Raw genomic sequence first — 72,089 nt, forward strand, 5'->3', positions numbered from 1 at the left:
TATTGAATTGAGATCTAAAATTCATTTGGTAGATTTAAACTCTTTGTATTATCGTCATTGAAAATTTTAAATACTATTATAAAATTCTAGATATTTTTTATCTTATATTTTTTAAATTATACATTATACTGTGTATTTAAAAAAATTTATTTTTTTTTGAAATAAATGTGACATTATATACTTTTTTGGATACAAAAGAATAATGAAGTTGAAGTGAGTAACAAAATTGATTATATGATAAGATACAAATTTTTAGAATTTTTAGCACAATTGACAAATTTTTTGTTTCAAAATAAATTTTTACTCTACTTTTTATCTTTTATTTGATATTTTTATAATTTTTTCTTGATTTTCTTAATTAATTATGATTGTAATAATTCATCACAAATTTGTGTTTTATAGAGAAAATTTGTTAAGCATAAAATACAGAAGATTTAACCGAAAAATTTCAAAAATGTTGGTTATTAATCACAAAATAAAAAATTATGAATTGTGCTTTAATTATGTTGTAAAATATAAATTGGGGCTATTTAAAATTATTTTTTTTATCATTAATATTAACTTAAATTATGAGTTTTTTGTGAAGAAGCCGCAAAGAAGAAGAATCTGGGTGAGGATGGCTGGGTTTCTCTGGCATGACTATATAGTATGGATTGAAGCTGTGAATCACTAAATATGTGATGTGACTATGTGAGACAAATCCTAATTCCTAAAAAGTGTTTATATGTATATATCCAGGACAGGTACACCTTAAACCCGACCATGCTCTCTCCCGAGCAAAATCTACCCCGACTCGTGTCAAGTTATTACTCTCTCCAACTGGGTATGGACGGGTTGGGTGCTCCCGTATTCAGGTACTCCTCCCAGGTCTAACCACGTATTGATGCTCCATTTATTAAGGGTATATTGCTCGCCAATGGATTGCTACACACACAAGGCAAGATTCTAACTCCTAATAATTATTTAAGCGGATGAGTGAGATGGCCACTCAACAAACTCAAATTGATTAAGACTAATTATTTTTAATATTTTAATATTAAAAATCCTAAGAATTTGATTTTAATTATAATTTTGTAAAATATTTATAATAATAATTATTATATATATTTTATTTAATTTTTTTAATAAAATTGTTTATATAATTTTTTGTATTATCCCGTATAGGATATGGAAATAATTATATTATTTACCAATTAAAGCAAGAATAAGAAGAATTATGAAATGGTAAATTTCGAAACAGTTTCGCAGTTAGAAACTACAGAAAATTATATTTGCATGGTTCGCGGTGGTTATGTCAGCCAAAATGAAGCACCATGTGCATTTTCATTTTTGCTCATAGAGGCTACGAAAATGAAGTTAATTATAATTATATATACAGTTTTTGCATTCCAAGCCTGTGAGAAATGAGACAGAATGTAATGTTGCATTTTTGCATGCATTGCATACGAAAACGTGAAAGAAATAAAGGTGAAAACTCAGGTGAAGTCGACTTCACGTGAAGTTGATACCTCAGAACCGTTAGATGAAAATTTAGTCAAATCAGTCAAATCATCTAACGGCCCTCAGATATCAACTTTACGTGAAGTCGACTGCACCTGAGTTTCCACCTGAAATAAATGGGCTCAAATTTTGCACACATTAACTGGTAGCAATACCGATTAGAAAGATTGACCTATAAATATTAGAGAGAACGGGAGTTGGAGTTGGGTTTTTACAAGACTCATTATTAAAACTCATGATTGTCAGTTGGAGTTGGGTTTTTACAAGACTCTGAGACGGACAAGAAATGGGTCCAAAGTGATTCAGATAGTGATAGCGACAACGAGACAAAGTCCGTTCTAGAAACCCAACTTTCTGGAATTTCACAATTACGGTCTATCCTACCACCACTACCTCTCCTTCTTAGTCGTCCGAAAATTACAGTCACTCTTCTTCATTGGAACTTAATACTATATAGGTTGACCCGATGCTTTTTGGTTCTAGGGACCTAAAAACTACAATACAAATGAGAGCATGGAGTTGCGAGTTAGGTATAGATTCTATAATAAAGAGTTTGTGTATCTAGCCATCAAGAACAATAACATTCAAAGCAGCGTAGAGTATTAGGTAATCAAATCTGATCAGGTAAAGTACCTGCAAAAATTATGCAGCATGATGTCAATGGAGCATTCGAATTTCATATTACTAGAACCTTAGATAAGGGGGCTTTCATAAGCATGAGGCACAACATATATGTTTCACAACAAAGATGTCTCAATATCATGCTGACTCGATAGCAACCTTATCTGCAAGGTTATCTTTTCTATGATATAAGGTAATCCTTCGGTTCCGACAAGGGTGTCACAAAGAGCCATGGAGAAAATGTATAAGTTTAAGGTATCGTATATGCAGGTGTGGATGGCAAAACAAAAAGTAATTACTCTAATTTATAGAAATTGGAAAAAGTCATATAACCAATTTCAAAAGTTGCTTAATGTGATAGAGAATTGTTTGTCGAGTACAATGCCTGGTCTCCAATTTGTTTCATATTATCGAAAGGTCATTTCCAAGACTTTGATCTGATACAATTTGATAAAATGCTCTAGACATTTCCTCCTTGCATTTATCCATTCAGGCATTACAAGCATCTTATATATCAATGGCACATATCTGTATAAAAAATATAGAAGGGTTTTACTAATTGCAATTGTACAAAATAAGAACTCAAACATCCTTTCAGTTGCATTTGTGTTGGTTGAGTCCAAGACAACCGAATCTTAGTCATTCTTTTTAAGGAATCAACAGCATGCTACCCCAAAGCAAAGCATTCTTGCAATTTCTGGCAGAGTTGGAGCAATCCACGAGGTAATAGAGATAGAGGGGAGTGGGAGGCTTTCTACTACCACACATCATGCCTATTGTATTCGTCATATGGCATCCAACTTTATGACTAACTTCAAGTACAAAAATGGAAAGCGAACCTTGATCAATGCAGAACCTATCATGTCATATGCCTGACGAGAATGCTCAAAGTGGGCTCTCCATGCATTGTACCAAAGTTAAAGTTCTGTTGGCCACCATTTGTCATCTAGTTTGATCTTTAAACGTAACAAACAGTAAATGTTCACTGGTGGCTCTAGAAAATGTTGTTGTCCCCTAACTATTGCATCACGAGGTTGGCTTGATGGAACTCTACATAGTAGAAGTGCACAATCGCCACTACAACAGTGTAAGAGAGTAAAATAAGAAGAAACTTGAGAAGGTAAAATAAGAAGGAAAAGTCGAATAAAAAAAGAAGAAGAAGAAGATGGTGATGGTGATGAAAAAGAAGAAGAAGTAGCAGAAGATTAGGAGGAGGAAGATAAAGAGTTTTAACTTATGTAAAACTTATCAGTACAAAAACACTAAAAATTCTTAAACAATACACATAAATATCTTAGTTTTACACCGAAATTGGCTGCAAATACACAAAAATGTTTCCTTTAATACTGCATTTTTCTTCTTCTTCTTCTTTCCTTATTTCTTTCTTTCTTTTAGTTTAATGAATATAAGTTCATCATCTTCCAAGTAATTTTGCAGTATTATGTGTTTCTTCTTCTTTTTTGTTTAATTTTTTTTGTTTTTATTCTTGTTAAGAAAGTAAAACAAGAAGAAAAATATGAAGAAAAAAAGAAGAAGATGGTGATGATGATAAAAAAAAAGAAGAAGAGAAGCCACAGAAGATGAGGAGGAGGAAGAGGAAAAGTTTTGAATTATGCAGAACTTATCAGTACAAAAACACCGAAAATTCTTAAATAATACACATAAATATCTTAGTTTAATACCGAAATTAGCTGCAAATACACAAAAATATTTCCTTTAATACTGCATTTTATTCCTTCTTTTTTTTCTTATTTCTTTCTTTTTTTTAGTTGAATGAATGTAAGTTCATCCTCTTTCAAGTAATTTTGTAGCATTATGTGTTTCTTCTTCTTCTTTGTTTGATTTTTTTTATTCTTGTTAAGAGAGTAAAACAAGAAGAAACTTGAGAATGAAAAACAAATAGAAAAAGATGAATAAGAAAAAAAAGAAGATCATGACGATGACGATAAAAAAGAAGAAAAAGAAGCAGCAGAAGATGAGAATGAGGGAGAAGAATAGTTTTGAATTTTGCAGAACTTATCAGTATACATACACCAAAAATTCTTAAATAATACACATAAATATCTTAGTTTTACACCGAAATTTACTGCAAATACACAAAAATATTTTCTTTAATGCAGAACTCCTACATTACATTCAATTCAAACCATCAACGGTGAACAACAATTTTCACAACAAAAACATTATTTACCTACAGAATTATAAACTACTAACGAAAACATTAAACTAGAATCGAACCACACCTCAGCCACTTGATTGGATTCAAAACAATAATCCACTTCACTCTGGTTTAATTGATAATCTGAACTTGAATCGTTCATTATCTTCAACAACGAGATAACTGTTCAAAACTGATTTCAGAGCTTGATTTAAAAAACGCAGAAAAAATTGCGAAAAACAAAAAAAAGAGAATGCAGAGACCAAACGAAGAGAAACACAGAGAACGCAAAGATAAAAAAGAACGTAGATAAAAAATGTTGAGAAAATTTAAAAACGGAAACGAAATCCTTTCAAAAAAAGTAGTTATATATTCATGCGTTGATTGAAAAGTTGGTTAGATAGTAGCGTGTGAGATGAATTAAGTTAAAGAGACTTGTATGGACTTGTATCGAAAAATAACTTGTACGTGGAGAATATTTATTTCGATAATTAGTTATTTATTAGAAAAATATATTTTCATTTCAACGAGTTAAGTTATTAAAAGTAGTTTTGAAAATGTTGTAAAATAAATAAAAGATATACTAAATATAAAATAAAGATGTGTAAATAGAAGACTCTAGTATTAACATAATTAGTTCAATAAAAATTATTCATATATTTATACGTAGTAACAAAAGAAAGAGAAAGAGAAACTATTAGTAGATAATAAAGAGAGAGAAGGGTGTTTTTATTGATTGTGTGTTACTGTCAGAGTCTTAAGCCTCTATTTATATACGTTCATGATGTAGCTTTTTCAAATTCCTATTAAATGTACTCTCCCTTAGAATACTGAACCGCCCATCATAAATGGGCATCCACGTAACTAATCTTATCACAACACTCCCCCTTGAATGTCTATTTAGGATTATACCTCGTTAAAACCTTACTAAAGAAAACCCAATAGGAAAAACTTTAGTGAAGGAAAAAGAGTATAAAATCCTTGGTGATGGAGACTGCCTCATTAAAAACCTTGTCAAGAAAAATCCAATGGGAAAAAAAACTGACCAAGAAAAAAGAGTACAGTCTCCCCCTCTTGTCGACATCATTTGATGTCTCGAAATCAGTGCATCCCAATCTCATGTACCAATCTTACAAAGGAGGATTTTGGGAGTGACTTTGTAAATAAATCTGCCAGATTGTCACTTGAGCGGATCTGTTGGACATCAATTGTCCCTTGATTTTGAAGATCATGAGTGAAGAAGAATTTGGGAGAAATATACTTTGTTCTATCACCTTTGATATATCCGCCTTTAAGTTGAGCAATACATGATGTATTATCTTCAAATAGGACAGTTGGAGCTATCTTCTGATCAATCAGTCTACATGATGACAGAATATATTGGATCAAACTCCTCAGCCAAAAATACTCTCGACTAGCTTCATGTATCGCTAGTATTTCAGCATGATTAGAGGATATTGCTGCAATCGTCTGTTTTGTGGACCTCCATGATATAGCTGTACCACCATATGTGAACAGCTATCCTGTTTGAGATCTCCCTTTATGTGGATCATACAAGTATCTAGTATCTGCATGACCAACTAATTGTGACTTGGATTCATATGGATAAATCAATCCCATATCAACCGTTCCATGAAGATATCGAAAGATTTGTTTGATTCCATTCCAATGTCTTTTGGTTGGAGAGGAACTGTATCTTGCTAGTAAATTCACAGCAAATGATATATCGAGTCTTGTATTATTTGCAAGATACATTAGTGCTCCAATGGCACTAAGATATGGTACTTCAGGACCAAGGATATCTTCATTTTCTTCCTTAGAACGGAATTGATCTTTTTCCACATCCAAAGACCTTACGATCATTGGGGTACTTAATGGATGTGACTTATCCATATAAAATCTCTTCAAGATCTTTTCTGTGTACATTGTTTGATGAATAAAGATCTCATTTTTTGTATGTTCGATCTGCAGGCTGAGACAAAGTTTAGTCTTTCCAAGATCTTTATTCTCAAACTCTTCTTTTAGAGTTTTTTATAATTCTTGGAATCTCTTCAAGAATTCTAATGATATTTAAATCATCAACGTACACAGCAATTATAATGAACCCAAATGCAGATTTCTTTATGAAAATACATGGACAGATATCATCATTCTTAAATCCATTTTTGGCTAGATACTCCGTAAGACGATTATACCACATTTGTCCAGATTGCTTTAAACCATATAAAGATCTTTGCAATTTGACTGAATATACCCCTTGCGAATATTCATTGGATGGTTTAGATATCATTAGTCCTTCAAGGACTTTCATATAGATATTACGATCTAATAAGCCGTATAAATAGGTTGTTACCACATCTATTAAAATGCAGTTGTAGTTTATAATATGCGGATAAACTGACCAAATAACGCAATGTTATCGCATCCACTATAGGGGAATATATTTTTTCATAATCTATACCAGGCCTTTGTGAAAAATCTTGTGCTACAAGTCAAGCTTTGTAGCGTACAACTTCATTTTTCTTATTTCGTTTTCTCACAAATATCCATCAGTATCCAACAGGTTTTACATCTTTTGGTGTACAGACTATAGGTCCAAAAACTTCACGTTTTGCAAGTGAGTCTAGCTCAGCCTTCATGGCTTCTTCCCATTTTGGCCAATCATTTCTTTGTCGACATTCTTCGACTGATCTTGGCTCAAGATCCTTACTTTCATACATGATATTTAATGCCACATTATATGCAAATATTTCATTGACAATTGTCTTATTTCGGTCTTATTTCTCTCCTGTAAAGACATAATTTATCGAGATCTCGTCATTTTCACAATTTTCAGGTACCTGAACGTCTTCTGGCGTTAAAACTATATCAGAATTTTGGACAACTGCATGTATCTTTACTATGTCTTTTTAACAGGAATAATATTTACCTCTTTTCTTTTTCGAGAATTTTTGTCTTTGGAACCGACAGGCCTGCCACACTTCTGGCGTGAATTTGTTTCAGTGGCAATTTGTCCGACTGGGACATCAATTCGAATTGGGGCATTTTTCGCTGGTATATAAGATTTGGTTATCCTCTTTGTATCAGAAAATGCATCAGGTAATTCATTTGCTATTCTTTGCAAATGTATAATCTTTTGAACTTCTAGTTCACATTGCCCTGATTGAGGATCCAAATGCATCAAGGATGATGTATTCTAATTAAGTTCCTTTTCAGGAAGCTTATTCTCTCCCCCTAATGTTAGAAATTTTGATTCATCAAAATGACAATCCGCAAATCGGACTTTAAATACATTCCCAGTTTGTATCTCAAGATACCTTACTATAGAGGGAGAATTATATCCAACATATATCCCCAATTTTCTTTGGGATCCCATTTTGGTGCGATTAGGTGGTGCAAAGGAAACATATATCGCACACTCGAATATTCTTAAATGAGAAACATTTGGCTACTGGCCAAAAGCTAATTGCATAGGAGAGAATTGATGGTAACTCGTTGGCCTCAAACGAATAAGTGTTGTGGCATGTAAAATAGCATGCCCCCAAACCGAAGTTGGAAGATTTTCTCTTATAAGTCAGGGTCTAACAATTAATTGGAGGCATTTAATAAGTGATTCTGCTAACCCATTTTGTGTGTGAACATGAGCTACTGGATGTTCAACACTTATTCCATTAGCCGTACAATAAGCATAAAATACTTGGGAAGTAAATTTACCAGCATTACCAAGACGAATTGCTTTGATTGGATTTTCTGGAAAATGTGTTTTTAATCGAATAATTTGAGCCAGTAATCTCGCAAATGCCAGGTTGCGAGAAGACAATAAGCATACATGTGACCATTTCAAAGATGCGTCTATTAAGACCATAAAATATCTAAAAGATCCATACGGTGGATGAATAGGTCCACATATATCACTTTGAATCCTTTCTAGGAATTTAGGGGACTCAAATCTAATCTTTACTGGTGATGGCCTTAAAATTAACTTTCCCTGAGAACATGCAGCACAACAAAATTCACTAGATGTAAGAATCTTATGGTTCTTTAGTGAATGTCCATGGGAGTTTTCAATAATTCTCCACATCATGGTTGTTCTCGAATGACCCAATCGGTCGTGCCAAGTTATGAATTCATTTGGGCTTGTAAACTTCTGGTTTACAATGATGTGTGATTCAATTACACTAATTTTGGTATAATATAACCCAGATGAAAGTGAGAGTAACTTTTCTAGTATAACCTTCTTATTTGAATCATGAGTTGTGATACATAAGTACTCATGATTTTTCTCATTCATAGTCTCAATATGATATCCATTTTGGCGAATATCTTTGAAACTCAACAAGTTCCTTAGGGACTTGGTAGATAATAGTGCATTATTTATTATGAATTTTGTTCCTCCAGGAAACAAAATTATAGCTCTTCCGGAGCCTTCTATCACATTGCCTGAGCCAATAATAGTATTCATATATTCTTCTTTTGGCACAAGATGGGTAAAATATATATTACTTTTGAGAATGGTGTGCGAACTTGAACTATCCGCAAGGCATACATCTTCATTATATATCCTTGCCATTTTCTTCAAAGATAAATAATAACAAAATGAGTAGTAATACATGCACAGTCAAATTGAATTCTTAATTGAAATTATTTTTCTAAAAAACACTGTACATAATGTCATATACTAAAATTTAATTATTATTATTATTATTATTATTATTATTATTATTATTATTATTATTATTATTATTATTATTATTATTATTATTATTATTATTATTATTATTAAAACTTGACACATTTAATGATTTCAAAATTCTTAAACATAAACATTAATATTTCATTACTTATATACATCATATTTGAAACTTAAATGCATAGAAAATAAAACTTAACAACAAGTTTCTTACATTATTTATTTACATGAATACTTAACAATCCCACATATTAAACTATTCCATCATTAATCAAATGACCAATATTTTCTTCAGGATCCTCAAAGAAATCAGATACATCATAATGAGTGGTGGAATTTTCAGCATCATTTGAAACAAAATTTGTTTCCTTTTCTTTGTCATCCTTTTTCAATGATGCTTGATAAAGATCGACTAGGTGCCTTGGGGTATGACAGGTACGCGACTAATGGCCCTTTCCACCACAATGGAAACACTTATCCTCTGTTGATTTATTTTGCCCAATATTTCTTAATTTCTTTATCCCACTTCTGGTGAGATTCTCTCTTGTGAACATAATTCCTTTTCCTTCCATAATTTTTCTTATTACCAAAACCTTGCCATTTACCTTTTTTGGGGTAATGATTTGCCACATTTACTTTAGAAAATGGGACGGCGCCAGTTGGTCGCGCTTTGTGATTCTTTAAGAGCAACTCATTGTTGCGTTCAGCAACTAGAAGGCAAGAAATTAGCTCATAATATTTTTTAAAACCTTTTTCTCGATACTGCTGCTACAGGAGCACATTCGAGGCATGGAAGGTCGAAAAAATTTTCTCTAACATATCATTATCAGTTATCTTTTTCCCACATAACTTTATTCGTGAGGTGATTCGAAACATTGCTGAATTATATTCATTTATGGATTTAAAATCCTGTAGACGCAAGTGCGTCCATTCATATCAGGATTGAGGAAGTACCACCATCTTTTGATGATTGTACCTTTTTTCAAGGTCTTTCCATAGATCTACTGGATCTTTTAATGTGAGATATTTATTTTTCAATCCTTCGTCAAGATGACGACGAAGGAAAATCATGGCTTTGGCTTTATCCTTCTGGGATGCATTATTTTTAGCCTTAATGGTATCTCCAAGATCCATTGAATCAAGATGGATCTCAGCATCTAGTATCCATGATAAATGGTTGTTTCTAGATATATCAAGGGCATTAAATTCAAGATGAGATAGTTTCGACATAATGAAAAATTGTTACCTGAGTCTTCCTAAAATTTGATCAGAGTCTCGTGCTGATAACGTGTTGTAAAATAAATAAAAGATATACTAAATATAAAATAAAGATGTGTAAATAGAAGACTCTAGTATTAATATAATTAGCTCAATAAAAATTATTCATATATTTATAAGTAGTAACAAAAGAAAGAGAGAGAGAAACTATTAGTAGAGAATAAAGAGAGAGAATGATGTTTTTATTGATTGTGTGTTACTGTCAGAGGCTTAAACCTCTATTTATATACGTTCATGATGTAGCTTTTTCAAATTCTTATTAAATGTACTCTTTCTTGAGAATATTGAACCGCCCATCATAAATGGGCATTGACGTAACTAATCTGAGGAGAACCACTGTTGCTACCGACTGAAAGACATGCGAGAGAGAGAGAGAACAAATAGAGAGAAAGAGAGAGGGGGAGAGAGAAGAATGACAAGAAGACAAGATGGAGAGTGTGAGGGAGATGACGGTGAGGAGAACCACTACTGTCACCGCCATTAAGAGGAGAGAGAGAGAGAGAGAGAGAGAGAGGCAAAAGTCAAAGAGCGTGAAGGAGCAAGAAAAAGAAATGACAAAGCAAGGAGACTCACCACCGTCTTCCATCGTCGCGAAGTGGAGAAGCACAAAGAGGATCTGTCGGTCTACCTTGCCTCTGCCACCATTTCTACTCATCATTTTTACTCCTGTTCTCCCATGTTCCTACCACTGCACCATCTTGTGCTGCCATCACGTGGATTATTAGAGTTGTTATTGCTACTACCATTGTTGATGAGATTGGAGAGACAGATCAAGTGATAGAGGAAAAACAGAAATTAAAAGATAGAGAGATCGAGATAGACAATGAGTGAGGAAGGTGGCTCGGGTGAATATTGTGGTGGTAGTGGCGGTAGACATAGGTTGGGAAGTGGTGATGATAATGATGATGGATGGAGAAAGGTGAATATTGGGGGTAGGGTTGTTCAAAATCGATCAAAACCGAACAAAATCGACCAATTGAACCAAATAAACCGAAAATCAAAAAAATAAAAAAACTGTCGGTTTGGTTTTTGGTTCTAATAGGGAAAACTAGGGTGGCAAAGCGAGTCATCCTAGCCTAGCCTGCCTCGCCAAAGTTATATGGGTTAAACTTGCTACCCTATCCTGCCAAAGGGCAGACTGGCAGATCGGCAGGCCGCCCTGCCTTCTTTTTTTAAATTACAAATATAAATATCAGAATGACCAAATCACAGCATGAGAGAACATATTCACCTTCAAATATAAACAGTATTAGAATATCTTTTACAAAATCACAGCATATTGCAACGAAAGAAAGATCATAATTCACAATCACAAGTTTATATCAAACCATGTTTTATACATGCTTGAAATCTTTGATAGCATATTTTAAAAGACCAATAGAAATTCAAACAAAAATTTAACAAATGTTAAGGGACACCAAAGTTGAAGAATGCTAGATCTGAACAAAATTGAAGCAGCTAAAGGATGTTGGAGCTGATGTAGGGGATCTAAAAAAACGCGTCGATGCTAGAGGAAGATGTTGAGTTGCTAACGCTGATGCTGATGGAGGATCTGCTCGTTGAAGGACTCATGCTGGTGTTTGATCGTTGAAGCTAAAGTAGAAGCTTGGACATGCCGGAACAAGGCAACAAACGAATAGACGCTAGGACACCGGCAGAGAACAAGAGAACTTCACCGCTATCTGCCGCAAACCTAAGAGAGGAGAGGTGAGCGCGCTTTGCCATCGCGGGGCTGCGAATGTGAGGGGTGTAAAAGACGGTTAATTAATGGCTAATTAGCCCATAAATGAGAATTTACTGTAGAAAGCCAAAAATGTGATTTTTATGGCTTAATATGATAGAAGAGATTAAAACAAGAATTTCGATACCAATTTTATAGAAATCGGACCGAGATTGGACCGAACGGGGCAAACCGGGCCAACCGGACCCATAGTGGGCCCTTGGCCCAACATAACTAAACCTAAAACCCTTATTTTCAGCACTCTCTCTCCTCACTTGATACTCATATACGCTGAAAATGGAAGCAAATGGGGGAAGAACACTCTCTCAAGTTCTAACCCTTGGTTGATCTTCAAACCACCATAACTTTTGATCTAGAGTTCCGATTGCCGCACCGTTTGCGGCCACGCGTTCATCGTGAAGAGCTCTACAAAATCCACTACTTTATTCTTGAGGTAAGCCATGGTTTTGGTTCAGTTCTTCATCCCTTAATTTCGAATTTTATAGAGAAAAGTGTTGAGATTTTGGGGTCTTTGATGTTATAGGACCCAACTCTCTTGAAGGAGAAGATTAATATTGTCTCCTTGAACCTTGGGTGTGATAAAACTCTCAACCCTAGTGTAATTTGTGGTTCTATGATGTTTAGGTATTGAGTTGTTGTGTTGGATATGATAATTGCGGCTTAGGTAGTGTGTATGTGAATATTGGAGCTTGATTGAGATTTTGAAAAGCTTGGAAAAGGGCTTTGGTGTGCCAAAAATATGTTCTTGGAGGTGTTGAGACCTTGAGAGCTTGTGGAAAAGTAATTTGGAAGTGCTCTGGTTGAGCGGGAGAAATCGGCTAAGGTATGGTCTCGGGTTCCTGTATCTAAAATGTAATGTGGTGTGAAAACTTAGGCTAGAAGCCCTAAGATAGGCATTGATTTGTTGATGTTGTTGAATGGTTGAGATATATTATGTGATCATATATGTGATTATGATTATTGATGCTTTGATGGTATGATGCATGAGAGATATGCATGTTGTGATATATGCTTGATGATTGATTGACGTTGAATTGTGGGTGAAATCATGTTGATGGTGAGTATAATATTGGTTATGTGGAATGATGGTTGATTGGAAATAATGTTGTTGGAAATTGGGATGAGGAAGGATATATGACAAGTTAATGTGTATATAATTTAGCCATTTGATTGAGATGGGTTAAAATGGTGGGATGGTGGTTGTGATTTGATAGAAATATCAATGTATGAGTTGAGGAGGCTTGAAGTGATTTTTGGTATGTTTTGGTTGATTTTAAAAAGGGTTGGAATTGGTTTGTTTTGAAAATGGCACTTTGTGGTTTTGTATAAAAATGTGGTTTTTAGGCATATTTTGACGGAGCATAACTTGGACTCCAGATCCCTGTTTTGTAACAAACTTATTTAGAAATGAAATTGGATCCGGGATGTTTATGCCATTCGAAGAACGGGTGAAAAATGATTTGAAACGGAGAAGTTATGCCCGTCGAAAGATTGGGGTTTGAAACTGTGAATTCTGCAGCTTTTTAACTTAGAAAATTTTTTGGCAGAAAGCACTCCCACGCGTAGGCGTGGCCGATGCGCACGCGTCGTTTTCAAAGTTTCACTACCTACTCATGCGTGCGGCCCACGCGCATGCGTCGATGAGCTAAATCAGTTGCCCAGCCAAAATTCTCGAGAGTTGTGCCTGAGTTGTGCTGGTTTTGAGCCCGGGGCACAAAACGCACCCACGCGTACGCGTGGCTGACGCGTAGGCGTCACTTGGCTTTTCTCCCATCCACGCGTGTGCGTGGAGGGACACGTACGCGTCGCTATATATATCTTGATGCATTCCACGCGTGCGCGCGTGACACTGTTTTCATCTCAAAGTTGATTTTTGAGTTTTAAAAGCCAAATTTCATACTTCTAAGCCTCCAATCTCACCCCTTGGTCTTAGATCATTATGATATGCCTAGCAATGAGAAAGGAACTAGGGGATGTGGTAACTTGTGAATGAAGAAAAGGGAAAATTTATGATCAATGATGATCAAAGAGAATTGTATGAGATACGGAGGATGGTGCTGGAAGTGCTTTGTATGCCATGAGCTGAAGGGCTGTGAATGTTAATAATTGGCTGGTTATGGATTGAATTATGAGCCGGATGGCTGAGTTATTGCCAAATTACATTGGAGCCATTATTGAATTATGGTTGAGTATGATTGCATATATGCTTATTAAATGAAAATGTGAATGTTGCACTTCCACTATCTGAGATACGAGTTTTCCTGGGTGAAAGCAGTAGCTAGCCACCATGTGCTCCAGGTGAAGACTCAATACTCTGTTGAACCCCTATATCGTAAGTGTGGCCGGATACTGTGAAAGTTTCGGATGAGCTCGCCCCTGTGAATATACACTAGTGAGGGTGTTGGATATGAATTATGATTTATGATTGAGTATAACACGAGTTGAGGATGCACGACAGAGGGACAGTCCAATGGTTAGCTACCAGGACTTGTCGGGATGGCTTTATAACCGACAAATGAGACTCATCAGCCATTAGGACAAGCATTCATCATATGCATATTATGTGAATTGTTTGAAATTGCCTAATTGACTGCATATTACCTGCTAATTGTCTAAATGTCCTATCTGCTTCCTATTTGTATATCTCCTTGTCTGATATAATTGTGTTTGCCATATTATGTTACTGCTGGTGGTTGGGAGGACTGCAGCAATTGGAAAGTGGAATGTTAGTTAGACTGAAGATCTTTAGTCAGTTGCCATTTATGATTTAGTTTGTTTATAAGCTTTGATTTATCTGTTGGAAGTTCTAGGATTGCCTTCGGCTTTTCTAGGACATTGCATGTTAGATATGTGGGCACTGTTACCATGCTAAGAACCTCCGGTTCTCACCCATGCGAATTTTGTGGTTTTCAGATGCAGGACGTGAGGCTTCTCGTTGAGGCATTCTGGAGACTTCTGGATAAGCGAAGATCCTTGTTTCTTAGGACTTTATTTGGGTTTTATATTGATAGTTACTATCTCCACTAAATAATGTATATATATAATGTTTTGACTCCTCTTAGAGGTTGTTTTGGAGAACAGGTTTTTGTTAGCTTGTCCTTGGGGTTTCCCTTGGGTTTCCTACTTTATGTTTATATTTATATATGTATACTCTTATGCTCGGATCGGTTATCTTCGCAACCGGATCTTGAGTTTTGGATATTTGTGTTTTTGGCACTCTTTGTATATGGTTTCACGTTAGTCTATCCTTTACCTGTTTCATTACGTTATCGATCGGAGGGTTGCGCTTTTCTTTTTAATGGTTTTGATTTACCCCTTTTTCTTCAAAGGCTCCTAGTTATAATCGTTCTTCACAATACTATATGTACTAAATTTTATTTTTAGAGGTCGTAATACCTCGTCACCTCTGTCTTATGACTTAAGCATAAGGCTCTGTGTGGTAGGGTGTTACATTATGGTATCAGAGCAGTTCGTTCCTGTAGAGCCTAATGGACGGACTGACTATACTTCTGTGTATTTTCTGTATGTGTGTTTATGTGCTATTAGAATATCTAACTGATATACCTGGCATAAACCTTCATGAGCATGCATTTGGGACTTTGAAGCACTAGACTTCCGATATTGAGACTGATCAACTTAATATCGATTGTTTGGTTTGCATAGGAACCAGATGGCGCCTCATGGACGCGGTTGAGTTCACGGGAGAGGCCGTACTAGTACTCAGGGGCCGGGAGCCAACCCAAATAACCCGATAGACTTTATGGCGGTATTGGAGAACTTGGCTGCTGCTATATAGGCCACTGCAGCGGCTCTTGGGCAGCAGATGAACAACCATGGCAATGACAGAAGTGGAGCTCAAGGCCCGATGACACTGGCAATCTTCTTGAAGGTTAATCCACCTAAGTTCAAGGGAACCACTAGTCCGACTAAAGCCGATACTCGGTTTCAGGCTATAGAGCGAGCATTGCAAGCGCAGATGGTACCTGAAGGGCAGTGTATTGAGTTTGCTACCTATCTGCTCGCTGGGAAAGCATCGCATTGGTGGCAAGGAGTCCGACGTCTCCTGAAAAAAGGTGATGACCCTATCACCTAGGATGCCTTCCAGGAGGAGTTCTATAAAAAGTACTTTCCCAATTCTTCCAGGACGGCCAAGGAACTTGAGTTAATGCAGCTGAAGAAGGGTACTATGTCCGTATCTGAGTATACTGACAAGTTTGAGGAGCTATCCAGGTTTTCCCGTATGTGTCAGGGAGCTCCGGGAGACTTTGAAGAATGAAAGTGCATTAAGTATGAAGGAAGACTCCGGAGCGATATCTTTAGCTCAGTGGGACCAGTGGAGATCAGAACTTTCTCAGAGTTGGTAAACAAGAGCAGAGTTGCTGAAAAGTATGTGAAAAAGGCAGCTGCTGAGAGAGGAAGCCATAGGTGACCATTCCCACAGAACCGAGGGAAGAGCCTTGCTCCTAGAGGTCCACCTTTCAAGCGGGGAGGCTATTTCAGGAGGCCCAACAACAACAACTCCCAAGGGAAAAGGCTTGGGAAGCAACCTCAGAATGAGCAAGCTTGTGCTAGGTGCGAAAGTCACCATCCGGGAGCCCCGTGCAAGGCCGGGTGGGGCTTGTGCTATTCTTGTGGTAAGGCGGGACATAAAGTCGTAAACTGTCTGGAGAAGCAAAAGCAAGGTGCAGGGAAAGCACAGTAGTCAGGCCGAGTGTTCACCACCTCAGCTGTTGGTACCGAGGGATCTGAGACACTTATCCGAGGTAACTGTGAAATGGCTGGTCAAGTTTTAAATGCTTTATTTGATTCGGGAGCAACGCATTCATTCATTGCATTTGAAAAGGCTAGTGAGTTAGGATTGAAGATTGTAGTTTTAGGTTATGACCTAAAGGTGTATAATGCCACCCATGAAACCATGACAACTAGGCTAGGATGCCCGCAAATTTCTTTTAGGGTCAAGCAACGTGATTTTGTCCATGATTTAATCTGCTTGCCGATGACCGGTCTTAATCTTATCTTGAGTTTGGACTGGTTATCTAAGAACCATGTTCTGCTCGACTGTTCTGCAAAATCGGTGTACTTTATGCCGAAGGATACCGAAGGGCCGGTTGTGTTGAATAGTTATTACTTGAATGCTATCATGGTGAATTGTTTGGGGGCCGAATATCAGGGTATTCTGTTGTTAACCACGGGTGTTTCGGGTGACGATCAAAGATTGGAACAAATTCCGATCGTGTGTGAGTTTCCGGAGGTGTTTCCCGACGATATTGATGAATTTCCACCTAACCGAGAGGTTGAGTTTGCTATTGAGTTGGTGCCTGGGGCTAGACCAATCTTGAGTGCTCCTTATAGGATGTCACCGCTGAAAATGCCCGAGGTAAAGTCTCAGTTAGAGGATCTGTTGGGTAAGAACTTCATCCGACCAAGTGTTTCTCCGTGGAGAGCACCAGTGTTGCTGGTGAAGAAGAAAGCTGGGAGTATGCGACTCTGTGTGGATTACAGGCAGCTGAACAAGGTCACAATAAAGAATAAGTACCCATTGCCGAGGATTGACGATCTCATAGATTAGTTACAAGGAGCTGGGGTATTCTCCAAGATCGACTTGCAATCCAGTTATCACCATATAAGGGTAAGGGGTAAGGACATCCCTAAAACCACTTTCAGGACTCGTTATGGTCATTACGAGTACACTGTGATGTCTTTTGGGTTGACAAATGCTCCTGCAATGTTTATGGATTACATGAACATATTTTTTCGTCTGTTTCTGGATAAATTTGTTGTTGTCTTTATTGACGACATACTGATTTATTCTAAGACGGAAGAGGAGCATGCTGAACACTTGAGGACCATGTTGCAGATACTAAAGGAAAAGAAACTCTATGTAAAACTGACTAAATGTGAATTCTGGAAGAGTGAGATGAAGTTTCTAGGGCACGTGGTGAGTAAACAGGGGATAGCTGTAGATCCTTCTATGGTGGAAGCAATGATGGAGTGGAGACAACCAACCTCGGTAACTGAGATAAGGAGTTTTCTGGGCTTAGCTGGCTACTACCGAAGATTCATCAAGGGATTCTTGCAAATAGCTTTGCCATTGACAAAGTTAACCTGCAAGGATACGCCATTTGTTTGGACTCCTGAGTGTGAGAAAAATTTTCAAACGTTGAAGCAAAGGTTGACCACCGCGTCTGTGTTGGTGTTACCTGAGCCAAATGAATCATTTGAAGTGTATTGTGATGCCTCACTGAAGGGTCTAGGGTGTGTGCTAATGCAGCATCGTAATGTGGTGGCGTATGCCTCGCGGCAGTTGAGACCTCATAAAGTTAACTACCCTACGCACGATTTGAAACATGCTGCATTGTGTTTGCCTTGAAGGTGTGGAGGCATTATCTCTATGGGGTTAAGTTCCAAGTTTTCTCTAATCACAAGAGCTTGAAATATCTCTTTGATCAGAAAGAACTTAATATGCGGCAGAGGAGGTGGATGAAATTACTGAAGGACTATGACTTTGAGTTGAATGACCATCCGGGGAAAGCTAATGTAGTGGCAGATGCGTTGAGTCGAAAGTCGTTGTACGCTGCTTGAATGATGCTTCAAGAAGAGAAGTTACTCAAGGAATTCGAGAGTCTGAAGATTGGTGTTCAAGAAGTGTCCGAAACTCTATGTTTGAGTCAATTGCAGATCTCAAGTGACTTTAAATCCGAACTCCTAAAGGCTCATGAAAACGACGACGTGTTACCGAAGGTGTTGCCAGCTATTGAGCAAGGAAAGCGGTGGAAAGTGCAGAGGATCAGGATGGGTTATGGATATTTAAGGATAGGATCATTGTGTCAGACGTTGGTACTTTGCGGCAAGATATCTTGAAGGAAGCACACAAAAGCGGATTCTCTATCCACCCGGGAAGTACTAAGATGTACCATGATTTAAAGGCGATATTTTGATGGTCGGGTATGAAGAATGATATGGCGAATACGTCTCAAAGTGCCTAACTTGTCAGAAGGTGAAGATTGAACATCAGAGACCTTCCGGGACGTTGCAACCTTTAGAAGTTCCACAATGGAAATGGGAGAGCATTGCGATGGACTTTATGTCGGGATTGCCAAGGACAAGAGCTAGTTTTGATGCTGTCTGGGTAATTGTGGACCGACTGACGAAGTCGGCTCACTTTCTACCCATTCGGATGAACTACACTCTTGAGGAGTTAGCACGGTTATACATAAAGGAGATTGTGAGACTTCATGGTGTACTTGCTACTATAATTTCTGATTGAGACCCTTGTTTCACTTCAAGGTTTTGAGGTGCATTTCAGAAAGCTTTCGGAACCCGATTAAGCTTGAGTACAGCTTACCATCCTCAAACAGATGGTCAATCCGAGAAGACGATCCAAACATTAGAAGATATGTTGAGTGCTTGCATTTTGGACCAATCGGTGAGTTGGGATCGATATATGCCGTTAGTAAAGTTTGCATACAATAATAGCTACTATGCAAGCATCGGAATGGCTCCGTATGAGGCTTTATATGGGAGGAAATGTCAATCTCCGCTATGTTGGTATGAAGCTGGAGAGATAAGCTTGTTGGGGCTGGAGATGATAGCTGAGACCACTGAACAAGTCAAGAAAATCCGAGATAGGATACTCACTGTGTAGAGTCGTCAGAAGAGTTATGCCGATCAGAGGCGGAAGCCATTGGAATTTGAGGAAGGAGACCATGTTTTCCTTAAAGTTACTCCAACCATAGGAGTAGGTATGGCAATTAAAGCGAAGAAGTTGAATCTTCGATACATCGGTCCGTTTCAGATCCTGGATAGGGTTGGACCGGTGGCATATCGGATGGCTCTACCGCCTCATCTTTTGAACCTGCACGACATATTTCACATGACGTAGCTTCGGAAGTATACTCCTGATGCTAACCATGTGTTAGAACCTGAATCGGTTCAGTTAAAAAGAGATTTGACGCTTCCAGTGGCTCCAGTCAAAATTGATGATACTAGTATCAAACAATTGCGTGAAAAAGAGGTTTCGTTAGTCAAAGTGGCATAGAGTCGAGGCGGTGTTGAGGAACACACTTGGGAACTCGAGTTGGAGATGCGAGCTGACTACCCGCACTTATTCTCAGGTGATTGAATTCGAATTTTGTGGGCAAAATTCCCAATTAGGTAGGTAGAATGTAAAACCCGGTTAATTAATGGTTAATTAGCCCATAAATGAAAATTTACTCTAGAAAGCCAAAAATGTTATTTTTATGGCTTAATATGATAGAAGAGATTAAAACGAGAATTTCGATACCAATTTTATAGAAATCGGACCAAGATTGGACCGAACGGGCCAAACCGGGACAACCGGACCCATAGTGGGCCCTTGGCCCAACATAACTAAACCTAAAACCCTAATTTTCAGCACTCTCTCTCCTCACTTGACACTCATACACGCTGAAAATGCAAGCAAATGAGGGGAGAACACTCTCTCAAGTTCTAACCCTTGGTTGATCTTCAAACCACCATAACTTTTGATCTAGAGCTCCGATTGCCACACCGTTTACGGCCACGCGTTCACTGCAAAGAGCACTACAAAATGCACTACTTTATTCTTGAGGTAAGCCACGGTTTTGGTTCAGTTCTTCATCCCTTAATTTCGAATTTCATAGAGAAAAGTGTTGAGATTTTGGGCTCTTTGATGTTATAGGACCCAACTCTCTTGAAGGAGAAGATTAATCTTGTCTTCTTGAACCTTGGGTGTGGTAAGACTCTCAACCCTAGTGTAATTTGTGGTTCTATGATGTTTGGGTATTGAGTTGTTGTGTTGGATGTGATAATTGTGGCTTAGGTAGTGTGTATGTGAATATTGGAGCTTGATTGAGATTTTAGAAAGCTTGGAAAAGGCTTTGGTGTGCCAAAAATCTGTTCTTGGAGGTGTTGAGACCTTGAGAGCTTGTGGAAAAGTAGTTTGGAAGTGCTCCAATTGAGCGGGGGAAATCGGCTAAGGTATGGTCTCGGTTTCCTGTATCTAAAATGTAATGTGGTGTGAAAACTTAGGCTAGAGGTTCTAAGATAGGCATTGAATTGTTGATGTTGTTGAATGGTTGAGATATATTATGTGATCATATATGTGATTATGATTATTGATGCATTGATGGTATGATGCATGAGAGATATGCATGTTGTGATATATGCTTGATGATTGATTGAGGTTGAATTGTGGGTAAAATTATGTTGATGGTGAGTATGATATTGGTTATGTGTAATGATGGTTGATTGGAAATGGTGTTGTTGGAAATTGGGATGAGGAAGGATGTATGACAAGTTAATGTGTATGTAATTTAGCCATTTGATTGAGATGGGTTAAAATGGTGGGATGGTGGTTGTGATTTGATAGAAATGTCAATGTATGAGTTGAGGATGCTTGAAGCGATTTTTGGTATATTTTGGTTGATTTTAAAAAAGGTTGGAATTAGTTTGTTTTGAAAATGGCACTTTGTGGTTTTGTATAAAAATGTGGTTTTTGGGCATACTTTGACGGAGCATAACTTGGACTCCAGATCCCCGTTTTGTAACAAACTTCTTTAGAAATGAAATTGGATCCGGGATGTTTATGTCGTTCGAAGAACGGGTGAAAAATGATTTGAAACGGAGAAGTTATGCCCGTCGGAAGATTGGGATTTGAAACTGTGAATTTTGCAGCTTTTTAACTTAGAAAATTTTTTGGCATAAAGCACTCCCACGCGTAGGCATGGCCGATGCGCACGCGTCGTTTTCAAAGTTTCACTACCCACTCGTGCGCGCGGCCCACGCACACGCGTCGAAGAGCTAAATCAATTGCCCAGCCAAAATTTCCGAGAGTTGTGCCTGAGTTGTGCTGGTTTTGAGCCTGGGGCACAAAACGCACCCACGCGTACGCGTGGCTGACGCATAGGCGTCACTTGGCTTTTCTCCCATCCACACGTGCGCGTGGGCGACGTGCACGTGTGACCCTGTTTTTATCCCAAAGTTAATTTTTGAGTTTTAAAAGCCAAATTTCATACTTCTAAGGCTCCGATCTCACCCCTTGTGTCTTAAATCATTATGATATGCCTAGCAATGAGAAAGGAGCTAGGGGATGTGGTAACTTGTGAATGAAGAAAAGGGAAAATTTATGATCAATGATGATCAAAGAGAATTGTATGAGATACGGAGGATGGAGGTGGAAGTGCTTTGTATGCCATGAGCCGAAGGACTGTGAATGTTAATAATTGGCTGGTTATGGATTGAATTATGAGCCGGATGGCTGAGTTATTGCCGAATTACGGCAGAGCCATTATTGAATTATGGCTGAGTATGATTGCATATATGCTTATTGAATGAAAATATGAATGTTGCACTTCCATTATCTAATATACGAGTTTTCCTGGGTGAAAGCAGTGGCTAGCCACCATGTGCTCCAGATGAAGACTCGATACTCTGTTGAACTCCTATGTCGTAAGTGTGGCCGGATACTGTGAAAGTTCCGGATGAGCTCGCCCCCGTGAATATACACCAGTGAAGGTGTTGGATATGAATTATGATTGACTTATAACTCGAGTTGGGGATGCACGACAAAGGGACAGTCCAATGGTTAGTGATGAGCAGATAATTTATACGCTTTTTGGCATTGTTTTTAGTATGTTTTTAGTAGAATCTAGTTACTTTTAGGGATGTTTTCATTAGTTTATATGTTAAATTCACATTTCTGGACTTTACTATGAGTTTGTGTGTTTTTCTGTGATTTCAGGTATTTTCTGGCTGAAATTGAGGGACTTGAGCAAAAATCAGATTCAGAGGTTGAAGAAGGACTGCTGATGCTGTTGGATTCTGACCTCACTGCACTCAAAGTGGATTTTCTGGAGCTACAGAACTCAAAATGGCGCGCTTCCAATTGAGTTGGAAATTAGACATCCAGGGCTTTCCAGCAATATATAATAGTCCATACTTTGGCCTAGTTTAGATGACGTAAAAGGGCGTTGAACGCCAGTTCTACGCTGCTGTCTAGAGTTAAACGCCAGAAACACGTCACAAGCCAGAGTTGAACGCCAGAAATACGTTACAAACTGGCGTTCAACTCCAAGATTGACCTCTACACGTGAAACATTCAAGCTCAGCCCAAGCACACACCAAGTGGGCCCCGGAAGTGGATTTATGCATCAATTACTTACTTCTGTAAACCCTAGTAACTAGTTTAGTATAAATAGGACTTTTTACTATTGTATTAGACATCTTTTGATCATTTTTTAGATCTCTAGACCTCCATGGGAGGCTGGCCACTCGGCCATGCTTACCCTCTATTCACTTATGTATTTTCAACGGTAGAGTTTCTACACTCCATAGATTAAGGTGTGAAGCTCTACTGTTCCTCATGAATTAATGCAAAGTACTACTGTTTTTCTATTCAATTCAACTTATTCCACTTCTAAGATATTCATTCGCACTTCAACATGAATGTGATGAACGTGACAATCATCATCATTCCCTATGAACGCGTGCCTAACAACCACTTCCGTTCTACCTTCGATTGAATGATTATCTCTTGGATCTCTTAATCAGAATCTTCGTGGTATAAGCTAGATTGATGGCGGCATTCATGAGAGTCCGGAAAGTCTAAACCTTGTCTGTGGTATTTCGAGTAGGACTCTGGGATTGAATGACTGTGACGAACTTCAAACTCGCGAGTGCTGGGCGTAGTGACAAACGCAAAAGGAGGGTGAATCCTATTCCAGTATGATCGAGAACCTCAGATGATTAGCCGTGCTGTGACAGAGCATTTGGACCATTTTCACAAGAGGATGGGATGCAGCCATTGACAAAGGTGATGCCTCCAGACGATTAGCCATGCAGTGACAGCGCATCGGACCAATTTCCAGAGAGGATAAAAAGTAGCCATTGACAACGGTGATGTCCTTACATAAAGCCAGCCATGGAAAGGAGTAAGACTGATTGGATGAAGACAGTAGGAAAGCAGAGGTTCAGAGGAACGAAAGCATCTCTATACACTTATCTGAAATTCTCACCAATGATATACATAAGTGTTTCTATCCTTATTTTCTATCTATTTATTATTTATGTTCGAAAACTCCATAACTATTTTATATCCGCCTGACTGAGATTTATAAGGTGACCATAGCTTGCTTCAAGCCGACAATCTCCGTGGGATCGACCCTTACTCACGTAAGGTTTTATTACTTGGACGACCCAGTGCACTTGCTGGTTAGTTGTATCGAAGTTGTGAATGTAAAATAATTTATTAAGACGTGCGTACAGAGTTTTTGACGTCGTTGCCTGAGATCACAATTTCGTGCACCAAGTTTTTGGCGCCGTTGCTGGGGATTGTTCGAGTTTGGACAACTGACGGTTCATCTTGTTGCTCAGATTAGGTAATTTTCTTTTTGTTTTATTTTCAAAAATTTTTCAAAAACCTTTCAAAAAAAGTTCTCACCTGTTTTCGAAAAAATCAAAATATATATATATATTGTGTTTCTTGTTTGAGTCTTGAGTCAGATTTTAAGTTTGGTGTCAATTGCATGCTCATCTTGCATTTTTCGAAAAAATTCATGCATTCATAGTGTTCTTCATGATCTTCAAGTTGTTCTTGGTAAATCTTCTTGTTTGATCTTGATGTTTTCTTGTTTTGTGTTGTATGGTGTTTTTCATATGCATTCTTGCATTCATAGTGTCTGAACATGAAAGATTTCTAAGTTTGGTGTCTTGCATGTTTTCTTTGCATCAAAAATTTTTCAAAAATATGTTCTTGATGTTCATCATGATCTTCAAAGTGTTCTTGGTGTTCATCTTGACATTCATAGCATTCTTGCATGCATTCATTGTTTTGATCTAAAAATTTTCATGCATTGCATCATTTTCATGTTTTTCTCTCTCATCATAAAAATTCAAAAATAAAAAAATATCTTTCCTTTTTTCTCTCATAAATTTCGAAAATTTGGATTGACTTTTTTTCAAAAATTTTTAAAATTCAATTGTTTCTTATGAGCCAAATCAAATTTTCAATTTAAAAATCTTATCTTTTTCAAAAATCATATCTTTTTCACTCTTCTTATTTATTTTCGAAAATTTTTAAAATATTTTTCAAAAATCTTTTTCTTAATTTTATCACATAATTTTCGAAAATATCATCATCAATTAATGTTTTGATTCAAAAATTTCAAGTTTGTTACTTGCTTGTTAAGAAAGATTCAAACTTTAAGTTCTAGAATCATATCTTGTGATTTCTTGTGAATCAAGTCATTAATTATGATTTTTTAAAAAAAATCAAATCTTTTTCAAAACTAATTTCAATCATATCTTTTCAAAAATATCTCTTTATCTTATCTTTTTCAAAATTTGATTTTAAAATATCATTTCTAACTTCTTATCTTCTTATCTTTTCAAAATTGATTTTCAAATTTGTTTCAACTAACTAACTAACTTTTTGTTTGTTTCTTATCTTTTTCAAAACTACCTAACTAACTCTCTCTCTCTCTAATTTTCGAAAATATCTTCCCTCTTTTTCAAAATTTCTTTTTTAATTGACTAATTATTTTCATTTTTTATTTTAATTTTCGAAAATTACTAACCTTTTTCAAAAACTATTTTCGAAAATCACTAACTCTTTTTCAAAAAATTATTTTCGAAAATTCTCTCTCTCTCTCTCATCTCCTTCTATTTATTTATTCATCTACTAACACTTCATCTCACCCAAATTCGAACCCCCTTTTCCATCTGTGTTCGAATTTTCTCTTCTTCCCTTCTTTACATTACATTCTTTTCTTCTTCTACTCACACAGGGGAACCTCTATACTTGGGCAAAAAAGATCCCTATTATTATTATTTTTCTGTTCCCTCTTTTTCATATGAGCAGGAGCAAGGACAAGAACATTCTTGTTGAAGCAGATCCAGAACCTGAAAGGACTCTGAAGAGGAAACTAAAAGAAGCTAAATTACAACAAGCCAGCAAGCACCTTTCAGAAATTTTCGAACAAGAAGAGGACATGGCAGCTGAAAATAATAATAATGCAAGGAGGATGCTGGGTCACTTTACTGCACCTAATTCCAATTTACATGGAAGAAGCATCTCCATCTCTACCATTGGAGCAAACAATTTTGAGCTGAAACCTCAGCTAGTTTCTCTGATGCAGCAAAACTGCAAGTTTCATGGACTTCCATCTGAAGATCCCTTTCAGTTCTTAACTGAATTCTTGCAGATCTGTGATACTGTTAAGACTAATGGAGTAGATCCTGAAGTCTACAGGCTCATGCTTTTCCCTTTTGCTGTAAGAGACAGAGCTAGAGTATGGTTGAACTCTCAACCTAAGGATAGCCTGAACTCTTGGGATAAGCTGGTCAAGGCTTTCTTAGCCAAGTTCTTTCCTCCTCAAAAGCTTAGTAAGCTTAGAGTGGATGTTCAAACCTTCAGATAGAAAGAAGGTGAATCCCTCTATGAAGCTTGGGAGAGATACAAGGAACTGACCAAAAAATGTCCTTCTGACATGCTTTCAGAATGGACCATCCTGGATATATTCTATGATGGTCTGTCTGAATTAGCTAAGATATCATTGGATACTTCTGCAGGTGGATCCATTCACCTAAAGAAAACGCCTGCAGAAGCTCAAGAACTCATTGACATGGTTGCTAATAATCAGTTCATGTACACTTCTGATAGGAATCCTGTGAGTAATGGGACGCCTTAGAAGAAGAGAGTTCTTGAAATTGATACTCTGAATGCCATATTGGCTCAGAATAAAATATTGACTCAGCAAGTCAATATGATTTCTCAGAGTCTGAATGGAATGCAAGCTGCATCCAACAGTACTCAGGAGGCATCTTCTGAAGAAGAAGCTTATGATCCTGAAAATCCTGCAATAGCAGAGGTGAATTACATGGGTGAACCTTATGGAAACACCTATAACCCCTCATGGAGAAACCACCCAAATCTCTCATGGAAGGATCAAAAGCCTCAACAAGGCTTTAATAATGGTGGAAGAAATAGGTTTAATAGTAATAAACATTTTCCATCATCCACTCAGTAACAGACAGAGAACTCTGAACAAAATACTTCTAATTTAGCAAACTTAGTCTCTGATCTATCTAAGGCCACTGTGAGTTTCATGAATGAAACAAGGTCCTCCATTAGAAATTTAGAAGCACAAGTGGGCCAGCTGAGTAAAAGAGTCACTGAAATCCCTCCTAGTACTCTCCCAAGCAATACAGAAGAAAATCCAAAAGGAGAGTGCAAGGCCATTGAAATGACCATCATGTCCGAAACCACAAAAGAGGAGGAGGACGTGAATCCCAAGGAGGAAGACCTCCTGGGACGTCCAGTGATCAATAAGGAGTTTCCCTTTGAGGAACCAAAGGAATCTGAGGCTCATCTAGAGACCATAGAGATTCCATTAAACCTCCTTATGCCATTCATGAGCTCTGATGAGTATTCCTCTTCTGAAGAGAATGAGGATGTCACTGAGGAGCAAGTCACCAAGTACCTTGGTGCAATCATGAAGCTGAATGCCAAATTATTTAGTAATGAGACTTGGAAGGATGAACCTCCCTTGTTCACCAATGAACTAAGTGATCTGGATCAACTGACATTGCCTCAGAAGAAATAGGATCCTGGAAAGTTCCTAATACCTTGTACCATAGGCACCATGATCTTTGAAAAGGCTCTGTGTGACCTTGGTTCAGGGATAAACCTCATTCCCCTCTCTGTAATAGAGAAACTGGGAATCTTTGGGGTGCAAGCTACTAAAATCTCATTAGAGATGGCAGACAATTCAAGAAAACAGGCTTATGGACAAGTAGAGGACGTGTTAGTAAAGGTTGAAGACCTTTACATCCCTGCTGATTTCATAGTCCTAGATACTGCGAAGGATGAGGATGAATCCATCATCCTTGGAAGACCCTTCCTAGCCACAGCAAGAGCTGTGATTGATGTTGACAGAGGCGAACTAGTCCTTCAATTGAATGAGGACTCCCTTGTGTTTAAAACTCGAGGTCATCCTTCTGTAAACATGGAGAGGAAGCATAAAAAGCTTCTCTCAAAACAGAGTCAACCAGAGCCCCACAGTCAAACTCTAAGTTTGGTGTTGGGAAGCCACAACCAAACTCTAAGTTTGGTATTGAACTCCCATATCCAAACTCTAAGTTTGGTGTTGGGAAGTCTCAACAATGCTCTGAACATCTGTGAGGCTCCATGAGAGCCCACTGTCAAGCTATTGACATTAAAGAAGCGCTTGTTGGGAGGCAACCCAATTTTTATTTATCTAATTTTATTTTTCTTGTTCTTTCATGTTTTATCAGGTTCATGATCATATGGAGTCACAAAATAAATATAAAAATTGAAAACGGAATAAAAAACAGCAGAAGAAAAATCACACCTTGGAGGAGGATCTCACTGGCGTTTAAACGCCAGTAAGAAGCATCTGGCTGGCGTTCAACGCCAAAACAGAGCATGATTCTGGCGCTGAACGCCAAAAATGGGCAGCATCTGGGCGTTTGAACGCCAGAATTGCACCCTGGAGAAGAGCTGGCGCTGAACGCCCAGAACAAACATGGTTCTGGCGTTCAACGCCAGAAATGGGCAACAAATGGGCGTTCAACGCCCAGAACAAGCACCAATCTGGCGCTGAATGCCCAGAGTTGTGTGCAAGGGCATTTTGCATGCCTAATTTGGTGCAAGGTTGTAAATCCTTGAACACCTCAGGATCTGTGGACTCCACAGGATCCCCACCTACCTCCACTCACTTCTTCTCACCCCTCTTTCACACAATCCCATAAACACTCTTCCCCAAAACTCTTCACCAATCACCTCAATCTCTCTTCCCTATCACCACTTCACCACTCACATCCATCCACTCTTCCCCATAAACCTACCTCATAAACTCCACCTACCTTCAAAATTCAAAATCAATTTTCCACCCAAACCCACCCTATATGGCTGAACCTTACCCCCCTCCCTTCCCTATATATAGTCCTCAATTCTTCCTCATTTTCACACAATACAACCCTCTCTTCTCTTCTTGGTCGAATACACCTTTCCCCCCTCTCCTCCATATTTTCTCCTTCTTCTTCATCTATTCTTTCTTCTCTTGCTCGAGGGCGAGAAATATTCTAAATTTGGTGTGGTAAAAGCATAAGCTTTTTGTTTTTCCATTACCATTGATGGCACCCAAGACCGGAGAATCCTCTAGAAAAGGGAAAGGGAAGACAAAAGCTTCCACCTCCGAGTCATGGGAAATGGAAAGATTCATCTCCAAAGCTCATCAAGACCACTTCTATGATGTTGTGGCCAAGAAGAAGGTGATCCCCGAGGTCCCTTTCAAGATCAAGAAGAATGAGTATCCGGAGATCCGACATGAAATCCAAAGAAGAGGTTGGAAAGTTCTAACAAACCCCATCCAACAAGTCGGCATCCTAATGGTTCAAGAGTTCTATGCCAATGCATGGATCACTAGGAACCATGATCAAAGTAAGAACCCAAACCCAAAGAATTATATTACAATGGTTCGGGGGAAATACTTAGATTTTAGTCCGGAGAATGTGAGATTGGCGTTTAACTTGCCTATGATGCAAGGAGATGCACGCCCCTACACTAGAAGGGTCAACTTTAATCAAAGGTTGGACCAAGTCCTCATGGACATATGTGTGGAAGGAGCTCAATGGAAGATTGACTCCAAAGGCAAGCCGGTTCAATTAAGAAGACTGGACCTCAAGCCTGTAGCTAGAGGATGGTTGGAATTCATCCAACGCTCCATCATCCCCACTAGCAACCGATCTGAAGTTACTGTGGTTCGGGCCATCATGATCCATAGCATCATGATTGGAGAGGAAGTAGAAGTTCATGAAGTCATCTCCCTTGAACTCTACAAAATAGCCGAAAAGCCCTCTCCTGGGGCAAGGCTAGCTTTTCCTCATCTTATTTGCCATCTATGTTACTCAGCTGGAGCTTTCATAGAAGGAGACATTCCCATTGAGGAAGAGAAGCCCATCACTAAGAAAAGGATGGAGCAAGCAAGAGAGCCCATTCATGGATCTCAAGAGATGCATGAAGCTCATCACCATGAGATCCCGGAGATGCCTCAAATGCATTTTCCTCCACAAAACTATGGGGAGCAAATCAACACCTCCCTAGGAGAATTAAGTTCCAACATGGGACAATTAAGGGTGGAACATCAAGAGCACTCCATCATCCTTCATGAAATAAGAGAAGATCAAAAAGCAATGAGGGAGGAGCAATAAAGACAAGGAAGAGACATAGAAGAGCTCAAGGACATCATTGGTTCCTCAAGAAGGAAACGCCACCATCACTAAGGTGGACTCATTCCTTGTTCTTATTTTCTGTTTTTCGTTTTCTTAATGTTAAGTGCTTATCCATGTTTGTGTCTTATTACATGATCATTAGTAGTTAGTAACTATGTCTTAAAGTTATGAATGTCCTATGAATCCATCACCTCTCTTAAATGAAAAATGTTTTAATTCAAAAGAACAAGAAGTACATGAGTTTCGAATTTATCCTTGAACTTAGTTTAATTATATTGATGTGGTGACAATACTTTTTATTTTCTGAATGAATGCTTGAACAGTGCATATGTCTTTTGAAGTTGTTGTTTAATAATGTTAAATATATTGGCTCTTGAAAGAAAGATGACAAGGAGACATATTATTTGATAATCTGAAAAATCATAAAAATGATTCTTGAAGCAAGAAAAAGCAGCAAAGAACAAAGCTTGCAGAAAAAAAAAGAAATAGTGAAAAAAAAAAGAAGAAGAGAAAAAGCAAGCAGAAAAAGCCAAAAGCTCTTAAAACCAAGAGGCAAGAGCAAAAAGCCAATAACCCTTAAAACCAAAAGGTAAGGGTAATAAAAAGGATCCCAAGGCTTTGAGCATCAGTGGATAGGAGGGCCTAAAGGGATAAAATCATGGCCTAAGCGGCTAAACCAAGCTGTCCCTAACCATGTGCTTGTGGCGTGAAGGTGTCAAGTGAAAACTTGAGACTGAGCGGTTAAAGTCAAGGTCCCAAGCAAAAGAAGAGTGTGCTTAAGAACCCTGGACACCTCTAATTGGGGACTTTAGCAAAGCTGAGTCACAATCTGAAAAGGTTCACCCAATTATGTGTCTGTGGCATTTATGTATCCGGTGGTAATACTGGAAAACAAAGTGCTTAGGGCCACCGCCAAGACTCATAAAGTAGCTGTGTTCAAGAATCATCATACTGAACTAGGAGAATCAATAACACTATCTGAACTCTGAGTTCCTATAGATGCCAATCATGCTGAACCTCAATGGATAAAGTGAGATGCCAAAACTATTCAAGAGGCAAAAAGCTACAAGTCCCGCTCATTTAATTGGAGCTATGTTTCATTGATAGTTTGGAATTTATAGTATATTCTCTTCTTTTTATCCTATTTGATTTTCAGTTGCTTGGGGACAAGCAACAATTTAAGTTTGGTGTTTGGTGCACGAAATTGTGATCACATTAATGTAGTACTCTTTGTTAGAGTAACAATATATAATTGTATTGAATCCTCATTGTGGCTCTATGTATGTGTGGACACAACTTCGTTCAACTAACCAGCAAGTGTACTGGGTTGTCCAAGTAATAAACCTTACGTGAGTAAGGGTCGATCCCACAGAGATTGTTGGCTTGAAGCAAGCTATGGTCACCTTGTAAATCTCAGTCAGGCGGATTTAAACATGATACTTTATTAGATTAAAATAAACAATAAAAGGGATAGAGATACTTATGTAGATTCATTGGCAGGGATTTCAGATAAGCGAATGGAGATGCTTTTCGTTCCTCTGAACCTCTGCTTTCCTGCTATCTTCATCCAATCAGTCTTACTCCTTTCCATGGCTGGCTTTATGCAAGGGCATCACCGTTGTCAGTGGCTACATCCCTCCTCTCAGTGAATCATATGCTCACGCACCCTGTCACGGCACGGCTATTCATCTGTCGGTTCTCGATCATGATGGAATAGGATTCACCCTCCTTTTGCGTCTGTCACTAACGCCCAACAATCGCGAGTTTGAAGCTTGTCACAGTCATTCAATCATTGAATCCTACTCAGAATACCACAGACAAGGTTTAGACCTTCCGGATTCTCTTGAATGCCGCCATCATTCTAGCTTACGCCACGAAGATTCTGGTTAGGAGATCTAAGAGATACTCATTCTAGCTTAATTCATGTAGAACAGAAGTGTTTGTCAGATACGCGTTCATAAGGGGGAAGGATGATGAGCGTCACACATAATCATCACCTTCATCACGTTCTTGGGTGCGAATGGTTATCTTAGAAAAGAAATAAGAAGAATTGAATAGAAAACAGTAGTACTTTGCATTAATCTTTGAGGAACAGCAGAGCTCCACACCTTAATCTATGGAGTGTAGAAACTCTACCATTGAAAATACATAAGTGAAAGGTCCAGGCATGGCCGAGATGGCCAGCTCCTCTGATCTAAGAACCAGGCGTCCAAAGATGCCTAATACAATAGTAAGAGGTCCTATTTATAATAAACTAGTCACTAGGGTTTACATGAGTAAGTAATTGATGCATAAATCCACTTCCGGGGCCCACTTGGTGTGTGCTTGGGCTTGGGCTTGAGTGTTACACGTGCAGAGGCCATTTGTGGAGTTGAACGCCAGTTTCTGTGCCAGTTTGGGCGTTCAACTCTGGTTTTGGATCCTTTTCTGGCGCTGGACGCCAGATTTGGGCAGAAGGCTGGCGTTGAACGCCAGTTTACGTCGTCAATTCTTGGCCAAAGTATGGACTATTATATATTGCTGGAAAGCCCTGGATGTCTACTTTCCAACGCAATTGGAAGCGCGCCATTTCAAGTTTTGTAGCTCCAGAAAATCCACTTTGAGTGCAGGGAGGTCAGAATCCAACAGCATCAGCAGTCCTTTTTCAACCTCTGAATCTGATTTCTGCTCAAGTCCCTCCATTTCAGCCAGAAAATACCTGAAATCACAGAAAAACACACAAACTCATAGTAAAGTCCAGAAATGTGAATTTAACATAAAAACTAATGAAAACATCCCTAAAAGTAACTAGATCCTACTAAAAACATACTAAAAACAATGTCAAAAAGCGTATAAATTATCCGCTCATCACAACACCAAACTTAAATTGTTGCTTGTCCCCAAGCAACTAAAAATCAAATAGGATAAAAAGAAGAGAATATACTATAAATTCCAAACTATCAATGAAACATAGCTCCAATCATATGAGCGGGACTTATAGCTTTTTGCCTCTTGAATAGTTTTGGCATCTCACTTTATCCATTGAGGTTCAGAATGATTGGCATCTATAGGAATTCAGAGTTCAGATAGTGTTATTGATTTTCCTAGTTCAGTATGATGATTCTTGAACACAGCTTCCTTATGAGTCTTGGCCGTGGCCCTAAGCACTTTGTTTTCCAGTATTACCACCGGATACATGAATGCCACAGACACATAATTGGGTGAACCTTTTCAGATTGTGACTCAGCTTTGCTAAAGTCCCCAATTAGAGGTGTCCAGGGTTCTTAAGCACACTCTTTTTTTGCTTTGGACCTTGACTTTAACCGCTCAGTCTCAAGTTTTCACTTGACACCTACACGCCACAAGCACATGGTTAGGGACAGCTTGGTTTAGCCGCTTAGACCAGGATTTTATTCCTTTAGGCCCTCCTATCCACTGATGCTCAAAGCCTTGGGATCCTTTTTAATTGCCCTTGCCTTTTGGTTTTAAGGGTTATTGGCTTTTTCTGCTTGCTTTTTCTTTTTCTTTATATTATTTTTTTTTTCGCCTATATTTTTATTTTTTTTTTATTTTTTGCAAGCTTTGTTCTTTGCTGCTTTTTCTTGCTTCAAGAATCATTTTTATGATTTTTCAGATTATCAAATAACATGTCTCCTAGTCATCATTCTTTCAAGAGCCAACATATTTAACATTCTTAAACAACAACTTCAAAAGACATATGCACTGTTCAAGCATACATTCAGAAAACAAGAAGCATTGTCACCACATCAATATAATTAAGCTAAGTTCAAGGATAAATTCGAAACTCATGTACTTCTTGTTCTTTTGAATTAAAACATTTTTCATTTAAGAGAGGTGATGGATTCATAGGACATTCATAACTTTAAGACAAAGTTACTAACTACTAATGATCATGTAATGGAGACACAAACATAGATAAGCACATAACATAGAAAACGAAAAACAGAGAAAGTAAGAACAAGGAATGAGTCCACCTTAGTGATGTCCTTGAGCTCTTCTATGTCTCTTCCTTGTCTTTGCTACTCCTCCTTCATTGCTTTTAGATCTTCTCTGATTTCATGAAGGATGATGGAGTGCTCTTGATGTTCCACCCTTAGTTGCTTCCAATAATTGTGTGGAAGAAAATGTATCCCCTGAGGTATCTCAGGGATTTCTTGATTTGCAGTCAAATGTTCTACCACTGAGCTATAGATCCTTTACATAATTGTTTTACCACACCAAACTTAGAATGTTGCTCGCCCTCGAGCAAATGAAGAAGAAGATGTGGAAATAAAAACTAGGATTATGAGGAGGTAAAGTGGGGATCCTGCGGGGTCCACAGATCCTGAGGTGTCAAGGCATTTACATCCCTGCACCAATTTAGGCATGCAAAATGCCCTTGCACACAACTCTGGGCGTTCAGCGCCAGGTTGGTGCCCATCTTTGGGCGTTCAACGCCCCTTTGCTGCCATTTCTGGCGTTGAACGCCAGAACCAAGCTTGTTCTGGGCGTTCAGCGCCAGGATGCTCCTATTCTGGGCGTTCAGCGCCAGAACTATGCTCTGTTCTGGCGTTTGAACGCCAGACAGATGCTCCTCCAGGGTGTGATTTTTCTTCTGCTGTTTTTTTTTTCCGTTTTTGATTTTTTTGTTTATTTTGTGACTCCACATGATCATGAACCTAAGAAAACATGAAAAACAATAAAAATAAGAATTAGATAAACATTGGGTTGCCTCCCAACAAGTGCTTCTTTAATGTCAATAGCTTGACAGTGGGCTCTCATGGAGCCTCACAGATGTGCAGAGCTTTGTTGAGACTCTCCAACACCAAACTTAGAGTTTGGATATGGGGGTTCAACACCAAACTTAGAGTTTGGTTGTGGCCTCCCAACACCAAACTTAGAGTTTGACTGTGGGGGCTCTGGTTGACTCTGCTTTGAGAGAAGCTTTTCAAGCTTCCTCTCCATGGTTGCAGAGGGAGATCCTTGAGTTTTGAATACAAGGGAGTTCTCATTCCATTGAAGGACTATTTCACCTCTGTCAACATCAATCACAGCTCTTGCTGTGGCCAGGAAAGGTCTTCCTAGGATGATGGATTCATCCTCTTCCTTTCCAGTATCCAGGACTATGAAATCAGTAGGTATGTAAAGGCCCTCAACCTTTACTAATACATCTTCTACTTGTCCATAAGCCTGTCTTCTTGAGCTGTCTGCCATCTCTAGTGAGATTTTAGCAGCTTGCACCCCATAGATTCCCAGTTTCTCTATTACAGAGAGGGGCATGAGGTTTATTCCTGAACCAAGGTCACACAGAGCCTTAAAGATCATAGTGCCTATGGTACAAGGTAATATGAACTTTCCAGGATCCTGTCTCTTCTGAGGCAATGTCAGTTGATCCAGATCACTTAGTTCATTGATGAACAAGGGAGGTTCAACTTCCCAAGTATTAATGCCAAATAATTTGGCATTCAGCTTCATGATTGCACCAAGAAACTTGGCAGTTTGCTCTTCAGTGACATCCTCATTCTCTTCAGAAGAGGAATACTCATCAGAGCTCATGAAGGGCATAAGGAGGTTCAATGGAAGCTCTATGGTCTCTAGATGAGCCTCAGAGTCCCTTGGTTCCCCAGAGGGAAGCTCCTTATTGATCACTGGACGTCCCTGGAGGTCTTCCTCCTTGGGAGTCACGTCCTCTCCTCTCCTCACAGGTTCGGCCAGGGCACTTATGTCAATGGCCTTGCACTCTCCTTTTGGATTCTCTTCTGTATTGCTTGGGAGAGTACTAGGAGGGATTTCAGTGATCCTTTTACTCAGCTGGCCCACTTGTGCTTCCAGATTTCTAATGGAAGACCTTGTTTCATTCATGAAACTTGCAGTGGCCTTAGATAGATCAGAGACTAGATTTGCTAAATTAGAAGCATTTTGTTCAGAGTTCTCTGTCTGTTGCTGAGTTGATGATGGAAAAGGTTTGCTATTGCTAAACCTGTTTCTTCCACCATTATTAAAGCCTTGTTGAGGCTTTTGATCCTTCCATGAGAAATTTGGATGATTTCTCCATGTTGAGTTATAGGTGTTTCCATAAGGTTCACCTAAGTAATTTACCTCTGCTATTGCAGGGTTCTCAGGATCATAAACTTCTTCTTCAGAAGAAGCCTCTTGAGTACTGTTGGATGCAGCTTGCATTCCATGCAGACTCTGTGAGATCATATTGACTTGCTGAGTCAATATTTTGTTCTGAGCCAATATGGCATTCAGAGTATCAACTTCAAGAACTCCCTTCTTCATAGGCGTCCCATTACTCACAGGATTCCTTTCAGAAGTGTACATGAACTGGTTATTAGCAACCATGTCAATGAGTTCTTGAGCTTCTGCAGGCGTTTTCTTTAGGTGAATGGATCCACTTGCAGAAGTGTCCAGTGACATCTTTGATAGCTCAGATAAACCATCATAGAATATATCCAGGATGGTCCATTCTGAAAGCATGTCAGAAGGACACTTTTTGGTCAACTGTTTGTATCTTTCCCAAGCTTCATAGAGAGATTCACCTTCTTTTTGTCTGAAGGTTTGAACATCAGCTCTAAGCTTGCTCAGCTTTTGAGGAGGAAAGTACTTGGCTAAGAAAGCCGTGACCAGCTTATCCCAAGAGTTCAGGCTGTCTTTGGGTTGAGAATCCAACCATAATCTAGCTCTGTCTCTTACAGCAAAAGGGAAAAGCATGAGCCTGTAGACTTCAGGATTTACTCCATTAGTCTTAACAGTATCACATATCTGCAAGAATTCAGTTAAGAACTGAAAAGGATCTTCAGATGGAAGTCCATGAAACTTGCAGTTCTGCTGCATCAGAGAAACTAATTGAGGTTTCAGCTCAAAGTTGTTTGCTCCAATGGCAGGAATGGAGATGCTTCTTCCATGTAAATTGGAATTAGGTGCAGTAAAGTCACCAAGCATCCTCCTTTCATTATTATTATTTTCGCCTGCCATCTCCTCTGCCTGTTCGAAAATTTCTGAAAGGTTATCTCTGGATTGTTGTATTTTAGCTTCTCTTAATTTTCTCTTCAGAGTCCTTTCAGGTTCTGGATCTGCTTCCACAAGAATGTTCTTATCCTTGCTCCTGCTCATATGACAAGGAAGAATGGCCAGAAAAATGATAATAATAATAGAGATCCTCTATACCACAGTATAGGGATCCCTTTGTGAGTAGAAGAAGAGGGGGAGATAAAGGATGTGATGTAAAGGAAGAAACACAACTGTGAGGATTGGAATGTGAGATGAGATGTTAGGACATGAATGAATAAATAGAATGAGATGGGGGAGGAATAATTTTCGAAAATTATTTTGAAAAAGAGTTAGTGATTTTTGAAAATTGGTTTTTGAAAATTAGTTAGTATTTTTCGAAAATTTTTGAATTCAAAAATAAAAATAAAAATAATTAGTTAATTAAAAAGAAATTTTTGAAAAAGGGAGAGATATTTTCGAAAATTAGAGAGAGAGAGAGTTAGTTAGGTAGTTTTGAAAAAGTTAAGAAACAAACAAAAAGTTAGTTAGTTAGTTGAAACAAATTTTGAAAAGATAAGAAGTTAGGAAGTTAGAAAAGATATTTTGAGAAGATATTTTTTTGAAAAAGATAAGATAAGTAGATATTTTTGAGAAGATATGATAGGAATTAGTTTTTGAAAAAGATTTGATTTTTTTTTAAAATCACAATTAATGACTTGATTCATAAGAAATCACAAGATATGATTCTAGAACTTAAAGTTTGAATCTTTCTTAACAAGCAAGTAACAAACTTCAAATTTTTGAATCAAAACATTAATTGTTTATGTTATTTTCGAAAATTATGATATAAAATAAGAAAAAGATTTTTGAAAATTATTTTTGGAATTTTCGAAAATAACCATGAATTTTGAAAAAGATTTGATTTTTGAAAAAGATTTTGAAAAAGATAAGATTTTCAAATTGAAAATTTGATTTGACTCATAAGAAACAACTTGATTTTAAAAATTTTTGAAAAAGTCAATCCAAATTTTCGAATTTGATGAGAGAAAAAGGGAAAGATATTTTTTTAATTTTTGAAATTTTTATGATGCAAGAGAAAAACACTAAAAATGATGCAATGCATGAAATTTTTAGATCAAAATGATGAATGCATGCATGAATGATATGAGTGTCAAGATGAACACCAAGAACACTTTGAATGTCATGATGAACATCAAGAACATATTTTTGAAAAATTTTTTTATGCAAAGAAAACATGCAGGACACCAAACTTAGAATTCTTTAATGCTTAGACATTAAGAATTCAAGAATGCATATGATAAACATGAAAAGACACAAAACAAAAAATCATCAAGATCAAACAAGAAGACTTACCAAGAACAACTTGAAGATCATGAAGAACACTTATGAATGCATGAAATTTTCGAAAAAATGCAAGATGCATATGCAAGTGACACCAAACTTATAATGTGACTCAAGACTCAAACAAGAAACACAAAATATTTTTGATTTTTATGATTTTCTAATTTTTTTGGATTTTTATTTTATATTTTTCGAAAATTATATGAAAAAGAAAAATAAGGATTCCAAAATTTTTAATATGAATTCCAGGAATCTTGCCATGTTAGTCTAAAGCTTCAGTCCAGGAATTAGACATGGCTCACTAGCCAGCCAAGCTTTCAATGAAAGCTTCAGTCCAAAACACTAGACATGGCCAATGGCCAGCCAAGCTTCAGCAGGTGATCGTGGATCAACAGCGGGTAGATCAAGAACAGTAGCAGGTGGATTAGCTCCAACTAGCTTGCTCTTGATAACCAATTGCAAGCCTCAGTCCAAATGAATTTAGACATGGCTTTACAGCCAGCCAGGCTGCAACATATAATTACATGGGCTGGAGTGATTAGTTGAATACCAATCCCAAAGTAGTTTGGGTATGGCTTTACAGCCAGATATGATTCAACATATTTCATGAAACACTAGAATTCATTCTTAAAAATTTTTTGAAGCCATAGAATAATTTATTTTTGAAAACATTTTTATAAATTTTTTTTTTTCGAAAACATATGAGAAAATTTTAGAAATATTTTTGAAAAATTTTTGAAAACAGAATAAAAAGAAAATTACCTAATCTGAGCAACAAGATGAACCGTCAGTTGTCCAAACTCAAACAATCCCCGGCAACGGCGCCAAAAACTTGGTGCACGAAATTGTGATCACATTAATGTAGTACTCTTTGTTAGAGTAACAATATATAATTGTATTGAATCCTCATTGTGGCTCTATGTATGTGTGGACACAACTTCGTTCAACTAACCAGCAAGTGTACTGGGTCGTCCAAGTAATAAACCTTACGTGAGTAAGGCTCGATCCCACAGAGATTGTTGGCTTGAAGCAAGCTATGGTCACCTTGTAAATCTCAGTCAGGCGGATTTAAACATGATACTTTATTAGATTAAAATAAACAATAAAAGGGATAGAGATACTTATGTAGATTCATTGGCAGGGATTTCAGATAAGCGAATGGAGATGCTTTTCGTTCCTTTGAACCTCTGCTTTCCTGCTATCTTCATCCAATCAGTCTTACTCCTTTCCATGGCTGGCTTTATGCAAGGGCATCACCGTTGTCAGTGGCTACATCCCTCCTCTCAGTGAATCATATGCTCACGCACCCTGTCACGGCACGGCTATTCATCTGTCGGTTCTCGATCATGCTGGAATAGGATTCACCCTCCTTTTGCGTCTGTCACTAACGCCCAACAATCGCGAGTTTGAAGCTTGTCACAGTCATTCAATCATTGAATCCTACTCAGAATACCACAGACAAGGTTTAGACCTTCCGGATTCTCTTGAATGCCGCCATCATTCTAGCTTACGCCACGAAGATTCTGGTTAGGAGATCTAAGAGATACTCATTCTAGCTTAATTCATGTAGAACAGAAGTGTTTGTCAGACACGCGTTCATAAGGGGGAAGGATGATGAGCGTCACACATAATCATCACCTTCATCACGTTCTTGGGTGCGAATGGTTATCTTAGAAGAGAAATAAGAAGAATTGAATAGAAAACAGTAGTACTTTGCATTAATCTTTGAGGAACAGCAGAGCTCCACACCTTAATCTATGGAGTGTAGAAACTCTACCATTGAAAATACATAAGTGAAAGGTCCAGGCATGGCCGAGATGGCCAGCCCCTCTGATCTAAGAACCAGGCGTCCAAAGATGCCTAATACAATAGTAAGAGGTCCTATTTATAATAAACTAGTCACTAGGGTTTACATGAGTAAGTAATTGATGCATAAATCCACTTCCGGGGCCCACTTGGTGTGTGCTTGGGCTTGGGCTTGAGTGTTACACGTGCAGAGGCCATTTGTGGAGTTGAACGCCAGTTTCTGTGCCAGTTTGGGCGTTCAACTCTGGTTTTGGATCCTTTTCTGGCGCTGGACGCCAGATTTGGGCAGAAGGCTGGCGTTGAACGCCAGTTTACGTCGTCAATTCTTTGCCAAAGTATGAACTATTATATATTGCTGGAAAGCCCTGGATGTCTACTTTCCAACGCAATTGGAAGCGCGCCATTTTGAGTTCTGTAGCTCCAGAAAATCCACTTTGAGTGCAGGGAGGTCAAAATCCAACAGCATCAGCAGTCCTTTTTCAACCTCTGAATCTGATTTCTGCTCAAGTCCCTCCATTTCAGCCAGAAAATACCTGAAATCACAGAAAAACACACAAACTCATAGTAAAGTCCAGAAATGTGAATTTAACATAAAAACTAATGAAAACATCCCTAAAAGTAACTAGATCCTACTAAAAACATACTAAAAACAATGTCAAAAAGTGTATAAATTATCCGCTCATCAGTGTTATGATGAGCGGATAATTTATACGCTTTTTGGCATTGTTTTTAGTATGTTTTTAGTAGAATCTAGTTACTTTTAGGGATGTTTTCATTAGTTTTTATGTTAAATTCATATTTCTGGACTTTACTATGAGTTTGTGTGTTTTTCTGTGATTTCAGGTATTTTCTGGCTGAAATTGAGGGACTTGAGCAAAAATCAGATTCAGGGGTTGAAGAAGGACTGCTGATGCTGTTGGATTCTGACCTCCCTTCACTCAAAGTAGATTTTTTGGAGCTACAGAACTCAAAATGGCGCGCTTCCAATTGCGTTAGAAATTAGACATCCAGGGCTTTCCAGCAATATATAATATTTCATACTTTGGCCGAGTTTAGATGACATAAAAGGGCGTTGAACACCAGTTCTACGCTGCTATCTGGAGTTAAACGCCAGAAACACGTCACAAGCAAGAGTTGAACGCCAGAAATACGTTACAAACTGGCGTTCAACTCCAAGATTGACCTCTACACATGTAACATTCAAGCTCAGCCCAAGCACACACCAAGTGGGCCCCGAAAGTGGATTTATGCATCAATTACTTACTTCTGTAAACCCTAGTAACTAGTTTAGTATAAATAGGACTTTTTACTATTGTATTAGACATCTTTTGATCATTTTTTAGATCTCTAGACCTCCATGGGAGGCTGGCCACTCGGCCATGCTTACCCTCTATTCACTTATGTATTTTCAACGGTAGAGTTTCTACACTCCATAGATTAAGGTGTGAAGCTCTGCTGTTCCTCATGAATTAATGCAAAGTACTACTGTTTTTCTATTCAATTCAACTTATTCCGCTTCTAAGATATTCATTCGCACTTCAACATGAATGTGATGAACGTGACAATCATCATCATTCCCTATGAACGCGTGCCTGACAACCACTTCCGTTCTACCTTTGATTGAATGATTATCTCTTGGATCTCTTAATCAGAATCTTCGTGGTATAAGCTAGATTGATGGCGGCATTCATGAGAGTCCGGAAAGTCTAAACCTTGTCTGTGGTATTCCGAGTAGGACTCTGGGATTGAATGACTGTGACGAACTTCAAACTCGCGAGTGCTGGGCGTAGTGACAGACGCAAAAGGAAGGTGAATCCTATTCCAGTATGATCGAGAACCTCAGATGATTAGCCGTGCTGTGACAGAGCATTTGGACCATTTTCACAAGAGGATGGGATGCAGCCATTGACAAGGGTGATGCCTCTAGACGATTAGCCATGCAGTGATAGCGCATCGGACCATTTTCCAGAGAGGATAAAAAGTAGCCATTGACAACGGTGATGTCCTTACATAAAGCCATCCATGGAAAGGAGTAAGACTGATTGGATGAAGACAGCAGGAAAGCAGAGGTTCAGAGGAACGAAAGCATCTCTATACACTTATCTGAAATTCTCACCAATGATATACATAAGTGTTTCTATCCTTATTTTCTATCTATTTATTATTTATGTTCGAAAACTCCATAACTATTTTATATCCGCCTGACTGAGATTTATAAGGTGACCATAGCTTGCTTCAAGCCGACAATCTCCGTGGGATCGACCCTTACTCACGTAAGGTTTTATTACTTGGACGACCCAGTGCACTTGCTGGTTAGTTGTATCGAAGTTGTGAATGTAAAACAATTTATTAAGACGTGCGTACAGAGTTTTTGACGCCGTTGCCTGAGATCACAATTTCGTGCACCAGTTAGCTACCAGGACTTGTCGGGTTGGCTTTATAACCGACAGATGAGACTCATCAACCATTAGGACAGGCATTCATCATATGCATATTATGTGAATTGTTTGGAATTGCCTAATTGACTGCATATTACCTGCTAATTGTCTAAATGTCCTATCTGCTTCCTATTTGTATATCTTCTTGTCTGATATAATTGTGTTTGCCATATTATGTTACTGCTGGTGGTTGGGAGGACTACAGGAATTGGAAAGGAGAATGTTAGTTAGACTGAAGATCTTTAGTCAGTTGTCATTTATGGTTTAGTCTGTTTATAAGCTTTGATTTATCTATTGAAAGTTCTAGGATTGCTTTCGGCTTTTCCAGGACATTACATGTTAGATATGTGGGCACTGTTACCATACTGAGAACCTCCGGTTCTCACCCATGCGAATTTTGTGGTTTTCAGATGCAGGACGTGAGGCTTCTCGCTGAGGCATTATGAAGACTTCTGGATAAGCGAAGATCCTTGTTTCTTAGGACTTTATTTGGGTTTTATGTCGATAGTTACTATCTCTACTAAATAATGTATATATACTATTTTGACTCCTCTTAGAGGTTGTTTTGGAGAACAGGTTTTTGTTAGCTTGTCCTTGGGGCTTCCCTTGGGTTTCCTACTTTATGTTTATATTTATATACTCTTATGCTCGGATCGGTTATCTTTGCAACCGGATCTTGAGTTTTGGATATTTGTGTTTTTGGCACTCTTTGTATATGGTTTCACGTTAGTCTATCCTTTACCTGTTTCATTACGTTATCGATCGGAGGGTTGCGCTTTTCTATTTAACGGTTTTGATTTACCCCTTTTTCTTCAAAGGCTCCTAGTTATAATCGTTCTTCACAATACTATATGTACTAAATTTTATTTTTAGAGGTCGTAATACCTCGTCACCTCTGTCTTATGACTTAAGCATAAGGCTCTGTGTGGTAGGATGTTACAAGGGGGAGAGAGCCAGGGATGAGAGGGAGAGTGAGAGAGGAAATGCATGAAAGAGGACTGTAACACCCTAAGTTTTAGCACCTCATGACCGTACTAAAAGTTCGAGCGCTACTTATCTCTTTTTCTTTAGTTTCCTACTATATTTATTTAATATCGAGCCTCTACACGTTAACTTGTCGATAGTTTTTTAAGAAAAAATGAAATTCCTTTTATTTTGACATATACTTCAAGCTCAACTATGTTAGATAAACATATACTCACACAATTACTATTAATACTTAATAATTATTCATACAAGACTCAAATACAAACCTACCCCCTCTGTAAAAATATAACACTTTAAAACATCAAGGGCGAGGCGAACATAAAATCTAAGATTAAACAAAAAATTGAAAATACGATTATAAAAGTTTCAAAGGTTTGTAGCACTTGCTTACTAAGCTAGGGGCAGGCCATCTATTCCTGCTTTACTTTCTTCAAAGAAGCCTTAGGACCCGCTGCCGGTGAGACACGAATTAAAGAAGGAAAGAGTCGGGTTCATACCAAATATTCACATAGACCTTTTTTAGACCCTGTTGAGTCGGGAATAAAACCACACTTTGCTCATAGACGCAACAGCTGGGCATGAGATGTTCTCATTCATGGATGAGTATAGAAAGGAGACCTCCCCATGATTCCTACTCCTAAACCGTACCTAGATTCTTCAACACCGACCTCAAGAGAATCCGGGGAAAGCTCCATATCAAAAGAAGCTTGACCGGTAGCCTTTCTGTTCTCTATTTCTCGAGGCGAGGTAGAGTGTTCATTCCACGAGCCTTCTGACGAGGATACGCCAGAGTATATATATATTTGCGGATTAGTCGCGGCTCCTCACCAAGAGCTTCTTGAACCTGTCGTTGCAACAGAAGATCTGTAGGGGGTGAGAATGTCGTCCTCGTATGTTCTCAGTAGGGGAAGTGAATGCTATAAAAGTAATGAACGAAATGCGAATAATTTACTTTACTCAGTAAAACTATTCTTTTATCAAGAATTTGAAAATACTTTTAAATTTTACTTTAGACAATTAATTGCTTTCTTTTAAAATTTCTGAACTTAAAATAAAACTCATTTACAACATCAATTCTTAATCTCTTCAATACATAAACTAATAGTATCAGAGATTGAATTGAACACACAAGCACGTCAGGATAAGACAACCGGCACAATCACAAAGAAAATACAACAAGAAAAACATAACCATAACACAAATGCGCAAACAATATGATGCATGTCTGTCCTAAGTAGGTCATGAGCTCATGCGTCGGTTGTCTACCCGCAACCCAACGTTACTCGGGGCGAACCCAAATATGATTTCTTTACCGTGTCAGTTAGGCATAATTATCATCATGGGCGAACCCATGTCAGTCAGGATATATTGGCATCACGGTAAGAAACAGGCTATCAGTTAGGCGAACATTCTCGCATTAGCAATTTCAGGCTATCAGTTAGGCGGACACTTTCGCATTAGCAATTTGGCACAAAGGCCCATTCAATCAAGCAATAAGCTATCAGTTAGGCGGACATTCCCGCATTAGCAATATTAGGCTATCAGTCAGGTGGGTACTTCCACATTAGCACTTTTCATTCTCTTTCTCGGTATTATGCCTCCACATAAGCAATTACATACACACACCTCCGTATCACCTACATTATTAAACGTACCTCCGCATCACCGCTTAATTACACCTACCTCCGCATCACCAAATAATCAATCACTCTTATCTCCACATCACCTCATAGGTATACCTTCTATCTTAGTATTAAAACCTTTAATTTAAGACCCAAACTTCTTTAACTTTTAATCAAGATAATGATCATCTTCTTAATAAATTAAACTCAATTCCTAACTTAAAACAAAACCTTTTCTTAATGGATTGAAATTAAAACATTATACTTTTTTTAATAAATCGTACTGAAAACAAGTCTTTTTTTAATAAATCAAAATCAATTAATATGATTTTTAAATCAAATTTTCTTTTAAATAATGCTTTAAACAAGCCTCGGAATTTTATAAAAATTTCTACAACACTTTCTCTAAAATTTGGACTTTGCCACCCTTCAAAGGTCCTTACCAAACCATCTTTAATTCTCAAAAACCCTTCTTGATAATTCAAACAAATCAAATTCAATATTATAAAGCCATTTTCAATTCTCAAAGATCACTTCCAATAAATCAAATTTTTAATATAAAAATCCTTTTCTCAATTATAAGTAAATATGTAAACCAAATCTTTTTTTGACATAGAGTTATTTATCAAAAAAAGCTTGTAAATCAGGTTTCCAAAATAAAATTACTTTTTCGTATATTTTTACAAGAATTTGGACAGAATCTCTTCTTAAAAATAGACTTCACCACCTTCAGAGCTCCCTCACTTCCATCATTCCTTAACTTAACTCAATTCAAACCAGTACTCAATTCATACATCATTTTACCAAAGCATGCACATAATTTATTCACAGCCACAGTTTCGACAATTCTCAAACATTCAGAAAACCAAACACATATTCATCAAATTCAATTATTTTTACAATCAGAAATCCAACACAAATTGGTCATTCAACCAATTCAGGTACTTATAAATTATTTACAATTACTCATTAAACTTTTGAGCATTCATGAATTAAAAACTTATAATTTTAAAAACGAACCCTTTATCTTTGTACGAAATTAAAATTAACGAAAATTTTGAAAAAACTTTCTGACCGAACTGCTGAAGAGAAAAACGTCAGTAATCGCCGGTACTTCCTAAAACTCCAATTAACCAAATTTATGGGAAGAATAGTTATGTCACCGTCAATTTTTATTGGACAAAAGTAATGCCAACGTATAAAAAAAATTGATACAAATATTTTTAATAGATTAAATTTTTTATTGGAGTTACAGATTACAAAAAATCAAGATCGGAAGTCATGGAGATTTTCACGGTTTTTTCTCCCTCACTCTCGGTTACTTCCTTCTCCTATCTCTTCATATTAGTTCGGTGGTGATAAGAAAACTAATGAAGGATGGATAGGTGCTTAATGAAACAAAAGCAATAGGTGTCACATTATATATATATATATATATATATATATATATATATATATATATATATATATATATATATATATGTGAACAAGCCACGTTTGGCTTTTCTTGATTTTTGTTTCTTTAATGGCTTAAGCCAAAGAAAAGAATCAAGGAAATTAATATTAAATAATAATAATCAAAGTGTCATACGTTAATAACATGAAGGTGGCATGTGTCCTCATTGTATATGTATTTATATATGCATATAAAACTACATTTAGTTTCCATTTCACTTTGTTCCTTTGGCTTCGGCCAAATAAAGAAACTAATAATAATAATAATAACTATAATTTTTTTTATCTTTTTAAAGATATCTCATTATAATAGAAATTATTTAAAAATTTTAATAAATTTTAAATTTAAAGTATTATAAAATTTAATTTAATTACTTTAAAGAAAATAATTTTTTTAAATAAAATTATTAACAAATATAATAAATCGTAAATCACTCATCATTTAATTTTCAAAAATTCAGAGTCTTACAAGAATCGAAAGAGTGAGAGACGATAGTGAAGAAGGAGCTCAACTGTCCAGGGATAGAGAAAGAGGCTATGTTTCAAATCCTAATCCAGTGATTTAGTATTTATATTATGCTTCAAAATGACTAAAATAACCTTTACAAAAAAAAGATTGATATCCCGCCCTGCCTTGTCCCGCCAAAGGCCGCATGTTTTAAAGTTTGGCGAGTCCAAAATGTCGCGCCCAACCCGACTTTTTTGGCGATTTGGCCGAGCGATTTCAATCTATTTTGCCACCGCTAGAGAAAACTCTAACCAAACCGATTTTCTTAAAAAACTCTAAATAAAACCACCTCCTCTAAATGACCAAAACCAGCCGCAGCCACCAGTAACCATAACTCCCACTAGCCCTCTCTCCAGTCTCCAATCTTCTGAGCTCTTTCTGCCTCTCAGCGCCAAAAACTCCTCTTACAGCGTCGAATCTCACTGCATTAAAACTCCTCCCTCTTCTCCACCATCGATGCCACCGAACAACACCATTGTGGCAACACAACCCTTTCCTCTTCCTCTCATTCTCCCTTCATCGTACCACCTCTCTCTCTCTCTCTCTCTCTCTCTCTCTCTCTCTCTCTCCACAGCTCCACACACCACCTCTCTAGCAGCACGCCATCTCCTCTACGCACCAGCAGCATGCCATCGTCTTCCATGAATAGCAGCCACTGTATTCCTCCACGAACAATAGCAGCACACACCTTCTCTCTCCGTTGTCCTCAATGCATGAAATTAACAACAGTACGCACCGGACACCGTTGTCCTGTACTCAGCTCAGCCACTCTCTATCTGTATCATCAACTCCTCAAGAATGGAGCCTCCAAGTTAGATTGGTTCAATTTTTTATTTAATTTATGTTCAACCTATTTTGTCGTTGATTTTTTGTTGTTGATTATTGTTCAACCTATCGAGTATTTATTGTTGATTTTTAAAATTGTTAGTAATTTTATTTTGTTGTGCTTCTGCTTTGGTTTTTATGATTTTTTGTTTACGATTCTGGTTTTTATTCTATTTTTATGATTATGTGAATTGTGATAATTATGCAGTTTGATATCAATTCAAGTGAGAGCATTAGCGACATAGAATGAGAAATAGGAGTTGTTGCTACTCTTCTAAATGAATCTACAAGTGTAAGATTCCTAATTGCATTGCCTGCTGCACCAACTCCTCGTAAAAACACAAGAAAGCTTGCTAATAGAGACCGAGGAAAGAGGCGGGCAATTGAAGAAGCTCCTGTTGATGACACCACTGGTACTAAAACTGAGACCGACGAAGGTAAGAGAAAGTCTTATAGACCTAGGTCTTGGACATGAGATCACTTTTCTAAAGATGAAACTAGTAATTCACAGTACTCTAAAGTTAAATGCAATTGGTGTGGGACTAGTTATGCTTGTGATATACATAAAAATAGCACCAGTAATATAAAAAACCATTTGTTGTCGCAGTGCAAATAGTTTTCTAAGAAGGCATTAAAATCCTACTAAAAATATTATTTGTTTTCAATACATTATAAAAGATGATGGAAAAGAGATAGATAGTTCACTTTCTGTTATGTGTTTTAATATTGATCTTTATAGACAAGCCCTTACTAGAATGATTATTGTGGATGAATTTCCTTTTTCACATGTTGAGGAGGAGGACTTTTGTTATTATATGAGTTGTGTGTAACCCAAGTTTTCACTTCCTGAAAGGAGAACAGTTGCTAGGAATTGTTGGAAGCTTTATTATTATTGTTGTTATTATGTATTTGCCTTTTGATTTCTGGGTTGTTTGCTTAAACATGTTTTGCTATTTTGTTGGAGAGGACATCAAAACGTGGCTGTCTTTTGCTGAAAAAATTAAGGAAAATTAGTTTTTATCTTTTGTTGTGTTGACTATTAAACCTTTCATGACTTTAATTGTCGTATTGTAATTTCTTTTGTCGTCGAACTTTTTATGTTAAGACTTTTGGACATTAAACATATTTTTGAAAAAATTTAAAAACGTAGAAAAAAATATTTTGTCTTTTTATTTAAAGAAAGAAAGGACAAAAATACACCTGAAAGTTTACACGCTAGACACGATTACACTTGAATCATTTAATGAGTCACGCGTGCACAGTATTTATTCACTCCGACAAACACATTCATCCTTCCAGCTATCGGCGTGTGGCTTCGTTAGTTTAAGTGGACACGTAGGGGTCTTTGGTCCTTGCTGGAAATGTGTCAGAATAAATCATTTAATTTTATGTTTAAATTATTAAAGAAAATGAAATAAAAATCCTCCATTGAAATATGAAGAGTCAAGGTCGTTTGTTGTTCATTGTAAAAGAGTTTGCACGTTGAGAGAGTTAGAAAGCCCTAGCAGAGAGGCAATGTCATTGCGGTGAAGACCTCGCTCGATTGAATGTTAGAGGAGTTCTTTGCTAGTTTACTTAAAGAAGGCAACTCATGCCACAACCGTGACGATCACGTACTAAAGATAGCGACGGTCAAAAGGTACAAACTTTTCTATTTCCGACTATGCCGATTATGATTGAAAATGCTGTTAGATTTTTGTTTAGTTACAACTTAGTGATTGTTTATAAAAATGAGGGTTTTCTGGGTTTAGTAGTTATTATAAGAGTTTTATTTTTTTTGTAGATGTCAAGTCACATCACACTCGTGTATCACCATAGGGGAATGTTGAAGAGAAATTCAAACAGGGTTTTAGTATACAGTGAAGGTCAAGTGTCATTAATACCTAGAGTCAATGTCGATATGCTAAACCTTTTTTTCATGGAGGGCTTATTCAAGGACTTGGGATATATGCATTGGAAGGATTTTTATTGGGAAAAGCCTGATGTACGGGGTGGTATTGCTCTTAAGCTACTTAGGCTTGATAGGGATGTGGTGAACATGTATGAGGATGCAATTAGAAATGATGATAGGGTGGTACATATGTATTGGGAGTACACTATAGACATTCCAACTGAGGTTGAGGTGGTTGACTAGATGCAGAAAAGGTATCTACCTCCAAAATCGAACCATCCAATGTGAATGCAAATACCGTAACACAAATCACCTCGTGGGAGGACGAAGAAGAGGGCACAAAAGACTCTAACACCAGTCAAGATTCTGAGACCAAAAAAACTAACAAACACAGTAGGCCAAAATTCATCCCAAACATCCTTAACTTCAACAAGAAGAACCAACCAAAGGGAAAGACAACCAAAAATCCAATCTGATATAGCCATTGGAGCCCAATTCCAGTCTAAACCAAACCCACCTACAGCCCAAGCCTAACCCAAACAAGTTAATTCACCACCTTTGGCCCAAGCCCAACCCACACAAACTGATCCACTACCTGTGGCCCAAGCACAAACTACACAAACTGAACCACCACCACAGTCTAAATCTGGCACTCAACCACAATCCAAAGTTGCAGAAAATAAGGTCCCTACCTAGGAATCAAGAGGAAAGCAAAAGAACAGAAGAGCTTCTTACAAGAGACCAACTCCGAGTGGACAAACCTTTGTGCAAAGAGGCAAGGGTGAAGATCTTAAGATATTTGTCCCTCGTCTAAGGAGTGAGTCTTTAGAAAGTGATGATGATGACTCTGACCCAGATTGCCATCAATATGAGTTTAGGGAGTTGTACAGCCCTTATTCCTCATATTGTGATAGTGACTATGAGGCAGAACGCACTGTTTGGCCTCAAGAAAATCCGAATGCTGCTTTCGGGTCAGTACATTTAGAGTTTCGGATGGAATTTGATCCTATGGACTAATTCAAAAGAGCAGTTAAGAAGTTCAATATACAAATTGGAAGGAGTATCATGTTTAGCTGAGTGGAGCCTATGAAGTCCAAGGCAATTTGTTGTGATGCCAAATGTCCTTGGACTATCTATTATTCAAGTTATAATGAACCAAAGAGCTTTCAAGTAAAAATATTTGTGAACTAACATGTTTGTGTAAGAGGCCATACCAACAAATCAGCTGATAGAAAGTGGGTTTTTGAACAGTTAGAGGAGAAGTTAAGGGACCAAAGGGACTTTAAAACTGCTAAAGCTGAGGCATGGTTTAGGAGAGAGTTTAATGTCACCATTAACTACAAGAAGATACAGAGAGTAATGAATAAGGCAATGGAGAATATTGAGAGCTCGGAGAGGGAATAGTATGCTGAGTTAAGAGATTACATCCTTGCCCTATTGACAGCTAACCCAGGAGCAACTATTGACATGGACACAACCCCTATGCCTGATTCCCTCCCGATTTTCAAGAGAGTTTATATATGTTTTGATGATTGCAAACAAAGATTCATACAAGGCTGCAGACCATTTATTGGACTGGATGTGACATTCTTAAAAAGGTATTATGGTGGACAGTTGCTTACAGCAGTGGAGTAAAATGCTAATAATAAAATCTTTCCCATTGCGTATGCAGTTGTTGACTCAGAGACAAGAGATAATTGGAGATAGTTTCTAAAACTCCTGCATCATGATTTGAAAAACTATAGGGTGCATGGTTGGAACTTCATGAGTGACCAACAGAAGGTAATTACTCACATCCTTCTTTGAATATGCATTGTTTCTTGGTTCATTTGGCAAATTGTTGTTGTTGACTGTTGTTGTTTGTGTGTTTGTATGGTCTCATACCAGCCATGGTGCAGGTTATGCCCTAAGTCCATCATCATTATTGTGCAATGCATATTTGGGGTAACTTTACTAAAAGGTGGAAGGATAAGCAGTTGAAAGGAGCAGTCTGGAAATGTTGTAGAGCCACCAATGTTCATGAGTTTGAGGCTGCAATGATGAGGTTAAAGCAAATCAACAATGCTGCCTGGGAATATTTAGATAGACTTGACCCAAAAACTTGGACAAAGGCACATTTTAATGAGTGGCCAAAGGTGGAAAATGTGACTAACAACAACTGTGAGACATTCAACGGAAAGATTCTGAAATACAAAGGCAAGCTAATCATCACAATGTTACAAGAGATCAGAGTGCACATCATGAGGGTTATGGCAAGAAACAAAAAGTCTCTTAGTGGCTATATTAGTTTAGTTGCACCAAGACAGCTTAGTAGGCTTGAGAAAGAAAAGAAAGAAAGCAACAAATGGACTCCCACATGGGCAGGTGATGACAATGGAGAAATATATGAGGTTGAGAAGTATCCTACTAAAGTAACTGTGGACTTAGGAAATCAGAAGTACACCTGTAGATTTTGGCAGCTCACAGACTTGTCTTGTATGCATGCTTATGCAGCACTTGCTCTGAGAGGTCGTAAGACGAAAGATCAGATTCATAACTGGCTGAAAATGGCAGCATATAATACAACATATCGACATAACATCAACCCTGTACCAAGTAAAGAATTTTGGGATAAGGCTGAAGGATATCCCCCACTGCCTCCTCATTACAAGACCCTCTATTGGCAGACCAACAAAAAAGAGAAGAAAGGAGAAAAATGAAGCAAGACCGAATTCCAACCCACACAAGCTTAAAAAGAGATATGGAACAATTATTTGCAACTACTGTGATGAGGTATAAATGTATTCTTTTATGTATTCATATTGAAAAAAATTTATAATGTTATATTTACACCAAGACATGTTTATATATTGTAGAGTGGCCACAACAGTAGGAGTTGTCAAAGAAAGCTTGATGATATGGCTGATGAGGTAGCAGCTATGGAAGCTGCTGCTACAACTGAAAACCAAAACCAACCTCAACCTGCACAACCACCACCACCACAAGAGAACCCTCCAACTAATGCATCCCAACAACAGAACCCTAATCATGCAGCTATAGCTTTAAGACCCAAATCTAACCCTGTGATATCAACTAAAACATTGAATACTGCAAGCCTAACTATGAGAGGGAGGTTTTAGCAGTTCATACCAATCCCAAGTCTAAGACAACAACCTGCCCTTGGTCCAAGACGATCAAAACTGGTCCTAAAAGGAGTTCCTGGAAGAACCACTGGTCCAACTGTGCCAACTGACCAAGGTGGTCCAAGTGGCTCAAGTGGAGGTGGGACCATACAAGGATCTGCAACTAAGAAATAGGACCCAGGATGAAGGCTATTCGCATGTTTTGTTTTTTGGTTATTAGACTATTTGAACAACTTTTGGATAAGGCTGTTTTGTTTATGAGGATACACTTTTTCCTTTTTGGTTTCTGGTACTATGTTATATGTAATATAGAAGTGACTTTGCATCTTAATTAGGTATTTCTGACTTGTTTGGAAACTCAATGATTCATATCACTACTATGACTATTTTGTTATTATAATGGAGCAGAGACTTCTAAATAAGTTCTAGGGTATTATTGGTGATTACAATGACAATGAATTACTTGGTTATGAGTCAAAGTCAGTACCATTAAAGTTGACAATTGCTTGTTTTGTCCTTAATTTGCATTACATAGGTTTAGAATTCTTTGTTTTGTCAATGGTTTCTGTTACACATATTACAATATGGAATTTACAATGAAATATAGCTTTTTTTTTCATTTATTCAATGCAAGTTTCAACATGATTACACATAATCCTCAGTTTTTAGCATATATCATAAAAATTCATAATGCACAAAATTCCAACCCCAAACAAATGCCCATAACCATATTCTTAATACACTTTACTTCTTCATTAATCTGATTAACTGTCTTTTGTAATTTTTGCACATCTTCTTCCACCTTTGTTGCACCCTCTGTAAACTCAATCATCTTCTGGTGTGATTGTTTTCGTGGCCTTTCTTCAAATTTAACCTCTGTTTCCATATTTCTTAGTTTTCCTTCAACTTCGTCTAGCCAAACAAAATACTCACACCTAAAGCCAATAAGAAAAAGCAACATAATTTGAAAATCTACCACCCACAAAGGACATCGTAGAAATAGTCTGTCTGAATTTCAGTCTGTTCCAGACTTCAGTACTACTGCTTCAATCTCGTGCAAATACTTTCTATTGTTGTAGTCAAATTTCTTCTTCTTCTTCTTGTTCCTCAATAACGAAAATTCACCACCAACAACGCTACCACAATTTAGGGATAACGAGCTCGATTTTTTCTAGAGTAAATCCATGTTCTTAGTTATCCATTAGGGTTTCAACACAAAGTATATTCTTTCTGAAGGACTAAAGACCCCATGTGTCCACTTAAACTAACAAAGCCACACGTCGATGGCCAGAAGGGTGAATGTGTCCGCCGGAATGAATAAATACTGTGCACGCGTGACTCATTAAATGATTCAAGTATAATCGTATCCATCGTGTAAACTTTCAGGTGTATTTTTATCCCTTCTTCCTTATTTAAAATAAAAATTACTCCAACATAAAAAAATGAGTTAAAAAACAACTATACTAAATATATAAAAAATTAATTATCAAATTAATTATTTATATAAAATATATATTAAAATATAAAATATATTTTAAAAATATGTGAAATGTGACACCTCATCATCAACTTCTTATGCTGGTGGAAACTTGGGTGCAGTCGACTTCACGTGAAGTTGATACCTGAGAGCCGTTAAATGATTTAACTAATTTGACTAAATTTTCATCTAACAGCTATTAAATATTAACTTCATGTGAAGTCGACTTCACCTGAATTTTTATCATATTATATACATGCGAGTCTTTGTGGAAGTTAGGTTGATTAAAAAAATTTTAAAGAATTCTTCTATCAAGTATGTAATTGTGAAAATAAAAACAAACAATAATAAAAATAGCATGTCATTACATCAAGTAATCATCAAACTATATTACAATTACATTTAAGGCAGGCAGGAGAATATAAGCATAACATTCATCCATAATACTCTAACAACAAGAATAATGAAATCTATCTTTTCAAATTTTTTGCCAATGAGTAATAGTTTAAATGGCATAGACTTCTCATACTCAATTAAGAGATTGCGGGTTCGAGTCTCCTATCTTTCTCGAATTATAACTCAAATGGCATAGACTCCCCATACTCAATTAAGAGGTTGCAGGTTCGAGTCTCCTATCTTCCAAACTTTTTAGCCAATGAGTTATAGCTCAAATGATATAGTCTCCCCATACTCAATTAAGAGGTTGCGGATTCGAGTCTCCTATCTTTGGTAAAAAAAAACAAGAATAATGAAATCGACAAATAACGTGTTGAACGTTATGCAACGTGAGTTAGTAAAACAAATGGGACACAAATGAGACACATATATATATATTCTTAAAAAGAGTATTAGAAAATTATTTTGAGTGTTGTGAAATAAAAGATATATATATAATAGAGATGTATAAATAGAATACTTTAGTATTAAAATAATTAGCTCAATAATAATTTATATATATATATACAAAGATAGAAAGAAGTATTAAAAATAAAGAGAGAGAGAATTGCATATGTTTATTATTACTATCTCAATATAATAAAGATGATTAATATTGCTATTAATATTATATGTAAAGAGTAATAGAAAAGAGAATTTAGAATACTAATAAAATAAAAGAAGAGAAAGAATTGTAGTAGAAATATAAAGAGAAGAGTATTTGATTGCAACATAAAGAGAGAAGTGATTTTATTATTACTTGCTTGTGTACGTATAATCACAAACCCATGCCCTATTTATACTTGTCCAACATTCTCCTTTTCAAACTTCATTAATATGAAGTCTACCATGGGGAAACAAAGCACCGCATATATTTAATATTGCACAGCCCAACGTTAACTTGATGGACATTCATACTTATCGTAACACTCCCCCTTGAATGTCCATTTAGGATTATTGCCTCGTTAAAACCTTACTAAAGAAAAACCCAGTGGAAAAAAACCTTAGTGAAGGAAAAAGAGTACAATATCCTTTAGTGATAGGGACTGCCTCATTAAAAACCTTGTCAAGAAAAACCCAATGGAAAAAAAACCTGACCAAGGGAAAAAGAGTACAGTCTCCCCCTCTTGTTGACATCAGTTGATGTCTCGAAATCGGCGCATCCCAATCTCATGTACCAATCTTTCAAAGGAGGATTTTGGGAGTGACTTCGTGAATAAATCTGCCAGATTGTCACTTGAACGGATCTGTTGGACATCAATTGTCCCTTGATTTTGAAGGTCATGAGTGAAGAAGAATTTGGGAGAAATATGCTTTGTTCTATCACCTTTGATGTATCCACCCTTAAGTTGAGCAATGCATGCTGTATTATTTTCAAATAGGACAGTTGGAGCTATCTTATGATCAATCAGTCCACATGATGACAGAATATATTGAATCAGACTCCTCAGCCAAAAACACTCGCGACTAGCTTCATGAATCGCCAGTATTTCAGCATGATTAGAGGAGGTTGCTGCTATCGTCTGTTTCGTGGACCTCCATGATATAGTTGTACCACCATATGTGAATAGGTATCCTGTTTGAGACCTCCCTTTATGTGGATCAGACAGGTATCCGGCATCTGCATAGCCAACTAGTTGTGACTTGGATCCATAGGGATAAAACAATCCCATATCAACCGTCCCATGAAGATATCGAAAGATTTGTTTGATTCCACTCCAATGTCTTCTGGTTGGAGAGGAACTATATCTTGCTAGTAAATTCACAGCAAATGATATATCGGGTCGCGTATTATTAGCAAGATACATTAGCGCTCCAATGGCACTAAGATATGGTACTTCAGGACCAAGGATATCTTCATTTTCTTCTTTAGGACGGAATTGATCCTTTTTCACATCCAAAGATCTTACGATCATTGGGGTACTTAATGGATGTGACTTATCCATATAAAATCTTTTTAAGATCTTTTCTGTGTATGTTGTTTGATGAATAAAGATCCCACTTTTTATATGCTCGATCTGCAGGCCGAGACAAAATTTAGTCTTTCCAAGATCTTTCATCTCAAACTCTTCTTTTAGAGTTTTTATAATTGTTGGAATCTCTTCAGGAGTCCCAATGATATTTAAATCATCAACGTACACAGCAATTATAATGAATCCAGATGCAGATTTCTTTATGAAAACACACGGGCAGATATCATCATTCTTGAATCCGTTTTTGGCCAGATACTCAGTAAGACGATTATACCATATTCGTCCAGATTGCTTTAGACCATATAAAGATCTTTGTAATTTGACTAAGTATAACCCTTGCGAATATTCATTGGATGGTTTGGATATCTTTAGTCCTTCAGGGACTTTCATATAGATATCCCGATCTAATGAGCCGTACAAATAGGCTGTTACCATATCCATTAAATGCATATGCAATTTATGATATGCAGATAAACTGACCAAATAGCGCAATGTTATCGCATCCACTACAGGGGAATACATTTCTTCATAATCTATACCGGGCCTTTGTGAAAAACCTTGTGCCACAAGTCGAGCTTTGTAGCGCACAACTTCATTTTTCTCATTTCGTTTTCTCACAAATACCCACTTATATCCAACAGGTTTTACATCTTCAGGTGTACGGACTACAGGTCCAAAGACTTCACGTTTTGCAAGTGAGTCTAATTCAGCCTTCATGGCTTCTTTCCATTTTGGCCAATCATTCCTTTGTCGACATTCTTCGACTGATCTTGGCTCAAGATCCTTACTTTCATGCATGATATCTAATGCCACATTATATGCAAATATTTCATTGACAATTGTCTTATTTCGGTCCCATTTCTCTCCTGTAAAGACATAATTTATCGAGATCTCGTTATTTTCACAATTTTCAGGTACCTGAACGTCTTCTGGCGTTATATCAGAATTTTGGACAACTGCCGGTGTCTTTACTATGTCTTTTTCAACAGGAATCGTATTTACCTCTTTTCTCTTTCGAGGATTTTTATCTTTGGAACCGACAGGCCTGCCACGCTTCTGGCGTGTATTTGCTTTCGTGGCTATTTGTCCTACTGGGACATCAATTCGAATTGGGACATTTTCCGCCCTGCCACGCTTTTGGCGTGAATTTGAAAAAGTGGCTACTTGTCCTATTGGGACGTCAATTCGAATTGAGGCATTTTCCGCTGGTATGTAAGATTTGGTTATCCTCTTTGTATCGAAAAATGCATCAGGCAATTCATTTGCTATTCTTTGCAAATGTATAATCTTTTGAACTTCCAGTTCACATTGCCCTGATCGAGGATCTAAATGCATCAATGATGATGCATTCCAGTTAAGCTCCTTTTCAGGAAGCTTATTCTCTCCCCCTAATGTTGGAAATTTTGATTTATCAAAATGACAATCCGCAAACCGGGCTTTAAATACATCTCCAGTTTGTATCTCAAGATACCTCACTATAGAGGGAGAATCATATCCAACATATATTCCCAATTTTCTTTGGGGTCCCATTTTGGTGCGATTAGGTGGTGCAATAGGAACATATATCGCACACCCAAATATTCTTAAATGGAAAATATTTGGCTGCTGGCCAAAAGCTAATTGCATAGGAGAGAATTGATGATAACTCGTTGGCCTCAAACGAATAAGTGCTGCGGCATGTAAAATAGCATGCCCCCAAACCGAGGTTGGGAGATTTGTTCTCATAAGCAAGGGTCTAGCAATTAATTGGAGGCGCTTAATAAGTGATTCTGCTAACCCATTTTGCGTGTGAACATAAGCTACTGGATGTTCAACACTTATTCCATTAGCCATACAATAAGCATCAAAAGCTTGGGAAGTAAATTCACCAGCATTATCAAGACGAATTGCTTTGATTGGATTTTCTGGAAATTGTGTTTTTAATCGAATAATTTGAGCCAATAATCTCGCAAACGCCAGGTTGCGAGAAGATAATAAGCACACATGTGACCATCTCGAAGATGCGTCTATTAGGACCATAAAATATCTAAAAGATCCACATGGTGGATGAATAGGTCCACATATATCACCTTGAATCCTTTCCAGGAATTCAGGAGACTCAAATCCAATCTTTACTGGTGATGGCCTTAAAATTAACTTTCCTTGAGAACATGCAGCACAACAAAATTCACTAGTTTTAAGAATCTTCTGGTTCTTTAGTGAATGTCCATGAGAGTTTTCAATAATTCTTCTCATCATGGTTGTTCCCGGATGACCCAATCGGTCGTGCCAAGTTATGAATTCATTTGGGCTAATAAACTTCTGGTTTACAGTGGCATGTGATTCAATTGCACTAATCTTGGTATAATACAACCCAGATGAAAGTGAGGGTAATTTTTCTAATATAACTTTCTTATTTGAATCATGAGTTGTGATACATAAATACTCATGATTTCCCTCATTCATCGTCTCAACATGATATCCATTTCGGCGAATATCTTTGAAACTCAACAAGTTTCTCAGAGACTTGGTAGATAATAGTGCATTATTTATTATAAATTTTGTTCCTCCAGGAAACAAAATTATAGCTCTTCCGGAGCCTTCTATCACATTGCCTGAGCCAATAATAGTATAACATATTCCTCTTTTGGCACAAGATGGGTAAAATATATATCACTTTTGAGAATAGTGTGCGAACTTGCACTATCCGCAAGGCATACATCTTCATTACATATCCTTGCCATTCTCTTCAAAAACAAATAATAATAAAATGAGTAGTATGCACAGATAAATTGAATACTTGATCAGAATTATTTTTCTAAGAAATACTGTACATAAAATAATGTCATATACTAAAATTTTATTTTAAAATTTGACACATTTAATAATTTCAAAATTCATAAACATTAATATTTCATTATTTATGTACATCACATTTGAAACTTAAATACATAGAAAATAAAACTTAACAATAAATTTTTTACATTATTTATTTACATAGATACTTCACAATTTCACATATTAAACTATTCCATCATTGATCAAATGGCCAATATTTCCTTCAGGGTCCTCAAAGAAATCAGATACATCATAATGAGTGGTGGAATTTTCTGCATCATTTGAAACAAAATTCGACTCTTTTCCCTTATCGTCCTTTTTCAAAGATGCCTGGTAAAGATCAACTAGGTGCCTTGGAGTACGACAGGTACGAGACCAATGGCCCTTTCCACCACAACGAAAACACTTATCCTCTGTTGATTTACTCTGCCCGATATTTCTTTCTCTATCCCACTTCTGGTGAGATCCTCTCTTTTGAACATAATTCTTTTTCCTTCCATAATTTTTCTTGTTATTAAAAGCTTGCCATTTACCTCTTCTGGGGTAACGATTTGCCGCATTTACTTCAGGAAGTGGGGCGGCGCCAGCTGGGCGCGCTTCATGATTTTTCAATAACAACTCATTGTTGCGTTCGGCAACAAGTAGGCAAGAAATTAACTCAGAATATTTCTTAAACCCTTTCTCTCGATACTGCTGCTGCAGGAGCACATTCGAGGCATGGAAGGTTGAGAAAGTTTTCTCCAACATATCATGATCAGTTATTTTTTCCCCACACAATTTCATTCGTGAGGTGATTCGAAACATTGCAGAATTATATTCATTTATAGATTTAAAATCTTGTAAACGCAAATGCGTCCATTCATATCGGGCCTGAGGAAGTATCACCGTTTTTTTATGATTATACCTTTCTTCAAGGTCTTTCCAAAGATCTGCAGGATCTTTTAATGTAAGATATTCATTTTTCAATCCTTCGTCAAGATGACGACGGAGAAAAATCATGGCTTTGGGTTTATCCTTCTGGGATGCATTATTTTCAGCCTTAATGGTATCTCCAAGATCCATTGAATCAAGATGGATTTCAGCATCTAGTATCCATGATAAATAATTGTTTCCAGATATATCAAGAGCATTGAATTCAAGATGAGAGAGCTTCGACATAATGAAAATTTGTTACCTGAGTCTTCCTAAAAATTTGATCAGAGTCTCGTGCTGATAACGTATTGTGAAATAAAAGATATATATATATAATAGAGATGTATAAATAGAAGACTCTAGTATTAAAATAATTAGCTCAATAATAATTTATATATATATAATAATATTATATGTTGTAATGTATATATATATACAAAGATAGAAAGAAGTATTAAAAATAAAGAGAGAGAGAATTGCATATGTTTATTATTACTATTTCAATATAATAAAGATGATTAATATTGCTATTAATATTATATGTAAAGAGTAATAGAAAAGAGAATTTAGAATACTAATAAAATAAAAGAAGAGAAAGAATTATAGTAGAAATATAAAGAGAAGAGTATTTGATTGCAACATAAAGAGAAAAGTGATTTTATTATTACTTGCTTGTGTACGTATAATCACAAACCCATGTCCTATTTATACTTGTCCAACATTCTCCTTTTCAAACTTCATTAATATAAAGTCTACCATGGAGAAACAAAGCACCACATATATTTAATATTGCACAGCCCAACGTTAACTTGATGGACATTCTTATTTATCGTAACATTGAGAACATTTTTATAAGTATAATTAGAAAAATAAAACTTTTTCAATTTTAAAATTTGATAATTTTATATTAAATAAAATTTTTTTTTCCTTATGAATAGTCAATTTTTTTTAAAAAATGAATTTTGTTTAGATTTTTTGGTGAATAAATCCTCTTAATTTTTTTAATTATTCTATTAAGTATAATCTTTTAAATAAAACCAACAAATATAAAAAAAATATTAAATAATAAAATATCACACTTAACAAAATAATTAAATAAGAAAATTAAGAAGATCTTTTTCGACTTTTGTATGTATCTTTTATAAATAAATTTGTGAATTTTATGAACAAAAATATTAATTTATTCTTTAAAAATGGCATTCATATTGGTGTCCTCAGTGTACCAAATGGGCCCCAAAGAAATAAATCATCCGTGATTTTTCCTCCTCCATTAACGCTACGCAACGGCCTGTAGTCGGTATTCTAAAGGCCACTCTTCCTTGTTTCTATTTCTTTTATTGTTTTCTTATTTTTCTGTATTCGTGGGACTTTCCACTAGCCAATTTAGAGGCGTGAGAGTTTGAGGTAACAGATTCGCGTTCCTTCTTCTTTTTTGCCACACAAAAAACACGTGCTTCAAACCAAAAATAATATTAAAATGTTTTGAATAAAAAAGAATTGGAATTTTTCCAGAATAATAATTAATCAGAAAGATAAAGACCACATGGTCTTCCACCTCCTCCTCAGACCAAAGCAGATTCAACGAACATGCTCCTGAAACTGCAAGACTCTTCCATATTCTCTCCCTTGTTCACCTTCCCAAGCTTCTAATCATGAACAGAATAGAGTCTACCAATTGAAAAATCAAATAGATCGATATAATTTCACACGCAATCATCCAACAAATTCTCTTGAAAAAATGTCAAATTTCCCTGATGCGGTGGCCGATGGCCGGAGGTCCGGCAAGGCACCGGAGAAGTCCAATTTTTCTCAGACTTGCAGCCTCTTGAGCCAGTTCTTGAAGGAGAAGCGTACTTCTGGAGCTTCCACTCTCGGAGTTGGTTCTAAAATGGAGCCTAGAGGTACGAAACTTTTTTTTGCTTTTGGTTCTTTTGTTTTTCAAATTTTTTTATTTTTATCCTTGCAATATTTTTCAGTGATGAAGTACAAACCGACTTTATTTTTGCTCAGACACTTTTATTTAATTAATTTTTTCCTGGTCAAATTATTTAATTGGTGCTTTGGTATATATTTGTTTATATTAAGGTTGAGAATTGGAGGAAAACAGATACAATTTGATTTATAAAAAGATATAATTCGTAAAATTTCCCGCTGCACTTTTTACCTTCTTACCTAACTGATTGATGTTGTTACTTGTATGATTCTAAAAAAAGAAAAAATAAAAAAATAAAAAAGTTTCTGAATTTGGCTTTAAAATTTGCTCATGAGCTTACTGTAATGGATTTTTTTTTCCCCCTGAAATTCAGTAGGTACCAAGGATTTTCTAGCCAGTATTCATAATTCAGATGGAGCTTTGAGACTAAATTCTGCGGCTATGGATTCCCTTCCCCAGCTTGTGGAAAATCCCTGCATCAAGAAGTCTAATATTAGGTGTGTGTGGAAAATTTTAATTTCTGCGATTTTTGTTCTTTAGCAAATATGATAATTGGAAATAAAGAAGAAGCAAAAAGTAGGTTTATTCTCCGTCGAATCTAAGAATGATCAGTTACCTCCCATAGCTTGAGCTCTATGAAATTATCTAGATGCCATTTCAAAGAGGGGCGAAAGGATATTTAGGTGAAAAATGGTGATAAGTTGATATTTTCTTTTTCTGAAGGTTTTCAAGGGGAAAAAAGAAACTCACTACATTTTTATACCTAGCTTGCTAGATCTGTTGGGTTCATGAGCTTGACTCCTAAAGTCCAAGCGCTATGAAATTAGAGAAAAAAATTTGATGAGAATTGGTTCCAACGAGCTATCCCAAAGGAGGAGGGATAAAAATTTGATGGATATCAAAGTTTTTTATCTATGAAAAAACAAGCTCAAAATGGAAGGAAGGCTCAGTGTGATAAATGTTCATACCCACTTTGTTCAGATGGCTACTCAATGAAAAATTATGAGCATGACTATTACCTCTCCCCAATTTGATCATGTACCTATTTTAGTTCTAACTTCTAAGCACCATGGTCTTAAAAGAATTCTTCTGTCCTCTTATTGTAGGTCATTGGAACCTGAAACTCCACAATTGACCATATTCTATTCCGGAAAAATGTTGGTATTTGATGCCTTTCCACCAGACAAGGCCACAGAGGTAATGGAGTTAGCCACCAAGTTAGCCTCGAACAGTTCCATTGTCGAACAAAGCCAGCCCAGTGCTTCGGTTGCGACTGAAAATTTGAGTAAAGACAAAGTGCCGCAGACAAATAATGCCTCTGAAACTCCTAGGCCAGGAAAGCAAGCTGTTGGTTCCGGTATGAATAAAGAAACTGAACAGCCAACATTTAGGCTTTTTTTGGTTGGCGTTTTTATTTTTCAAAATTTTCTCTTTTTCCTTCACGAGATGCTAAAAGTGAAAACTGAAAATGAGAACGCAAACCAAAAACACCTTTATTTTTCTCAATCATGTTCTCTATGTTGATACACTAATATGGGTTCCAACTTTTGTATATGTAGATATGAGGTATCCAAGGAGAGCTTCACTTGTAAAATTCCTTGAGAAGAGAAAAGAAAGGTAACTTTTAGGAATTAGATTTATATTTACCATATTTATTTTTGGGTTAAATAATCAAATTATTTTTTTATCCCTCTATAAATTAGCAATTTTATAGAGTGAAATTGGTTTCTATTAATCATCATCAAATGTACAAATCAACTATGAGATGAGTCTTATAAGTTGCGCTTTGAATTGTTGCCAGGGTCATTGCTAGAGGACCTTACCAAGTAAACAACCCAAATCCCAAGCCTGAGGGTAGCAGTTCCGGCGGCGAACCTTACCCGGTAAACTGCCCGAATTCGAAGCATGAGGAAGGCAGTTCAGGGGTTGTACCTGAAGATCAATCCTCCAAACACTTTGACCTTAACTCATAGTGGCATAGCTCATGGTGAATTTAGGTTATACTGAGAGACTTGGACAGCCAAAAGCTCCTCCTAACTACATGATTATAGTCCTTTTGCCGGTTATTGGGGGCCTTTATACATATATATATTTATAATATAAATCTGTATCTATTGTTTTCATCAGTTAGGTCCAATGTCCTGGACCAAACCAGAAAAGAAAATTAGTTTTTTATTGTTACCCGAGATTGATTTAGTTCAGAAAATTTCAAGTATTTGTGTGCATTATTCCATCATTTTTACTGAAGGCAAGTTCTTTTCTTTTTCATGTGCTCTTGTTTCTAAGAGGGATCTTCTTATAGGCAGAGTGATTTTTTAATGCACGAAAAAAATTATAAAAGTTAAAATAATACAGGAGGGTAATTTGGAAAATTAATGCAAAAAAGAGTAATATGCGTTTTTAATACACTTAAACGCGTTTTTTAAGTGTATTAATTTCTCCAATTGAACGCGCTTTTAATTGTTGTATCACACTAAAATTTGAGTAAAAGATTTAATTGTTTTTCTATAAAATTTTAGAGTAGTGATTGAGTGTCTTAATTTATCTTTTTTTTTTTTTAGTCACCAAAAAAAAATCATCTACCTTTTTAATATTTAAATAAGTAAAAATTTGATATGCATATTATTTTTAGAAAATATAATAAAATAAAATTTAAAAATCTCTTTGTTTAAAAATTAAAGAGAAGAGAATGAAAGTTATTTTTTTATATGAAAAAAATATTGATATTTTTGTTCAAAATGTGATTATTTGGTGTAATTACGTGTAGGTAGATTTTGCTGGTAGAGAGTCAACACACACCATACGTGTTAGACACGTATCATCATCTTTTGCTGGTGGAGAATCAACATACAAAATGCGTGTTAAACACGTGTCATCATCTTGGCAACACGCAAAATACATATTAAACATTTTTTTTACACTTTTATAATACTATAATATGCTTTAAATATTAATATTTAATTAAAATATTATCTTCATCTCCGTATTAAAAATAATTTCTGTAAAAGGAACTACTATTGTTATTATTTTTCAAAACTTTTATACATTTGTATTCTTAACTTAGTAATTGATATACTTAAAAAGGAATGAAAAGAATACACTTGAAAAGAATACTACCAATTGGGAGTAGACGAAATTACGTTAAGAATAATGATTGAAAATTTTAATTTATATTTATAATTATATTTTTTATACTTAAAAATATAAAATAAAATAAGTATATATGTTATATTTTAAAAATATTTAAAAAAATAAAAAATTAACTTTTTTATTTAAGAATTAAAAAGATAATAAAAAAGATTAGTTCACACTTTGAAATAGTCAGATTATATTCCATTATAACGAAACGTGATACATGAGGAGAAATTAGGGTCACCGACTACGAAAATGGATGTCTTTTGTTTTGTCGCACATGTGGAGGGAAGGAGGTTGGAGATTGGCATCAACCTAACCCTGTTCTTTCCTGGCAATGTCTTAAGTCTTATCCTCTTGCTATATTTGATTTTAGGTTTAATTACTTTGTCCGTTTTTATAATTTTATCGAATTTTTAATTAAATTTTTATATTTTTTATTTAAATTTTTATATTATATTAAATTTTATAATTAAATTTTTATCATGATAAAAATATTAAAATTTACAGAAAATATTTAGTCAAGGGTTAGATATATTCGTTTTATTTAACAAAATATTTCGTTAATTTTAATATTTTTGTCACGACAAAAATTTAATTACAAAATCTAATATGGTATAAAAACTCAATCAAAAACAAAAAAAAGTATAAAAACTTAATTGAAAATTCAGTAAAATTATAAAGACTCATAAAGTAATTAAACCGAATTTTACTATTATAGAGTAACGATAATTCTACAATTAATCTTTTTTTTTTGGTGACTCAATTAATCTGGTATATATTCCATATATTTTTTAATTAAAAAAAACAAAATAAATAAAATATTATATGAAATTTACAATTAATTTAATAATAATGAAGTAGATGTGAAAAAGAAAAAAAAACTATGAACATTAGTTTTTTTTACAATTTAATAGACACATACGTATCAATCAAATAAATAAAACACAAAATGCCAACAACATACACGTTTTAAAAAAGAGTATTTTTCTTTGCACACATAGACTAATGTGTGTTTGAGATATCTATTAAATTTAACATTTAGGTGGAAATGAAAAAATAACAATCACAAGCTAATTAAAACTTAAATTTAATAGTATAAAATATTTTATATTATTATTATTTAATTAAATTATTGCATTTACATGCCTATTTAAAGAAAATGAGTTTATTTAATTTTCTAACATGCACGAAAATACATATATTTTGATAAAATTCTTTTATACTAAACTTAGGGATGAATCTATTAATATAGTTGAGGGACACTTGCTCCATTAATATTTTAAAAAAATTATATATATGTATATATATTGGATTTTTAAATAAAAAATAAATTTAATATTTACAGATATAGTCATATAGATACGAGTTTAAAAATTGGGAAAATTAATCCCAAAGACCACTAACAAGAGATAACTATTAAAAAAAATACTAATTACATCCAAATTGTTTTAAAAGATCAATTTAAATAAATTTAAGAAAAAAGATTAAATAATTATTTTAAATAGACAATAATATCCTTAACCAATCTGTAACATTAAAAAAAATATCAAAAAAATAAGAACATTAATTCAAAATTTTTTAATTCCTAAATCCCTAAATTCAATAACTAAATTTTTTATATTCTTTTATCGATGTTATAATATCTAAAATATTACTCATCTAAGTCTCTAATGTTATTTATACTTAAAAATAAAGGATCAATTAAAGGAATTTATTAAAATAAAAAAAAAAAAGAAAAATCACCAATTAACAAAGCAGACTTTTGTGGTAACCGCCTAGTTTAGACTTTAGAGTCTCTTGGAATAATTTTTCTTATACAAATTCATTTTGCCTCGGGATTTTGTTATGGTTATTCTTTGAATTATCCTTGATAATTGAGCTTGATATGTGATGCCTTTCTTGTGAAGAAAAATTTAAAATTAAAATTACAGAAAAAAATAAGATGAATAATGAACTGAAACTAAAAAATTAAAAAATAAATAAATTTTTTTGTTTGATATTTAAAATATCATTAGAAATTGACTAATAGCGTTATTGTCCTTTTAAAACAATACGCTAATCGTTCTTTATAAATTTTATTTAAATAAATTCTTTTTAATAATAATAATATAATTCGTCTTCTTTATTAATTGGCTTTTATTAACAGTCTTTTTTGCTAATTTTTCCTTAAAAATTTATATTTATCCACGGTCTTACATATCTCATTCACACAAAAACGATTTTTTTTAACAATATATTTCGTCCTTAATGAGGAGAAAATATATTAAAAAATTTAATAACGTATAATACGCAAACAGAATATGTTTTTAATTATCATATACTCCTATCTCATTTTTATTGAGGACATAATATGTTTATTTTTATCTCGTACTTACAAAGGTCAAGATATGTATTTAAATATTCTGTTAGTTGTACGCGAATAAGTATAAGACAAAATTTTAGCTATATAAAGAATTTATTTATGCTTATTGCCTTGCAAATCTCATTTCAATTCTCTTTTTATATTCTCTCAAAGTGTCTAATAGTGAGTATATTGTTGTTAGCATTTATGAAAATGGTTATATTAGATATATTAATGAATGAATTGTGTTTGAATCTTCCGACCCCATGTTATTCCGAACTCTTCGAATCGATATTCTTAAGGCACTGAAGAATCTGATATTGACGAAGATGGGAGTTTTGGGGTCGAAAGGAGGTTAGGAGGATTGGGTATAGGTTCCTCGCAATTTTGGCAAACCAATACTTCAAATTCAAGCTTTTTTGGGAGAATCTTAGCACAACATGTTGTGGAGCTCTATGTTGAGGTTTATGAGAGTGGTAGTGATGAAGGAGGACTCTAAGTCAGATGAGAAATATATCGTTGAGATTGAAGAGTTTTTTGGTAATTCTAAAGAGGACAAGTTTGTAGTAGATACTTCATTAAGATATAATTTTTGTTACCTACACTGCTTTTTCTGATGAGCCTATCTAGTGTGTCTAGCCACTATTACACACTGAATCTTAGTACAATGGAAGAGGATCCACTTTGGGGGATTGGTGGAGTATGAGATGATTACAACTTGGATGGAGCGTTGAGTTTAGGGTGGGGCCACTGATTTAGGAGTAGGAAAGCCGTGTATATGGGGTGAAAAATTATAATATTTGGTAGGTTATGGAGTAATGGGTTATTAAGTCCAATTATCCGAAATACTATTGTCGATGCAAGCTGAGTTCAGCTAGGTGTCCTTGGAGCATACGCGTGAGACAAAATCTTGGCTATTGGTAAGTGATCAGTCGTTCTTTTTTTTTCTCAATTATATTTTAGATATTTATGATTAAATTCTATGTTTGTAATGATTTGTACTTTAGGGAGTTTCGTAAGTTTAGTGGACCTCATACTTGTGTAACACTGACGAAGTCTATAAATCATGTCCAGCTAGATAGCACGGTGATAGGTGGAGTCATAATGCCTATCATCTAAGTCAACCTTTAAGTATTCATTCTGGTACTGCAAAGTATTGTGCAATATATTTATCGATTCAGGCCTTCTTATCGGAAAGCGTGGTTAGAAAAATAGAAGGCAATTGTAATGACATATGATGATTAGGAAGAATCATATAACAAGGTCCCTAAACTTTTGCAAGCCCTGCAACAGTGCCTCCTAGGAATGATTGCCGATATTTAGGTTGTTCCGTACTATGAGGGTGATTTGCTTGACCAGGATTCAAGTTAGTATGATAAGATTTTTTTAGCATTCCTACAATGCATTTGAGGCACTCAGGTACTGCTAGTCATTTGTTTCTATCGACGAAACTCGTCTGTATGGGAAGTATAGGATTGTTTTGCTAATGGCTATTGTACAAGATGGTAACTCGAATATTTTTCCTATTGCATTTGCAATCGTAGAGTTCAAGTTGACTGATTCATGAGCATTTATTTTAGAAATTTGAGGTGGCATGTCACCTCACAACAGGGCCTGTTTGTAATCTTTGACCAGTCAAAAGCTATCCGTGCCACTCTCAATGCCGAAGAAAATGGATGGCATCCATCGAGTGCTTAGTAGCATACTATATCTATCACATGGCATAAAACTTCATGGCCCATTTTAAGTATGCCGAAGAAACATGGTAGCTTATAAATGTGATGTGATCCCAAATCAAAGTTAGTTGAGAAGAGTACATGATCATTTTAGGTAGAATGTTTTAAGAGACGGTTGAGGGTACAAATCGCTTTAGGGAGGATATTTGGTTGTAGCACTGCGGTGAGATCGTAGCCATGGTCATATGGCCACTAATCTTTTTGAATGCATCAACATGTATTGAAGAAAACTAGATACTTGCCAATTATGATGACTGTCTAGGCCACTTATGAAAGGTTACAACCAATGTGGATTTGAAATGGTTAATAGGCACAAGCCCAACATGCAGGTGGGCAACGGTTTTCACAGCGTCTCCTTTTAATTGTGGAAAATAGTAGGAAATTACTACCGAAGATGTGGGTTATACACTGTGATCAAAAGATCATGTGTTTTTAGTGTGGAGAAGCTTGAGCCGCTAGAGGGGTAGAGTTAGAGAAAAATGTTAGGATATCTTAGTTTGTAGATCTCCAGATAAAAAACTGTGGTATGTCTAACTCAAAACCAAAGAGAGGCATCCAACTATGTCTGCGGTATCCCGATCAGCCGCACTACTGAGGGATGTATACATGCATGCCAACATAACTAACCCCAAGACAACCTCTTGCAAATGTCAAAGTCGCTAGCAGGGGAAGCCACTGAAGATGAACAAGGTTGTTGGACTTGATCGTCATCAAATACCCCCCAGATCAATATAATGATGTAGCCTCGGGTAAACTGTGGCTACGTGTGAGGCTTAGCATCAGTAGGAATATCTTGCATCCTTTGTCTTAATCATGTCATTTTAATGACAAAGACTTTCTTCCTGGCCTCGTGCTACTGAGTTGGCCTGGCTCTTAGTAGCTCCTCCACCCAATCTCATGTCGGATGCTGATGGTACGTTTGGATATCCATCAAGCACCCATCAATCGGATGTTCGTTTATACGCAATTTCAGGTGATAGGTCACATCTTAGAGTATGATCATACACCCACTCACAAAACTCTCCAAACACTCAGCTCCAAATCTCTCCAAATATCACAAAAGAATTTCGAAAACACATAAGTGACAAAATGAGGAGCTGCAACTCATTCCAACACGATATGTTTAGAATCTCCACTTAACGTATTTTGTTTGCAGTATCCTATCGTCACTATAAACGAGATACATTCAATACAGATTTTGTGTCTTATCCCATTTGCACATGGGATACACTTTCAACAAGTTTTTATTTATTCTATTTTTCTCTAGGCATGAGATACGTTCTTAATGAACTCTTGATCTGTGTATATGAAATAAATAGTAAAAAAAAAAATGTAAATTTTTTCTGTGTTTATATCCATAAATATATGATTTTTTGTGTATGCTTCTATTATAATATTGTATTTACTTTTACATTAAAATAAAAATAAATTTATTAAATTTTGTTTAAAAAAAATTAACTTTATAATAAAGTTTGATGTCCTACAAAAATAAAATTATCCACTAATTTGATCTAATAATAAGATAAGTAAATAAAATAAATTATATAATAAATCAAATCAATAAAAAATAAACAAATAATTATATGAATTTTTCGACACCGTTTAATTAGTCAATTCACTAACCCTAATTTTATATGTTTTTGAGCTTTTATTTTTTACTCTAGTTTTTTGGCACATTAAATAATAAATTAGAGAATTTTTACTACATATTATTTTGATGATTAATTCTTAAAATATTAAATTGAATAGTAGTCTTTTTTTTTTTTCAGGAAATATCTTTGTTCTTTCTTATAGCAACTATATTAGTAGAAGAATTTTTTTTCCGTATAAACAAATAGTAGTTACATTCATAAAAGTATTTTTATATGAAAACAATATTGCGAATTGTTATATAATTTAATTAAATATATTTAATAAAATATATCAAATTATTTAATAAATTATAATATCATCTTAATATAAAGATATTTTTGTAGAAGTAATCACCTAATAAATAAACACATATTTAACATTGCATTTAGATAAGAAATAAATAATTTAATAAAAAGATTATTTTTCATGTTACAAAAAACAACGAGAAAAATGCAAGGTTAAATTACATG

The 72,089-nt window shown here is 36.2% G+C and overlaps 2 protein-coding genes and 1 non-coding gene across 4 annotated transcripts; 2 read left to right on the forward strand and 1 right to left on the reverse strand.

Annotated features, from left to right (window-relative positions):
* Nucleotides 1-26,372: 26,372 nt before the first annotated feature.
* LOC148543935 (small nucleolar RNA R71) lies at nt 26,373-26,480 on the reverse strand. The gene has a single exon (XR_015901968.1). It is a non-coding gene; the product is annotated as a small nucleolar RNA R71 (small nucleolar RNA).
* A 25,557-nt stretch (nt 26,481-52,037) lies between these two features.
* LOC148543936 (uncharacterized) lies at nt 52,038-52,805 on the forward strand. The gene has a single exon (XM_088498787.1). It carries the CDS (start codon nt 52,038-52,040, stop codon nt 52,803-52,805), a length of 768 nt encoding a protein of 255 aa, XP_088354913.1.
* A 9,536-nt stretch (nt 52,806-62,341) lies between these two features.
* On the forward strand, nt 62,342-64,990 carry JAZ6 (jasmonate-zim-domain protein 6). 2 transcript variants are annotated; one of them, XM_016320780.3, is made up of 5 exons: nt 62,342-62,743; nt 63,152-63,272; nt 63,882-64,132; nt 64,335-64,392; nt 64,577-64,990. In XM_016320780.3, the coding sequence occupies exons 1-5, from the start codon at nt 62,581-62,583 to the stop codon at nt 64,746-64,748; spliced, it is 765 nt and encodes a 254-aa protein (XP_016176266.1). In that variant the 5' UTR covers nt 62,342-62,580; the 3' UTR covers nt 64,749-64,990. The 2 variants fall into 2 exon arrangements, with proteins under 2 accessions (XP_016176266.1, XP_016176265.1); XM_016320779.3 differs by having other exon boundaries at nt 62,361-62,743; nt 63,149-63,272.
* The last annotated feature ends 7,099 nt before the right edge of the window (nt 64,991-72,089 follow it).

This window comes from Arachis ipaensis, chromosome B9 (genome assembly GCF_059453495.1).
Source record: "Arachis ipaensis isolate K30076 ecotype BB chromosome B9, ASM5945349v1, whole genome shotgun sequence".
NCBI classification, from domain to species: domain Eukaryota; kingdom Viridiplantae; phylum Streptophyta; class Magnoliopsida; order Fabales; family Fabaceae; genus Arachis; species Arachis ipaensis.

What these genes read in the sequence shown, in the direction of transcription:
- LOC148543936 (XM_088498787.1), top strand. Translation starts at nt 52,038, where the DNA reads ATGCATATTTGGGGTAACTTTACTAAAAGGTGGAAGGATAAGCAGTTG.
- JAZ6 (XM_016320779.3), top strand. Translation starts at nt 62,581, where the DNA reads ATGTCAAATTTCCCTGATGCGGTGGCCGATGGCCGGAGGTCCGGCAAG. An exon ending in ATCAAGAAGTCTAATATTAG is followed by an intron (nt 63,273 to 63,881) that starts GTGTGTGTGGAA and finishes CTCTTATTGTAG; the next exon opens with GTCATTGGAACCTGAAACTC. An exon ending in CTTGAGAAGAGAAAAGAAAG is followed by an intron (nt 64,393 to 64,576) that starts GTAACTTTTAGG and finishes AATTGTTGCCAG; the next exon opens with GGTCATTGCTAGAGGACCTT.